General features: G+C 36.4%; 2 protein-coding genes across 4 annotated transcripts; one reads left to right on the top strand and one right to left on the bottom strand.

The window, feature by feature from the left end:
- The first annotated feature begins 1,629 nt into the window (after positions 1 to 1,629).
- On the top strand, positions 1,630 to 32,870 carry LOC116289865 (cytochrome P450 4F1). Of its 3 annotated transcripts, none has more exons than XM_031696803.2 (15): positions 1,630 to 1,711; positions 16,326 to 16,574; positions 21,329 to 21,518; positions 23,179 to 23,306; positions 24,039 to 24,154; positions 24,709 to 24,771; positions 25,964 to 26,096; positions 26,256 to 26,321; positions 26,650 to 26,737; positions 27,229 to 27,331; positions 27,732 to 27,862; positions 28,578 to 28,642; positions 29,093 to 29,175; positions 30,302 to 30,367; positions 30,806 to 32,870. In XM_031696803.2, the coding sequence occupies exons 2-15, from the start codon at positions 16,389 to 16,391 to the stop codon at positions 30,927 to 30,929; spliced, it is 1,542 nt and encodes a 513-aa protein (XP_031552663.2). In that variant the 5' UTR covers positions 1,630 to 1,711; positions 16,326 to 16,388; the 3' UTR covers positions 30,930 to 32,870. The 3 variants fall into 3 exon arrangements, with proteins under 3 accessions (XP_031552663.2, XP_031552662.2, XP_031552661.2); XM_031696802.2 differs by lacking the exon at positions 1,630 to 1,711 and adding an exon at positions 13,387 to 13,476; XM_031696801.2 differs by lacking the exon at positions 1,630 to 1,711 and adding an exon at positions 16,174 to 16,241.
- Positions 32,871 to 42,771: 9,901 nt separating this feature from the next.
- LOC116289847 (15-hydroxyprostaglandin dehydrogenase [NAD(+)]) lies at positions 42,772 to 50,314 on the bottom strand. Its single transcript, XM_031696779.2, has 9 exons — positions 50,104 to 50,314; positions 48,898 to 49,021; positions 47,942 to 48,048; positions 47,394 to 47,472; positions 46,612 to 46,691; positions 45,628 to 45,764; positions 45,068 to 45,179; positions 44,062 to 44,111; positions 42,772 to 43,014 (listed from the first exon to the last, which is right to left on the bottom strand). The coding sequence occupies exons 1-8, from the start codon at positions 50,194 to 50,196 to the stop codon at positions 44,100 to 44,102; spliced, it is 744 nt and encodes a 247-aa protein (XP_031552639.2). The 5' UTR covers positions 50,197 to 50,314; the 3' UTR covers positions 42,772 to 43,014; positions 44,062 to 44,099.
- Between the last annotated feature and the right edge of the window lie 10,634 nt (positions 50,315 to 60,948).

Raw genomic sequence — 60,948 nt, 5'->3', positions numbered from 1 at the left:
CGCGAGCGTTGCTTCAAAGGAGCAAGATCCTGATAATGGACGAAGCAACTGCTAATGTGGACTTCATGACAGACAGTCTGACTCAGCAGGTGATACAAGAAAAGTTTAAAGACTGTACTGTACTTACTATTGCACATCGACTAAACACCATCATGGGTTATGACAAAGTGTTAGTACTGGACCAGGGTCACGTGGTCGAGTATGATACTCCACGTGCTTGACAGGAAAACACAACGGGGTTTTTGCTAGAATTTTAAGAAGCCATAGCTATCAAGATCATATAAATAATCTATAGAAGCTACGTTCTATTTGACTTTACCGGTGAAAAAGAGCACGCGGGATGTCGCCGCCTCCGGCTCGTGTGTGCCGCCCTATAGAGCATGGTTTTTTGGCTTTTGGGTCTGGGGTAGAATATCATTTTTTGACATTTTGTCTGGGATAGGGCATCATTTTTGTCTGGGATAGGGTTGCGATTTGGTCGTTTTAGTCTGGGATAGGGTTAACGATTTGGTCGTTTTTGTCTGGCGAATAGACTACGCTTTCAGTTTAGCTTCTATAACTTTAGCAGCATTCATTTCAATTTATTTAAGCTTGACTCACAAGATTTGATAGGAAGACGATAATTTACGACAAACTGTTCACTTGTTTGTAAACAAGTGAGAGTGGTTCGAGACTCATCAGGTTGGGTCTCAAAAGTTATCTTTTGTGTCTTTTTCAGTCTAAAGGATTAAGACACACTGCCCGTCATGTGCTATTCTATTGCTTGGTATCAATCAGCTGAATTGATCTCATTACCACCCTACAATGAGAGGCAAACACTGTCCATCATGTGCTATCAACCAGATAGTATTCTATTGCTTGGTATCAATCAGCTAAATGAATCTCATGAATCTCATTACCAGCCTACAATGACATGAAAATCTTATCATAAATGGTTAAAATTAATGAAAAGAGAAGCATTTTACTCAGACTTTTGGAATAATTTGTCGTGAGCTGTCAATCAAAAACCATGAATCAGCCAATGAGAGCGCGCGTACTATCTAAGCTATATTATATTATTTAATAGTGAACATTCATTTGGACAAAATTTCATTAAAATGGTTTTTGTATAACTACAAAGTAAGCTAAAATGAAACACGACGAAATCAATCAAACTACGGCGTTCTTTTGTATGGGATCACTTGCAGCGTTACTCGACATTTTGATCCTTAAAAATAATTTGATGGAAACATTACTGATGAAACATGAAAGAAAAAATAAAAATAAGTGACGGAATTTTGTAAATAAACAATTGATTCCTTAGTCGGACAGAACAATCAGACAGCAGGAAGCCAAAAATGAACTAGTTTTATTGCGTAGAAAATTATATTTTTCGCCCACCCCGCACTCATAAAAATAAACGACATAAACAGAAAGGCATCAAAAACTTCCTCATTCGACATCAACATTTCCTTCACCGAACCGCGGCAAAATAAATGAAGCCAAATTATGTCCTCTAGGGTTGCCGTTCCAGTGTCAACAGTCACGCTCAGTCAAAATTAGCTGAAATATTATATTGACATTCAAAATTAAACGATTCCTGTTTGAAGCTATACGTCAATTTATGAAGACGAATTAATAAGGCTGGAATATGTACATGTGATGCGATAAAAAGTTCCAGACATCAATTGGAACTAGTACGTAGTTGGCAGAAGAGGACAATCTTGATTCGGTGAGTACAAAAAAAAAGAACCACTTTCTTTTGAATCCTACTTAATTTTTATTGTCTGCAAATGTGGATAAAAAAGTAGAAAATTTAGAACATGTTTCTTTATTTTATAATCTGAGTAAATTCTGGGCGCATCTTCGATTCTCTGGGAGCGCACCGAGATGATTGATCTCTATGATCAAAAGTAATTCTGAACACTGAGTTTTTACGGTAACTATGTCAGCTGATAACACCGTTATAAAAACAAGCATGTTGCTCGGAAAAAAGGCTGGTTAGACTGATAAACTTCTTTTCTGGCCGAAGTAGCTGCGGATTTATATTGAGCCGTTTGGCTTAACCATATTCACTTCTAGAACGAACTATTTGCCTCAGTTCGCTGCTCAAACTCTCAAACTATGCTAAAAAGGACATTTACTAATTTGATACCGACTTTACCAATCTGATGGGTTTCTATAGCTTACTGGACCACAGTTACTAGGCCACTACCTAAGCTACACTTGCCTCCTAGGCCGATTGATTGCAATCTCTGTATTCTGCTCGAATTTGTACTAACAAAAACCTAGTCTGCGTGCAGACCGGATTTAACTGCCATATCGTCTTAACAGCAGTTAAATTCAGTCTGCACGCAGGCTAACAAAACTCAGTTTATTTGTAAGTCACGCTATAGATTCTGGAAGTTGAGGCGTCTGTTGTGGCATAATTTCAGTATCAGCACCATGTACTTACTCCTGCGCCGATAACAACTCACCTCGTTTTGTTTGCATAACGCTTTGCTGCTGTTATGTAAACGAACTTGTTAGTCTATGTGTCATAAAAGCGATTGAGCAGTCATAACATCAGGGATATCAGGGCTTCCGTCAAACCGGCTATCCATAATTTCAGTAATTTATTACTGCTAAGATATTTTACATTGAATAACAAGAACCGTTTCATTATTGCTGCAAATGGAATTATGTTTAAATCTACGATTTGAATATAAAAATGTTTTTCTATCTACAACGTTTAATGTGTTTCCTGACAACAGTTCAAATATTTGGCTATTTTTGAGGGGGAAAAACAAATAGCATATTTTAATTTGTTGCACCTAAATCAAGGGCTTGTATGTCCTGCTTATTATGTCTTCATCCGTTGAAGCCCTGGCTGATGAGATCAAGCAGCCGGACCTCTTTTTAATAGACCGAACTAATTCTCTTCTTGAAGCAGTTCGGCTGTATTTAAGGCCATTTTCCTTTGTTAAGTTATCAAAGTTCAAATACCTTAACCCTAAGTAGAACAATCAACGAAAAATTGAGCTGGCAGAGGAATTTTTGTTATGCTTCTTAATTTTTCCCTCGCTTCTTCTTTTACTCAATGATTTTCTTTGTGTCTGAGAATCTTAAAGTAAGCGTCTCATCAATGACTAAGTACGGTATTACATCACGCCCTTCCAAGATGTACCGTGAATCCCTTAGAACCACGATGCCGACATGACTAACGGGTTATGTAAAGGGTCAGTAAACCGTACAAGATAAGCAGGAATACTAATTACTGTGAAAGATAAGACGCCGATCTTATGTAAAGCTGAGGGATTTGATTTCGTGAAATCGTAAAAGACGAGTTTGTTTGGTAGGCACTTTAGTGTCGCACGCGCCACTTGAACTCTTCCAGCTGATAAGCGATCCGGAAACCAGCACGATGCGAGAACGTGATTTTACGGTCTGGCCATGTGGCGATCACGTGGTTAGTATGGAAAAGCAAAGAAAAATACCTCTAAAACATAATACGTCTGGCCTTGAGCAGATCAGGCATGTTGTTGTCGAGAAAGTAAGACAGGAAAGAGGAGAAACAGAAGATAAAAGAAAGGGTGCTGGTAATTGGACGAGAATTTGTAAAACTCTATTAAAGCGAAACTAAATCATGAACGTAAGCAGGGCTTGAGATTTTTCTATGTTCTCAGTCAGGTTTTCCCTTGATTTTGAGGACTGATTAAATAGGATGTTTTGTCGGTATTGTTCGATGGCAATGATTATATTAAAATATGCTGCTAGACTGAAGACAATGCCGTATCGATTTAGCTATGCGCATGGTATTTTCGTACTCGTAAAAAGTAAAAAAAAGTGATTGGAAATCAGAATCCTCTTCCGACAAATATGGAACATAAAGGCTTAAAGCTAAAAGTTCAAAGATGAAATAGTTCTTAAAGAGAAACGTCTTGAGTCTGGATTTAAAAGTATGCCTCAGAGTTTCGGCCATCCTAAGTTCTTAGGCGTAATATAGTTCCATAACTTAGGAGCAGAATGAAGAAGGCTTCGATCGTCATACGTGAAGGTTCTGAGGATGGTTGACAAACTGCCAACAAACAATAATGAGATAATGAGATAAACCTAACGCACGAGATCAGTTGGCGCTTTTTTATGAGTTTAAAGACATAAATTATGATGTGCTAACATTTGTCGGATGCATCCTAAAAGTATTTTCAAATAATCCAGCTAAGAGATTAATGAAGTGAATAGATCTGGAAATAGTAACATCATATGATTCTTCCAAACCAACTCATATACCCCGTTTCCTTCTCAACATACCAAATTAACAGTTGCGGGACCACATGCTGTTGCCAGCCAGAGATCGCTCGACATCCAAACAAGCTGAATCGTAAGGGGTTTGGGATGCCTTTTCAGACACTTGGCATTTCTATCCGTCTCAATGATTCAATCGCCTTTTGAACCGTTTGAAATATTTACGTGGCCAGTCATCAAGCACCTCTCATAAAAACCGCTTCAGTTATCGTAAAGAGGATCTCCTTTGGGGATCAGTGTTTAATTCGGGAGCAGTACTTGCGAAATATTACGATTTACTACTAGGCGATCCATGGTCACAAACCAGACATGATCGTGGTTAATCTAATCCGTCATCGATAGTCTCAACAGTGAGATAGCAGTGTTCGGCGTACAGTTGAGCAATCAATGATTTGATCGAGCTCAGACGGAATTAGTTTACTATACTGATAGTTCACATATGGTCACGATGCTTATTTCGTGTTAGCATATTTTAATGAAAAACTCATATTTTAATGAAAAACTCATATTTGACTTTTAGGGCGTCTAATGGTATACAATTAATACTGTTGTTATGTTATAATCCCACAAATCATATCATGGTTCATACGATATATATGTGCTCATAAAACATTACTGAAATATTTTAATCGCTTTTTTTTTTTTTTACTTTCATTACTTTCATCCTTCGATTTTACTATGTTCAACTTAATTAACTGCAGTATTTTATATATTCTTAGTTGACGACAGCTAAAACTAGTTAATCGTCTTGTATTTTTGCTCATATATAGGCATAAAAAGATATAACTAGCTAAAAACTAGTGTGAGCTGCGTCGGTGTTTCTAATGAAACAGTAATGATGAAAAGGTAAATTATACACCGTGAAAAGATGAAAAAACTTACTGACGTTTCGGACGCTAGTCCTTCGTCGGAGTAAAAGAGAAAGAAGTGGTAGAAAGGAGTGTATATATGATAGAATAAGACAAAAGAAACCAATGAGAGCAAGGTAGGCAAGGAAACAAAAACAAAAAATCAAAAGACAAAAGAAAAGGTTAGTTGAAAATAAAGCGTTCATTAATCCCGTTGGGACTAAGAGTGCCCAATAGGTGAATAAGCCGCATTTCTTTGGTCTTGCGACAATCATTGTTGCCGTTAAGCAAAGAAAGACCGAAAACAATGAAGTCAGAAAGAGAATGGTTAGCTAGATTAAAATGGCGGGAAACTGGTTTGGTGGGATCGTTATTGCGAATATCATAAAGATGATTGCAAATGCGATCACCAAGACGGCGGCCAGTCTCGCCCACATACAAAAGATTACAGCGGGTACATTTAATACAATATACAACATTAGAAGTGGTACAAACAAAATGGTCAGTGATTTTAACAGTTGATTTAGGACCGACAACAGAAGTGTGAGAGACTATGTGAGGACAAGTATAACAACGTTTACGAGAACAGCGAAAAGTACCAGGTTCTTTGTTAGAGGGAAGAACTCCCTTGACCAAGAAAGAACGGAGATTACGATCACGTTTATAGGAAAAGAGAGGGCGGTTGTTGAAAATAGCAGAAGTGCGAGTATCAGAGTCAAGCAGAGAAAAGTTGCGGTTAACAATGGGTTTAATGGAAATGTTAATAGGATGATACGTAAGAGTGAAAGGAATGCGGTCATTAGAGGGACGAGTGTGAGGAGTGAGAGCGGTGGTACGATCAATAGTAGAAACTTTACGAATGGCGCGATCAATAACATGAGCAGGATAATTACGCTTAAGGAAGAAGGAACGCATCTCAGAACATTTAACAGAAAAATCAAGATCATCACTACACAAACGACGAAGACGAAGAAATTGCGAGAACGGAATAGCGTTAAGAGTGTGCTTAGGATGAGAAGACGAGTAGAGTAAATAAGAATGAGAGTCAGTAGGTTTGTAATGGACACTAGTGCTAAGACGGTCGTCATTAACACTAAGCAAGATGTCAAGGAAAGTGACTGATGTTTCACTAACCTCCCACGTAAAGTCTAAGGCAGGGTGAAAAGAGTTAACAAAAGAGATGAAAGAATCTAAGTCATTACGCGAACAAGAAGTAGCACCAATACAATCATCAATATACCGTCCAAAAAACTCAGGTTTAGGTCCAGTATATTGTTGAAAAACAAGGTTTTCGATATAACCAACAAACAAATTGGCATAACTAGGGCCCATCTTAGTACCCATAGCAACACCGTTTATCTGCCGATAATACCGATCACCGAAAGAAAAACAATTAAGAGTAAGAACAAGTTCAGCTAAGCGTAACAAAGTGGGAGTGCTGGGCTCGAGGACAGGACGAAGATCGAAAAAATGCTGAAGAGCACGAAGGCCCTCATCATTAGGAATAACAGTATACAAAGATTTGACATCCATAGTAAACAAAAGCTTAGAAGAGTTATCAGGAAAGCGAAAATCGTTAAAAATACTAAGAGCGTGATTAGTATCCTTAATATAAGTAGGTAAAGACTGAACAATAGGCAGCATGAGAGAATCTAGATAGCTAGAGATGAGTTCGGTAGGACAACTACAAGCAGAAACAATAGGACGGCCAGGGTTGTTAGCTTTGTGAATCTTAGGAAGAAAATAGACGTGAGAAGTACGAGGAGTAATAACAAAAAGGTTTTTAGCAGTGGAGGGTAAAGAGCCATCAGAAATGAAAGAGTTAACAGTGTCTTTAACTAATTTTTGATGGTCAGGGGTAAGATCCTTATCCACTTCACAATAAAAATTAGTATCAGAGAGTTGACGTATAGCTTCCTGTTTATACAGGTCAGAACGCCAGACAACAACTGCACCGCCTTTGTCAGCGGGCTTAATAACAATGTCAGAACGATTGCGTAATTGACGTAAAGCCAACCACTCGTCCTTAGAAAGATTAGAATAACTGAGTTTACGGTTAAGATTGAGATTAGAAATATCACGGCGACACTTATTGACAAAAAGATCAAGAGAAGAAAATTGTCCCTCGGGAGGGACCCAGTTAGACTTACGAGGACAAAGGCGCTCAAAGACATCACGTTCACAGTTAGAGTTAGAAGAGTCGGAGAAAAAAGCTTTAAGGCGAGTACGGCGAAAAAAAGATTCAGAGTCTTTCTTGACCTGAAATTCATCAGATTTCTTAGCAAGAGGAACGAAGTTCAAACCCTTGCTAAGAACTGAAATTTCAGAATCAGAAAGAGGTAAATCTTCGGGAATGGTGACAACGGAATGACTGAAGACATTGTGATTGCTATGTTCAACATGTGTAAAAGGATCAAAACCAACAAGAGACACAAACTTATTACGCTTAGTAACAAACAAAGACTGGTACAAACGGCGGTTAAGAGTAAGAATGTGATTACGAATGGAGGAAACTAACACTGCCGGACAGACATTAGACAAGTCTCTGAGGCAAGCAGCAGTATCAAGAGTGAGGGCATCACGTTTACAGCACATACTACGAATAGTGGAACGCATGACAGAGCGAGAGAAAGTGGAACAAGCAGAAGAAACATCGGAAAAATACTGAGTAGAGTTGACACCAAAATTAGAAGCATGAAACTTAACACGAAAACCAACAGGAATGACTTTAGCATGAAGACAACGACCAATGAAATAGATATGACTAACAAAGCGTGTTTTAGCGAGAGTAAGGTTAAAGAGTTTGAGAGCGAGATTAGAGCTAATGTTAGGAAAAGGAAATAAAAAACGCAGTTGTTGTCTGGCGTTCTGACCTGTATAAACAGGAAGCTATACGTCAACTCTCTGATACTAATTTTTATTGTGAAGTGGATAAGGATCTTACCCCTGACCATCAAAAATTAGTTAAAGACACTGTTAACTCTTTCATTTCTGATGGCTCTTTACCCTCCACTGCTAAAAACCTTTTTGTTATTACTCCTCGTACTTCTCACGTCTATTTTCTTCCTAAGATTCACAAAGCTAACAACCCTGGCCGTCCTATTGTTTCTGCTTGTAGTTGTCCTACCGAACTCATCTCTAGCTATCTAGATTCTCTCATGCTGCCTATTGTTCAGTCTTTACCTACTTATATTAAGGATACTAATCACGCTCTTAGTATTTTTAACGATTTTCGCTTTCCTGATAACTCTTCTAAGCTTTTGTTTACTATGGATGTCAAATCTTTGTATACTGTTATTCCTAATGATGAGGGCCTTCGTGCTCTTCAGCATTTTTTCGATCTTCGTCCTGTCCTCGAGCCCAGCACTCCCACTTTGTTACGCTTAGCTGAACTTGTTCTTACTCTTAATTGTTTTTCTTTCGGTGATCGGTATTATCGGCAGATAAACGGTGTTGCTATGGGTACTAAGATGGGCCCTAGTTATGCCAATTTGTTTGTTGGTTATATCGAAAACCTTGTTTTTCAACAATATACTGGACCTAAACCTGAGTTTTTTGGACGGTATATTGATGATTGTATTGGTGCTACTTCTTGTTCGCGTAATGACTTAGATTCTTTCATCTCTTTTGTTAACTCTTTTCACCCTGCCTTAGACTTTACGTGGGAGGTTAGTGAAACATCAGTCACTTTCCTTGACATCTTGCTTAGTGTTAATGACGACCGTCTTAGCACTAGTGTCCATTACAAACCTACTGACTCTCATTCTTATTTACTCTACTCGTCTTCTCATCCTAAGCACACTCTTAACGCTATTCCGTTCTCGCAATTTCTTCGTCTTCGTCGTTTGTGTAGTGATGATCTTGATTTTTCTGTTAAATGTTCTGAGATGCGTTCCTTCTTCCTTAAGCGTAATTATCCTGCTCATGTTATTGATCGCGCCATTCGTAAAGTTTCTACTATTGATCGTACCACCGCTCTCACTCCTCACACTCGTCCCTCTAATGACCGCATTCCTTTCACTCTTACGTATCATCCTATTAACATTTCCATTAAACCCATTGTTAACCGCAACTTTTCTCTGCTTGACTCTGATACTCGCACTTCTGCTATTTTCAACAACCGCCCTCTCTTTTCCTATAAACGTGATCGTAATCTCCGTTCTTTCTTGGTCAAGGGAGTTCTTCCCTCTAACAAAGAACCTGGTACTTTTCGCTGTTCTCGTAAACGTTGTTATACTTGTCCTCACATAGTCTCTCACACTTCTGTTGTCGGTCCTAAATCAACTGTTAAAATCACTGACCATTTTGTTTGTACCACTTCTAATGTTGTATATTGTATTAAATGTACCCGCTGTAATCTTTTGTATGTGGGCGAGACTGGCCGCCGTCTTGGTGATCGCATTTGCAATCATCTTTATGATATTCGCAATAACGATCCCACCAAACCAGTTTCCCGCCATTTTAATCTAGCTAACCATTCTCTTTCTGACTTCATTGTTTTCGGTCTTTCTTTGCTTAACGGCAACAATGATTGTCGCAAGACCAAAGAAATGCGGCTTATTCACCTATTGGGCACTCTTAGTCCCAACGGGATTAATGAACGCTTTATTTTCAACTAACCTTGTCTTTTGTCTTTTGATTTTTTGTTTTTGTTTCCTTGCCTACCTTGCTCTCATTGGTTTCTTTTGTCTTATTCTATCATATATACACTCCTTTCTACCACTTCTTTCTCTTTTACTCCGACGAAGGACTAGCGTCCGAAACGTCAGTAAGTTTTTTCATCTTTTCACGGTGTATAATTTACCTTTTCATCATTACTGTTTCATATATAGGCATAGTTAATAGACTATGTAACGTTTTTGCTTTGTTGTCTTAATTAATTTTAAACGACAAAGTGCATAGTTGGCTATCGTTGATATTAGCGGCCTTTAGATCCGACGAGTACGAGATAGAGTACGAGAACGAGCTTTAAAAGTTGTCCTGTGCGCGTTGTTAACAATAAATCACAGTGGATTTACGATTATTTACAATTTAAAGTTTCAATCTACGTACAGGATCACGAATACGAAATGACAGTGCCAATCTTGAAAAGTTAGAAACTTGTACTCGTACTCGTTCTCCAGTTACTCGTTGTCGGATCTAATGGTCTCTATTTATAAAGAAATTGCCACAACACAAGCTAAGTGTTAAACTCTTATCATGGACGATTTGTTTACTGAAAGCGTTAAGACTGCTATCACCAGCAAGACGTAAATAAAGATAAAGACTTAATCCTTTAATTGACGGTTTTGTTATCTGCACGAACGCCACGCAACTGAGACGCTACAACGACAAAAGATACCGGTAGAGACAGTGATGTAGGCCCTATCAAAGTAGGATGACCCTGTTGTTAGAGAGGGGCAAGCCTTTTTCCTCAGGGGACATCGTCAGCGTCACCTTTTCTTTGAATTGTTGAGGCACATGTTTCAACTTAAATGTCTATTGTTTATTAACGACATACTTATCAACGTCGTTTAACTTGCAGTTTTCAGGATCAGGTTGTTTCTGTACCGCTAATGAAGATTATTCACAGCCTTAGTCAGTAAAAGCAGTTACATCGCGAACCCCAAATCATGTATGACTACTAGAAGAGTATGTTTTGCCTATCTGTTCAGTATTATGCATGAACTATCTTAATGAACTTATTTTTGCATTCTTATTTTTCACTTTTACGTACAATGTTGTATTTTTTGCATATATTTTTACGCTTAATTATTTCAACTTTTTATCGGGTGGTCACCTAGCATGTGTCTCGTGTCCCGTTCGTGACTTTCCTTTCTGGGTAACTATTAGTTTTTTTTCTATTCAATACATTGTGATATTAGTTTCCCAATAAAGCTGTTAATATATATATAAGAACTAGGCTTTGACAATCAAAGCAAAAACTTTTTTTAACTTTATTCAGTTGTCATAATGGAAAAATATAAAAACGTTTATTTTTTTTCTTCTTCCAGTACTCGTGTAGGAAATAATGGGAAACAATGAAACTATTACTACCCAGTTCGCCTTCAAATAGAAAAGTCGTTAAATAAGGAAGTTCGCTGAAGTTATCTGCTGGATGAATTTGAGATGCAAATCAACGGCAAATTCACAATACTGAATGGAAAATGTTTTTATTAAAGAAATATAAAACGCGCGCGCATTTCTCTTTACTGTGATGTCTGGGAGTTGTAGAGCACGAGGGAACTAGGCAAGTAAGGACCCCTTTCCAGACAAGCACTTTAGGAACGCACGGCGTAGATTCGAGTGCTCTACAGCTCCTAGAGAGTTTATATCACAGTGCCGAGAGACCGCATAAGCAGCCGTTATGTTTTGTTTTATAAAATATATATGTTGAACGATTTTGAGCAAGCGTGTCTCTGTCCTCTGGTATACACAAAGTAGTCACCCAATCCACGCGAGCATTTTATCTGAAATATATATTTTATAACTATTTATTTGTTTATTTATATTTATTTTTTGTTATTTTATTTTTGCATTTTGGTTTGTGTTTGGATGTAGGCCTTTTTCATATAACTCCATTGTGAAAGATTATCGATATCGGTAAATCATGTTCCGGGACCTTTAGCTCGCCAGTGATATGCCTTAGTAGTTTATCATCCCCTGGCTCAACTGATTTCGCGGTTGGAGGTCTCTTAAACGACTTTGGGGTTTTTCTTCACTTCCTTTCAATAAGAATACCTTCAGGCCCCGTCTACAATGATATCAGTCACTTCTCTTAATGCTTTCCTTTACACCCGACGGTTTACAAACATCAAGATAAACTCGAGGTTATTGCGAGTCTTTCACTATAAAGGAAAAATTACGACTTCACGCAGGAGGTTTAACAAAATGTACGTGGCCCCTCCATCCAATGTCATTTGAGATATAAAACTCATTCACCTTAAAACATTTTTCTACCATCAGGTAGCCTCGAGAAATCGAGTCATTGCAAAAACTTGTAAAAAATGACCTTTGGATCGTAATTTGGTCTCGTGGGTGTAAAAGGGAATTTGGCAAAAAAAAAAAAAAAAGGTAAACGGCTTTTTACCACGCATTTTAATATACGTAAAGGTTAACGAAAAAGTAATTCCGTCGGAGCAACCAGGAAAAAATAAGGTAGTTAGATAGCGCGTACTTTCGGAAATGCCGCTGCCCATAGTTAAACTGAGACTGCCAAAGGTCTCAGTCATCGACGGTAGTGTTTGTGCACTAGACTGACTTCGGAAGATCTATTTTGGGCTTAATTATTTTTATTTTTAGCTTGGGGATTTCGCGGAATTCTTTCGATTTTGTTGATAATTCCTTTTTCTTAAGGAAGTAGGAAAGCCAGAAAAACCTCGTTAGCAAATGCGAGACTTTAATAGCACAAAAACACTGTCTATCAAACGGAAGTCAAGGAAAGGCTAGTGAATCATACCAACTTGCAAAAAGCAAACTTCAATTAAAGGATACTTTCCACGAATCTATGGTTTGCTCGATACAGAAGGAAGAAGTGGATGTAACAGGCCGGATGTTTGTTCAAAATGATTTCCAGGAAAAGGCCGAAAGCGTGACTAAGCAGGAAGAAAATAACATGAAACGCTGCAAACGGCGAAAGAAGTTTTGGAACCCACTCACACTCCAATTCCGAATCATACGAGTTCAAAGTTGGTGCAAGATTCCAAAGATTTAGTTTTGTATGTTCATAAGACAAAAATGAAGACTACACTATAAGTTCGTTGGCTAAATGCTCTGTTTATCTATGAAAAATATATCCGCTATAAATAAATATAAATATTTTTTCATTAAATTATTATTATTTGCCTAGCTGAGCCCCGTTATTGTTTTTCAAAGCTAGACATCGTATTACCTGATTATTCGCGTCTAATTGCCTGTTATTTTTGTCCTTCGATGTCAAGTCCTCTTTTTGTGCTATTAAAACTGGCTTTTCAAATTAAACCAATAAAGGATATTTTTATCTCATTAAAGTACAACCCTAAGTTATTTTTAATTGGCATAATGAATCAAAGACTCAAACAAGTATCATCACTATCTCTTGACATTTTAAATACTGAGGGTTTTTTGCATCGCAAAACTGACCAACAAAATCCGACAAACTATTGAAAAAACGGATAGAATTCCATGAATTCTTAGCCAATAAGTATTTCGGGAAAGTGATATCAAATCGAAGTCTATCAACAGGAAGTAGGCGCCGATTATACACATTGATAGTTGAATGTTTCAGTTCCCAAACTACTAGAGTTCCGGTCCGCCTTGAAATACGGTCGACTTGTGCTGGGAGTCGCACTAGTCGTAGATCATACCTCCGGCACATCGTCTTCATGCGAGTTATTATTTTCTTCTGGTAAGTGATCAAATTGAAGTATAAAGCATTCTAAGTTGTATTGATTTGAAGATTGATAAGATAGCCTTGTTTTCAAAGTTTATCGTAGCAAAATATTGCACAAACTTCTTTCCGTTACGTAAACACGTGTTTTTAGCGCACACAATCATAGTATAGTAATGACTCTCACGCTGCAAGGAGTTGGAAGAGTAAAATCCACGAAACTCCACTCTACCTTTTTTAAACAATTATGTAAGACGTAATCAGAATAGATCATATTATCTCAGTCAGAATATCAACCGTGAAGTCAGCAAACAAACAATTAATACTTTCGGCCGCTCTTGGCAGAGTCTAAGATTTCATGTTTACTATACCGTAATTTCAGTATCACGAACTTTGAACCTGAAGGTACTGTCTTTGATAGTATTATTACAATGTCTGGATTTCGCACGTTCCACGAGTAATTTTTAGAATCTTGGAAAATTTTAGTTGATATTGCTATATATATATATATATATATATATATATATATATATATATATACCATATCGATCTGTCAAGATAAAGGTTTACTGAATATATACATGTAGGTTGAATAGTAACCCCATAGTGAGCCGTATCACTGATAACTCGTAGTTCAGTAATCGTTGGCTTCACTATGCCAGATTCCGACTCAAGTTTGTAGCACACAGTTCCTAGCGAATACGGTTTGGCAAACCGCATGCAGGAAAGCAGTACACGATTAATGACGGAAGCCGATACAACTTGTTTATGCTAGTTGAACTATATCAATGAATGCGATCATCGGCTTAGAATTTAAAGAATTTTTCCTATAGACCCCTTGCATGTGAAGCTCAATTTGGAGGACAAAACGAAATAATTTCAATCTCATGAGAACTGGAAAGCTATTTTGATGCCCTCCAAATTAAGGTGCATTCCAAGCTTTTCCAATGTGCAACAAGGGAGTCTATTGCAGAAAAGTAAACATTCATGTTACAAAATGACGTGCTTTGTGAATGGTCCGATAGGAAAATCATTTCAAAGTCATGGTATGCTGCACGCTACCCACACATAATGGTAAGCTAACATTAATGCCGTATGGAACCCAGAAGCGCCAGCCTGTTGATCTATCACAGTGGGAATGTTATTGTATCTATAATATGCGACGGTTGGCCATGGTCAGAGAACCAACTAGTAGTGCACGATCAAACTTCTTGTTCATCCACGCATGCGTGATTCCATGAGTTCTAAGTGCACGCGTGGCATCTGCTTCTTTTCTTGTTACGAATTACGTTTATATTGTTAAATTCTACATTCCTGCCAGTTTGGAATTGTTTCACTTAGATGCAGTGGCAAATGCGTCTGTTGGATATAGTCTTAATCCCTTCCTTTAACAATTGAGATGCCAGTGTTCAAGGATTAAAATAAGGTCTCTGATCGAGACTAGTTAATCTATTTGGTCTTAAGGGGCTACTAAACTTCAATGTTTTGGGTCACCGAAGGGTCGGTCTTCGTTATAAGGCTAACTTTGCAAGGATCATAACCAATATTCAGTTCATTGCTCTCCTGCAGATTAATAGAGAAGGGGTTTCACTCACACGTAGCAGTGATATTGTTGTAAAACAGAAATTATCAAACGCAAAAGATCGATTCCATTTTCTTAATGAAAAGGAATTATGGTCTTTATTCCCACAGTATGGCTGCCGTAAACTTCGCCAATTTTTTTTGTCACTTGCTGCGAAGGATAGAACACCGGTGAATGCTGACGTATTGTATTTGGAATTGGGCGTGCCTTAGGAAAACTTACTCTTGAGATCATTAAAAATGTTCTTCTTGTTTCGGTACGTTCTTAGGCTTGTTAAAATAGTATGAAAGAAAGAACAAGGTAGGACCTGAGAAAGGTTTACGCGAAACCGATTACATAACGAAACATTAGATTGTTTCCTTGGTAGTAAGTAGTACTAAAGAAAGCATTTGTTGTACGAAGCAAGTACGTGAATAACATTTCAAATAACACATTTCAGCATAGTTGAAAGAAGACTGTATAAAGAGAGTGTAATCAATACTTCAAAACAAGTAAATGGGCAGTATTCGCTGATAAAAGCTCCTGCTCCGTCCTCTCGGATTAAGTAATTACAGTTTCGCAATCGGGGAATCGGAGAAATCAGGTCTAATCCCGTAAAATATCCAAATGCAATCAGTCAGCTACAATCGTAGTTCCAAGAAAACGTGATAAGAAAATAAGAGTTTTTTTTCTTTTTACCGTGTCCTGTTACTACTCATATGAAGCGAATTAATTTGAGCTGGCTAACGAAGCATGCTTGTAAGGAATAACAGTCCAAAATGCACCATGCGTTTGCCCGAGGGCCTGGCGTGTGCCACTGTCGACCAAGACCTTGTCAGTAATGCATACAAGATGGACAGAATTACAATATAAACTTGCCTTTTGTGTTTCTTTTGAAAGTAATAATGCGTGAGTATGATGATTAAGTGATTGAAACTTAACAGATTTGCCGGTTGCCCTGCCAACGGTTAGACTTCGAAAGCGCAAACAGCTTTCAAAATTGGATAATTGTGAAGTACCTTATGTTCACACCTGATCGTGGACATAGTCTGAGATCTAACCTCATGTTTGCTTATCTCGATTGGCACATCGCACCGTTGGCCCATAGGTGAAATACCCCGAATACTTCAAGTAGAAAATCCACACATTGAAATAGAGTGATCATCGACTCTCGCCCAGATAAGACGCGCTCGAGCCTTGAAGCAGCACTGATCGATCTTAGGTTTGTTTAACTTGATTAAAGAGGAACAAAGTCCAGACTTTTTGGAGTCTCTGAAAGTCTTATCGTCTGCCATTTATTTTTCAGAACTGAGAACAACGTCTGCAACTCAAGTGTGAAAAGAAAGACAGCAAAAATTTGGTCCAAAAAATGAAAATGCAGAAAGAAGCAGGTTGGGACTGGACAAACATAGGTTTTTACGTCGCTCTAGGACTTATATCAACTGGACTAGTTCATTTTATCGTCTCTCTGATCATCATGAGGTGGCGCTCTGCCAAGCAAGTCAAAGGATTCCCTGGCCCTGAAGCACATTGGTTAAAAGGAAATATAGATGACGTGAGTACTACAAACAGAAATAAATTTATTACCCTTGGAGATTACTACATTATCGTTTGTCATTGACTGAAAATGAGAATGAATGAATTTTTTACAGGGCATCATTTAGCTACAGCGCGCAAATACTACGTGTGCTATTTAACAATGATATTTGACACTAGGGGTTACGCGCCACGGTGTTTAATGCGTTCGCGTGCCAGCATTTAAAATTAGTGTACGCAGTTTTCTGTTTATCAGAATTCACTTAACCTTTTCTATAGACGCTGAACCCCACAGATCGGGTAATGCTCCTGTTGCGCTTGTCTGTACTTCAATAACTGCGCAATGTAACAAAAGAATGAAAATCCGAGAATGTGCCCCAGGATAGGAATGTCTGAAAGACCCAAATAGAGTTTCAAGCCCACCCACTTCATCCTTGCTAAAACGTGAGGGTGACTTTGGAGATTGATGACAGCAAGCCAGCTCAATAATAAGTACTGACACTGCAAGGAAACGTTTAACAGACTAAAATATATTTGAAAAAAAGATAATAAATCAGGCAGTTACGTGCTTTATACAGGGGGAGGGAGAGCCAGTGATTGTGCAATAACGACAGTATAAAGATGTAGAAATGAAGCACTTCTGTACATTGTAATCCCCGGGTAATCGAGACCAGCTATAAATACGCCGGTCATTAAGAATCGCTCATACTTGGATTTGATGGCTGGATGGCGCGTGGCACCCTAAGCACACGCTGATAACGGCACACTTCAGGAAATTCGATCTTGTTTTCCCTATAAACAGAGAGACTCCTATTGAAGTCAACGATTATGATGGCTATCGAAAATCAGTCAGCTATTTTGAGAAGGAATGGTTTTTTTGCGCTTGTGTCACGGGCAGCAAGACCTTATTTGGCTTCCATGCATTCTGTCTCGGAAAGAAAGTTCAAGCTCTCGTTATTTTATTGTCATTTTTATGAGCTGGAAAAAAAAGCTTTTTAAATTATGAGCTGTTTGGTTATCGTCATTATCAACCTCATCATCATCACTTTGACTTTTTCTACTGAAATGCGACAAGTTAGAATGTGAAATGCCCTCAAAACCTGATCAACCGGTAGAGACGTATTTTTGTAAAGGTCAGAGTGTTCTGCCTTAAAGTCGCGAATTACCTTGTCTGAGGATAAAAAAGTAAAAATATCGTTCTCCTTTTCTGCGAATATATTTTCCCCTGTTTTTTTCCGGTTTTCCTTCCTCCGATGATCAAAATCGACAATTCAAATTCATTCAAATGCATACAGGAAAAATACCCAAAAATGCATACAATTTTAGGATCCCACTTTTAAAGCATCGATGTTTCCCATTTGCTTGCTTATTGATATGATGAATGGGGAGAAAGAAATTTGAATGTTGAGCAGTTATTTTCCGAGTGGATCCTATGAGATTTGGAATACCAAAGACTGAGAAGTGCTTTATTGTATGGTCATGCTTTGAGCAAACTCCGACTAGGAATCTAGAGTTTTAATGATCTCGAAGGATTTGCAAAACATCTGGGTCAGTCGACACAAAAGTACTGATGCAAATAAAATATAAAATAAAAAAAGACGTATAATTTATCAGTTACAGTTACATGTTACATGAGCTTTTTTACCAACATCCTTAAACTAATACAACCAGCCTCCATAGCCTGGCACTGACATCGTTGCCCCACCGTTCAGCCTGCAAGATTTTAAAACTATAAATTTAGACTGATTTAGGTTTGAACACCTAAATATACCATTTCTAAATAAAATCGCCACGATTTTCGAGCGTTGTCGTTTGGTTTTTATTTCGTAATTCGCTCAACTAAATATCGTCGACAATATATCATAGACTGCTCTTATGTAGTTTGAAAAACTTTGCAGCATCGTGACAATGCCCCTCCAAAATTATTCGACCTTTACTTTGAAGGACAAAGTTTGGTACTTCCAAACTGCCAAATAAAGACCCAGAAAACTTCATTTTCTGATGGCGAACTTCTTTCGTGATTGTCTCTCTTATCTTTTCTAAAATTTGATAATTCAATTTCCCTATCGTTTAGATCTTAATTAGATTTTTTTCCAAGACAATTTTATTTGTAGAGAGCAATAGTGGTGTTTTCGATAAAGAAAACTTCAGTAAAATAAACTTCGAAGGTATAGGCCGTTAAACGATGTTTCTCATGGTACGGAGCTAGTGGGGATGTCGGCAATTACAAAGCTATGGACGTCTCTTTTCATATGCCAGCAGTCTGACATAAGATACTGATACTGTACTCATGAACACAGTCAGCTCATCTTCTCATTCAATGTATTTACAAAGTATATAAAGCCTCAAAGTATATAAGCTCTTTGACAAGGACACTCAGAATCCTCATAAGATACTTTCCATGCTTGTTCAAGGGCCGGATACGATTAGTTTTGTGCTTATTGTTTGCATGGAATATCATTTGATATTGACCTCAACTGACATCAAGTCGGATCGTTTGATCTCAGTAATAGTGTCCGACTTTGTACGACTTGAGGACACGCGTACGCTAGTTAGGAGATCGCCGAAGCCGATATTTAATGATCATAAAGTTTTATCATTGGCATCTACAATAGGGATTGTCTTTTTTGATATCTTCAAGAATGCCATCGTTTAGTGACCTTTGTAAGGATGGACAAGGACATTCGAGGACAAGAAGTGACAAATAGATCGCTAAACTACCATCCTTGGGATTCTTGTAGAAAATAAAGGCGAACAAAATGGCCACTAGTTTCATAAGAAATGTGGTGCACAGACTTAAATGGTATTTAAAAATATAATAGAATGGACTAAAGTTTTGTTCAAATAAATAATCAATGCCAAGTTTGATTTTTAATTTCACTGACAATGCAAACAATTTTTACCCACTCTTTCCCCACTCGCCCTGCTTTTCACTAGCTAGTTCGTTGTTATCATGAGTGAAAGACAGATTTTATATTCTCCTTCTCCAACTTCTTATTGCACCCTACTTTCCCTTCTACTTTTAAAACATGTACTAAGTGTGTTCATTCAAACTTAATAACAGTGAACTAAAACAATTTGTATAAACCCCAAATAAACCTGTTTCAAAAGTGTTCTTTATTTTTTTCCCCCTCCAAACTCAGTCGGGTCAGGGTTTTTGCTTGATTTGCACGAGCGGGGACTGGGACGCCTTTTCTTCTCCTCGCGTGCCGCTTAGACTTTCGTACCCGCTCCCCGGGCGTTCAAAAAGACGGTCAAAATTTAAAAAAACCCGACTCGGCAGAGTATGTGTAAGGAAGAGCGGGAATGTTAACAGTCTAAATAGACCCATGCTAAGGGCCATCTTGACAATAGGATTATTCACCTATTAAAATTTTACCACATCGGGTAGCCTGACAGCCGGCAGACATCTTGCACCATATCAACAATGAAATTGTTTTGCATTAGAAAGAGTTCAGATCCTCGAGGGATGAGATTATTTCGGTTCTGCCTTTCAACATGGCCGCCGTAAAATTCAAAACCTTTTCGATCCATATCCTAAAAAAAGCCTCTTGGCTGATCAAATTCAAAGATGGACTAAGAAAATATAAAGAACAAGTTCTGAAGGACTTGCCAAAATAACAAGAACAACAAATTTTCCCTTTTGATCCATAATCAACTGCAAATGTACTTGCGCAAAGACAAACCAAGATATATTCTTGATCTGGATCTTCTCTAGATCTGTTGCTGCTGTTGCTGCGGCCAGCCTTGCATTATTACTAAGACCAGCAGTGTTTGAAAATGTTTAATCCGGGATAAGCCACTAATCTGGTTTTGAAGAACTTAATCAGGCAGACTGCGAGAGGTACAAATTTGAATAATCCGCGAGCTCTCAGATATCATTGGATTGCAGTATAGCTGTCTTAGTTCATTAGGCTAAAGCGATTTATGAAGACCTCGGGGCAAGTTCTTTAGTATTTCTCAGTTTAAAGAAATAACCGGTTGCTCACTTCTTGCTTAGCAGATACATTTAGAGTGCAAACACTATAGAGCGTGAAATAAAATCAAACTAAATACTAACTAATAGTATCTGTTTAGTGACTAATAGTTGCTATCAATCAACCAGAACATTTATTAAACGAAAGACGCAAATGGTCTCTTGTGTATTTGTCTTTGTATGATTAATGTTCTGGCTTAGTGATTGCAACTATTAGTCACTAAATAGTACTATTAGTTCGTATTTAGTTTGATTTTATTTCACAGTTTAATTACATCCGCTCTATCTGTGAAACTGTACTGTGTTCTTAGTACTAATTTGTATTAAATAGCAACTGATAGAGCGGTTTTCACCCCATGAAACAAGGTGTCCTAATTATAGTGTAATAGTCAGATAAACATAATAGAAAGCAAAAGAATTCGAGTGAAGAAGTGATAAATATCACAATGCTTGTGTATATCACAAGTTTATGAAAACCACTCTAAAAAGATAGATAAAATAATAGACATTGCACTATTTTGTACTATTTAGTAAAAAAAAAAACATGAAGAAAAGTACTGTTTCAAAGATCAAGTGTGAGTACACTATGATCCCTTACATGAAAGAAGTCGATCTTGGATGGAAAACGACTCTCCCTTGACCTTCACAATCCTTCAAAAAGGTTACCACAATACGGCCTCCTGCCGTCGCGAACTCCAACCTCAACCCCAAACCCCACTCACAGTAAGGGGAAAAAATTTTTTCCTAGCTTGGTTATGATCCATTTATCTTAAGGAACACCTTTGTTTCTTTACTAGATAACTTTTGATGGCCGTGGATTGGCATTTCATCTGAAGTGCGCTTCTACTTACAAGACATCGTATAGAGTCTGGTTTGGCCCGCTAAGATCCGCCTTGATTCTCTGCCATCCAGACACTGCTGGTGTCGTACTTTCCAAGAATTCTCCTAAGGAAAGATTTTTTTACAAGTTTCTGTATCCTTTCCTGGGTAAGTTAAAAACAACGTGATTAAGAAATCTAACATAATACGTTTTGATACGCTCAATCTTTATATGATTAGGTCACAGGTAGCCCAAACAACTCCTGTTCGCAAAAATGGCATTGGAATGATTTTGGGTGGTTTTATACATGGCGAATGCTAGCTCAAACAGCTTTTTGGATATTTAATAATTGTTATGGGTATATCTTCTCATAGTGATTTGTCGCTTGACCAATCACAGCTGCGAGCGAAACTCTATATTCAAGTCTAAAATTATACTAAAAGAAAACATAGAAATAGACAATTAATAGCGCAGCGCAGCCGTGACGTCATAAAAACGAAGACAAAGGCGAAATTCGGACAAACAAACTTACGAGTTTACTTTCAGCAGATAATTTTCACAGCCGATCGCAGTTGATCTTAGTTTACATTGGTTATTATTGTAACTTTAAGTAAAAATAATAAAATCTTTCGTATAATCCTCGTAGCGGCTAAACAGAATGCAATGTTTGTCCGAATCTTTAAGCTATTTTTAGAATCAGCGCGCTGCGCTTTTTGAGTCTGGCTATACACCGAATCGAAATATGGTTAACTATTGTTCTGGACCGTGGACTAGCCTCTTTTACCTGTGAAAAAAATGTTTGTCTTAGTTTCCGTGTGAACACCACAAGGCTAGTCACTATTTTTATTTGGTGCATATTTCGTTTTGATAAGAGATAACAGAAACCACTTAGAAATTTTCGCTGAAGCAAACAATGTATTGCGTCCCCAGATTGCAAATCACCCGGGTGGGTTTCTCTGTTATCAGTTTTTATATTATATTACTGAATTGATTTTCTAACTTGTGAGGTCCACGACCATAGCAAATTAAATTTGTCTATGAAGCTGTCCGTCGGTTTGATTACTCACTTCCGTGATTTGATTAGAACCTAGCCACAAAGTATTTGAAACGGCTACGGAATTGCGAATATATTAGCACAGTACGAAATGTATAAGTCTATTGAAATATTTTAATATAGACGTTTCTCTTGAGTGACCACGAAAAAATGGTTGCAAGCTGAGGTAGTACTTGGTTGAATAAAGTAAATGTATGAACATCAAGTCCTAAGTTAGGTTTAGGGTTATCTCCAACGACATTGTTTCATGATCACTTGTGCGAATACTCAAGTTTCACTGAAATAAGACTAACCCTGTAAAAATAAGTCTCAATTATCAAGGAACAACAGCAGCCGGTATGTGACTAATTTCCCTATTTCTCTATGACGTCACATCAAAACAATCTATTGTTTAAACGCAAAGGATCATGGTCGTCGTAGGGGGTCAAATCAACGCAAATTCACCGAAAATTGTTCTAAAACTCGTATCAATCCACGAAGAGAAGTAGAATAGCCAGTAAACGCTCAGAATATTTGTTAGTACATATTAACACATATTGTATCTGAAAACCAGACCATTTTAGATTAAACTGTTTCGCTAAGAGCAAATTGTGTTGAATTTTCTATAGGATTTGGCGATTCTATCCCCCACATAAACAAGCAGTGACGTCATAGTGAAATAGGGCAATTAGAAAATGGTCTATTCGGGAAAGCTTTTAGAAACACGCGAAACAGTGTGGTAGTGGTAGTGGTCAAGGTGCAAGTGAAATCGATGCAAATGTCTTAATTTTCAGGAAATGGCCTGGGACTACAAGAAGGACAAGAATGGGAACATACAAGAAAGCTACTGACGCCATCTTTCCACTTTAAGATACTTCTGCGGTACTTTCCTGTTTTCCAGGAATCTGCTCAGGTTCTATTGGTAAGGCTGAAATATTATATCTGGGCTATATCTGGGTTTGGTTAACTTAGTTTAACCCTGATAATAATAATAATAATTATTATTATTATTATTATTATTATTATTATTAATTAGTATATGTAATAGGTCTCCATGCTGTCCAATTAAGAAATAATTGGACGAGGAAAATTCTGAGGACTGACAAAATTGGATGAGGCCGTAGGCCTAGTCCAATTTAGAGTCAGAGGAATTTTTCGAGTCTAATTATTATTTCTTGATTGGGGAGCATGAAATCCCATTACCTATTAATTATATAGCTGCCTAATTAATCCCATATCAACAAGACCTGTCCAATTAAGAAAATAATTGGACAGTTACCTATATGGGATTAATGAGAAGCTGTATAATTAATTAACTAATGTAGCCAAAATTTAGAATTATTTAGAATTTGATAATAAAGGTATAGTTTTAATATAATATTATATCAGAATGAAAGACGTGATAGTTTTGCGAAGGGAGCGAGAATTAAAACTGTCCAAAATTCGCTCTGAATTAGTTTGGTTCCACCTTACCCTTACGGTCAATAGACGTCCTCTTTAGTTTTTTTCTCATGCGTAACCCTTAAACAAAAAACTCTAGGGAATGACACGTGGTCATTATCCCCAAGCTAAAGAAACCTATTGAAGACCTGTAAATGTTAGATGAGGTTAATGAGAATCATGAATATCAGAATTGAGTAAATTATCTCTGCAGGATAAATGGTCCCGCAGCAACGGAAAGGTCGAACTCTTCCAAGACATTAGTCTCCTGACGCTTGACTCTATCCTCAAGTGCGCCTTCAGTTACTCAAGCTCCTGCCAAACGCAAAAGTAAGTGGTAAAATGTGTTCAAGATCTTAATGCAATTATAAGGATCTATGTCAGTCATGGATACTTTCATTGTCTTATGTGAAAAAGATTAAAAGGTAATCTATCATAATCTACTTGTGCTGGCGGTGCAGTAAGAGATTTTTGGCTGCTTTTCTGTAACGTATTTGTAGTTTTAATAGTTTTAATGCTATTTTTGGATTACTCTGGGTGGGCCTTCTGCTAACAGGCATGCCTTTGCTTGCCTGTCCCAAACTGGATATTCTGACTAACCGACCGACCGACCAGCAGGCTGTTTGACCGACCATCTGTTCGACCATTGAAGGACACAGGGTTCTAATGCTAATTTTAGAATTTTGAGTGGGGTTGTCTTTACTTGACTGTCCAACTGGCACTGCTCGTTCTGATCAACCGACCAGCCGGCTGGGTTACCGACCACCATGTTCTACTATTGAAGGAAACAATGACATTTCTTCAATTCATTAGTTGCTGTTCGTTTAAAAATTTAATATCCTAAATTCCATTATTATTTTAAAAATTTTCCCATTTCCCACAAGAATACAAGATGAATACATCGCAGCAATAAATGGCATCGCGAGGGCCTTGCTGGACCGTCTACTGTAAGTAACAAAATACCTACATATAGAAAATACACAATAAAGGAGAAAATGATTACTTGTATGATTAATTAGTTTTTTATCGAAGCAATGTGTCGCAAAATGTCCAAAAAAACTGTTCGTTTGTTGTTGTTTATCCTCCTAAAATTAAACCCATCATGGCGATTACCTTCATGACCTGTACTTTCAAATTTTATATTCGGACTCGGATGACTACATACCTCCAAGAAAAACCCAGTGGTATTATTTAAATCTGATGATGTAAAAAGGTGGGGTAAAAGCTAAGTCAAGTATGAAAATGAAACCTTTGCTTACAGATAACAAAAGGTCATCTACAAGTGGCAATAGAAACGGAAAATGAACGTCAAAGTCAATATGTAATGTTTGAAAGTTTTCTAGGATCTTTCATTTGTGGGCTCTTGCTTGCTTACTGACGTCAAACTGTTTTTAAGTGAGCGCGTCCAAGTACGTTGGCGCTTACGTCAATCTACTTGATTGGAACTCGGATTCTATAGAGCTTTTAAGTCAAGACATATTTCCTTGTCCAACTACTTTCAACTGCTAAACTATAGCGAAAATATGCGATTGATGATTTTTAACCTTCTCCTAAAACAATTAGGAGTTAATTAGGACAAAAAATTGCTGTCATGAAAAAGTATGGAATGTATATAGAATGACTGCTTTTCGTCTTAAACATGGATATAATCGACGTTACACTTAAGAGCTTTATAGGAAGATGCGGTTCCCTTGCAAAACAATTAAATAATGATGGCTAATATATTGGCTGATTCTGTATGGTCCCTATATTTGTTTCCATGTTTTATAATAGTTATTTTATTGAGTTTTGTTTTACTTGGCCCGTGAAACAAGTTGTATACGCCTATTTCGATAAACGTTGTCATCGCCAAAGGCTACAGGTCACTCCGACATGGTTTTGTTGAATACTAAGAACAATGAATCATTTTCAACACTAAGGTCCATGTTCTTGACGAGAATTAGAAGCAGAAACACAAGTCACTACAGTTATTTTTGGATCTTGGAATCTCCTATCGCTTTTCGCCTATCGCCTTTGGCGATGACAACCTTTAATTAAATAGGTGTAATTAGTGAATAGCAGTCAAAGTAGAACAAAATGAACCAATGGAAATAGTATATACTTACTATGTATAATATAACCTTGCAATTTATGACACAGGAACCCCGTCTATCACTTCGATTGCATTTATAACCTTACATCAGCCAATCGAGAATTTATGAAATACTGTGGCATAATCCATCGGGAATCGGACAAAGTCATCACCAACAGAAGGCAGTTTCTCAACAACAAGGTAATCAAAAAATAGTGCTCATGCTAAACGAAGCCCTCTCCAAATGCGATACGCTTTATAGACCCCTTGCATCACGTTGGAATGCAGCTTAATTTGGAGGACAAATAAAATGGATTTATCAGTGTATATTGCTCGCAAATTGAGAGATTTTTTCTTTAGTTTCAGGTGAACGGGTTTGCAAAACCTCGCTACCACGATTTCCTGGATATTCTACTCGAGGCCAAGGTACGTCACAAAAGACACCACGCTTTCATCTTTATCATATTACAGTCTTGTTTCACAAGCTTGTTCCTTCTGGTTGAGGAGTCTTCCAAACGCGCATTTCTCTTCCACATGCACAACTTAGAAAAAAAAATGATGGTTGAGATTTTCGCTATGGTGATGGGAAATAACAAATAAAGCTCCTCTGGCTTTTTTCTCTATCAATCAACGTGTCTAATGCTTTTTTTTATCGCTATGTTCTGCTATATATTAAACTGAAAAATACCTCACCACGTACCGGAGTTGGTTGAAACTAGTTCATCTTAGGCATATAAAACTTTTTTATTTTCAGGACGAAAACGGAATAGGACTGACAGATGACCAGATCCGAGCCCAGGTCAACACGTTCATGTTTGCTGGGCACGATACTGTTGCAAGTGGTGCGTATTTTCGCGTTTGGCGACTTTGCTTCTTTTCAGAATCTGTTTTTAATCATATCAATCAATAAATCAAATAGTTACTGATCAGGCTTTTCTGCGTGTTATAAATACACATCTAAAGTGCCAACAATAAAAAAAAAATGTTCCACGTGATAAATCGTCTAGGCTATGAAATGAAAAGCACATAGCAAAGTTTATACTGAGATCGATCTTTCTAACACGTATCTTTCCTTAATGATGATGATAACAATCATCATCATCATCATCATCATCATCATCATCATCATCATCATCATCTTAGTAAGCGCATTCCAAAAAGATCTTAATGCGCTTTACAATATAAAACCTTATATAAAGACTACTATGAAATAAAATATTGGTTGAAAAAATATAAGCACAAAAATTGATTAATACATATCTAATTCTAATTCCTTGACATATTTTGATTTGGTGGTATTCATTTGTACTTCATTTTCTCTTAATGTTCTTAGCCTTGTGTTGGACGTTGTACAGCTTGGCAGTGAACGTAAAACACCAGAAGATTTGCCAACAGGAGATTGACGAGGCATTCAACAACAATGAGCACATCACATGGTAAGTTTCTACTTACTTTCTTTATTAGTTGTTGTAGGTCCTCGTACGATGTCGTGTTATCCTTTTAAAATCAAAAAAAAATTGAAAAAGTTATCTTAATTTTGTAAGAATTTCTGATTCATGGTTTTCACAACCGCCTGGTAGTTGACTGATTGATACGAATTTTCAGTGGCCGGTTGCTTTTGTTATTTCACCAAAATTGTGGCTTTATTATTATTATGTTCCATAGTAATACATCGAAGGGGCGGGTGCAAGGGACATTCAGACCTGTATCCTCCACTGCTGACCTTTCAAGTTTAACGAAAACGAGACGTTTAAATTATCCTTTAGGAAGAATAATAAACGAATTCTAAATCATGTATAACATGTCGGTTTGTCGGTAATTTTGTTGTATGTTTAGGGAAGCGATCTCAAGCCTACCATATCTGTTCCGCTGCATCAAGGAATCCATGCGACTTTACTCCCCTGTTCCTGTTATCGCACGAACTCTTGACGAGACATACAACATCGATGGAGTGGACGTACCCGAAGGTATTTGATTTTTTTTTATTGTTATTTTATCAATAACATTTATATGTCCTGTTGATGGTCATAGTGGGGGTCTCAATGGCAAACAAAATATTTTCCTTTGGTTTCGTCATGTAAACTACCATGGGGTCCAGAGGTTATTTCTTGTCGCTCCGGAGTTTGCTCTATATGTTTTGACGGGAAGTCGCAAGGAAACAAAACCCGCCGTTTCCTTTAGCATCTCTCTCCTCCGGCACTCGCCTATAGCTAAACCTACCCGAAGCATAAAAGGAACCTTTGGAGCCCAGGATCCATGTCAACCAACATGGCGGCAAATTGCTGCGGGTTTGGACACGCGCAACTTCCTTTGCAATTTGATATGTTGATAGACATTGTAAAAGGATATTGCCCTGGTCAAAAAAAAAGGAAAGCAGAAAATACCAGTTCAATGTATGTTTGTGCCTTTTTAGTGTAGGTTTAATAGAGTTCACATCATACATCCGTGAAAATGACGTTAACTGACAAAATCGTACAAAATTAGTGCTAAGTTTCGTAGGCCTGAGGTTAACTGAGATCTACTGAACTTACTAATTTGTGCAATTTTGTGCGATTTCTCAAAAAGGTTTTACTGGATATATGGTGTGCACTCTAAAAGCGCATACTCGTTTACTTTATCGCGTCAATTAACAAAAAACAATTATCTTTAATTTTACTTATATTTTTTTATCTTTAATTTCAGGGACATTTGTTCTTGCAAATATTTATGCAATACACCGAAACCCTCACGTGTGGGAGAATCCCAATGTAAGAAATGAAATAAATATGTTTCCTTTATTTGATTTGTAAATGACACTATTTCATGACATCACATACCAAAACAAACTTAAACAAACAAAACTTGCGGCACAGAAATCAATAGAAAATAATAACAACAACATACAACAGGCTTTGTGTAATGTCAAATCAATGGCAAAGAATATCGACTAGCAAAGGTTCATAAAACTCTGATAAGCCTTTCCATCGACTAAACAATATAATTATTATTTGCATATGACATCATGACTTTTTTTATTTTTTTTATTTTTATTTTTATTTTTTTTTTGTATTTTATTGACATTTTTATGCTAGAATAAGGATATACATAGCTTACAATATGACATCATGATGATATACGTAATAGTTTTCTGAGTTAAAAACCTCACGTTTTGGAAACAACATTAGTGATTTATGATTTATGATTGTAATTGTTTACAGGAATTCAATCCAGATCGTTTCCTGCCTGAAAATTGTAAAGCTCGTTCGCCGTATGCTTTCACTCCATTCTCTGCTGGACCACGGTAAGGATATGTAAAGCTGTCGCATACCTATCCAAAAAGATCAATAATGAATAGTGTAAAATGAAAAGCCTCTATTTTAGTTCGAATTTAAGACAAAAATGATTTTTTTTTATATCGATCTTTCTCCTTCTCCTTCTCCTTCTCCTTCTCCTTCTCCTTCTCCTTCTCCTTCTCCTTCTCCTTCTCCTTCTCCTTCTCCTTCTCCTTCTCCTTCTCCTTCTCCTTCTCCTTCTCCTTCTCCTTCTCCTTCTCTTTCTCCTTCTCCTTCTCCATCTCCTTCTCCATCTCCTTCTCCATCTCCTTCTCCATCTCCTTCTCCTTCTCCTGACTAGCTACCTCTCCAACTCCTCATCCTCTTCCTTTTCCTGATTTTCTGCTTCTCCTTCTTCTTTTCCTTCTTTTGACTAGCTACCTCTCTAACTCCTCATCCTCTCACTTTCCTGATTTTCTGCTTCTTCTTCTTTTCCTTCTCCTTCTTCTGACTAGCTACCTCTCCTCATTGTCCTCTTTCTTCTTCTGATTTTTCTTTGTTCAGAATGATTACAACTATCACAGTACATATGTTTGTTCCATCAATATACTCTGTACAGTGTAATCCACGCCTTCTTACTACAGTTCAAGTATTTCATTTAACGCCCTTTCACGACCAAATTACTCCATACGACTCGTTGATTTCAGTAATAACCCACGAGTGGACAAACTGCCAAAGGGTGTATCAACAGTGCTTTATCAGTGCTGATGACGAAAAGAATACGATAACAAGCGAATAGGAAGTATTTTGATGACTGTCTAAGTGACCTCTGTAACACTGACTATGAGGTCTTCTAATACTTTATGATTATATTCAGTATGCGAATTCTTTGCGCGCACATGAAACATGTCCGGCTCCGTTTTGAGAGAGCTTTGCAAAAAAATTGAATTTCCATTCGCTATTTCTGTCAAAGCATCAAACATACCTTTCTTGATTCACTTCGTTTTGGAAGTCTTGCACCCCAAGTCTTTCTGCATGCTTATGTCATCATATCTTTTCTCGCTGAATTTTGTGAACGATTCGCGTTCAATAGCTTTTCTTCTTTCATGAGCCTATTCCACTTTATTAATTAGTTTTTGTCTTTTTCTTATTCAGTATTTGCATTGGCAAGAATTTTGGTCTCGAAGAAATCAAGACAACCGTTGTCATGATTTTGCAAAAGTAAGTTCAAGTACTCTTCCTTTACCTTTTCTAGTGATTCTGTAAAAATCATATTCTGCTTTAAATACTTGACTTATGATGAAGCAAATCAACCCATTGTTTTCCCATTTCAGAAGAAATGACAATCCCTTCACCATCCCTTCTCTTTCTTAATTCACAATTATTTCTTTCTCCTTTGTTATCCAATTTCGTTTACGATTTGCAAGTTTGATACTTAATAAAGATGTTATTATTACCACTGATAAGTAGTGCTAAAGTAAAATCATTTATATAAATTAGACTCGAATAAACAATTTCTTAATCAAGAGAATGAGACAATGTTCTGAAATGGGAAAACACTGTCTGAATGAATTATATTTATATGTCAGTTCACATAATCAAGAAATATTCGAAACATTACGCTACTTCGTAACATTGATTATTTTTCAAAAAAAACAGGTTTGACTTGTCTGTTGACCCCGAAGACATGGTCGATGATATGGATCTGTTTCCAGAGCTCGTGTTAAGAAGCAAGTCTGGTGTTCGCATTAACGTCAAACCACGTGAGATGCCAAGCAGATAAACTGCGCAAAATGATCTCCCACTATATATAGTAGTAAAGGACATGTGATTTGATGGGGAAATCATTGTCGAGAATTAGTGATACTGCAAGTGATAACAACGTGTAAGCGACGTCGCATCGAAGTATTATGACGCATTAGTACGGCACTTGACTAAAAACTAACCTCATATCGAAGATCGTATAAATAAACTCCGATTTAATTCCGACGTATATGCGACGACAAAAATGTATCCGCGATCAATTATCGATTTGTTTACGAAGAATCATCATTCAAAGACCTATGGATAAGTTATGATAAGATATCAAATAATATAATTCCAAAGAGAAACAAGCTGCAATTATCCCCGACGTATCTGACGAGGGAATTGCGATTTACTACCAATGTATGTTGACGGAAAATCAATGATCATGTTTAAAGTTGAACCAATTAACTGCAAAAAAACTTATACTAACATATACATAAACTAACAAAAATTTTAGCCACGTGTCATTCCCTTGGTTATTGTTTCTTTTCTTATGCCATGCTTGAGAAAATACATGAATGAGAAAATACATGAATGTGCAAATAGCTAAGGAATGGCAGGTAATCAGACATCAGATTACGTCTGTACCGCGGTCTGTTGTCGATCTTATTAGCGATAGATAGAGCAGCTTTCTAATCCAGACCCATCACATTGCACAAGAAGAATTTACCCTTCATCCAATCAAATGTCCGAGAACACGGCGCGATCACGGTCACGCCAAGGTCACGGAACTGCTATTGAGCGAGAGAGAAAAAAATCGCCAAAGAACGCATATGGCACTGACTTTTTTCACAGTCATACGAAATCTGCTCTATTAAGATTTATAGCTATACATAATTTTTTCATTGAAACATATCTTATACATTGTATTGACTTCACCAAAAATTATTGAGCATGCTTGAGGAATCATGAAAAAGAGTGGCCGACTCTGGATTATTTCATAATATGCATGGAAACCAAGCCAATTTCCACATTAGCTATCACCTAGATAAAGGACTTTTCAGTCGAGAAGAAATTCTGACTCATATTCCATATTCGCCTTCATCTTTAAAAGCTTTATCGAATGCTTGGTGGTTGAATTTTGCGAGTAAGAAAGTGCTGAGAAGTGTTGAAGTGAGGATCTTCATTTAATGACAAATCTCTGAGACACGATGCTGGGACTTCTTTACCCTGGGCATAATGGTTTCGCAATAGAAAACACAAGAGTATATGTAAAATTCAAACGTAGAAGAGAATAACACATGACCTGAAAAGGGCCAAAAACATTACTGCCAATTCAAATTTAATACAATTCAAACAAAGAATTTTCATTTTCAAAATAACGGCAAGTGGTCTGAAAAAGTAAAACATTTCTCCAAACCTAAAGAGGTATATTTCCCTGACGTGATAATTTTAAGAATAATTTTCGCAGAGAAAGCATTTTGCCCCTGCGAAAAGTTGCAAGATAGAGTGTAGTCATTAAACCCGTGAGATATATGTTAGACTAATACACTTTAGTAGACCCTAATTCCATTGTTTTCTTTTGTGTCTTTTTGACACGTTGATTAGTATTTTGTATTTCACGAGTTAAATGCCTTTGCTCTATCAAACGCTTTTAAATTCGTGCGCAAGGTTGCGGGGACAAAATAAGTGAAATTTCCATCGCAACATCGTGTATACTAATTACTCAGCCGCACAATATACAAAAGTACGCCTCGTCCCCAGAATCACAAAGCAAACCAACCGTTCACGCGACTTGCCTCATGGCGACTTGCCTCATGAACAGAGCAAGTATTTGGTAGTTAAGGCTAAATTTGAAATCAGTTTTATTCTGTAATTATGGAATACAAAAAAGGATACGACAAAGCATGTTTTTATATATTATTGTATGTCATACATATCTTCGAGTATCTGAAACACAGATTGTAACACTTTTATATTTAACAACTTTTTTAGAAATAAACTATATTTTTCTTATAAGTATATCTTCCAGTATCTTTCTTCCCGAACATCCCTTGTTTCAATGCACACTAAAAAAAAGCAGCTACACACTAAACCCCTTCTTATTGCATCTAACCACTGCACACCATCTTCGAGGAGTCAAAAAGTAACAACTCTGCGCGTACACCCGCTGCACACCCTGACCTTGTGAAGTGATAACTAACAACTGCGCATCCACCCAATGCACGCCCTGTCCTAGGAAAGTGATAACTAACAACTGCGAATCCACCCACTACACATCCTGTCCTTGGAAAGTGATAAGTAACAACTGCACATCCACCCACTGCACGCCCTGTCCTAAAAAGAAAAGATAGCTAACCACTGCGCATCCACCCACTGCACCCCCTGTCCTAGGAAAGTGATAACTAACAACTGCGCATCCACCCACTGCACCCCCTCTCCTTGGAAACTGATAAGTAACAACTGCGCATCCACCCCCTGCACTTCTCTCCTTGGAAAGTGATAACTAACAACTGCGCATCCACCCACTGCACCCCCTCTCCTTGGAAAGTGATAACTAACAACTGCGCATCCACCCAATGCACCTCCTCTCCTTGGAAAGTGATAACTAACAACTGCGCATCCACCCACTGCACCTCCTATCCTAGGAAAGTGATAGCTAACAACTGCGCATCCACCCACTGCACCCCCTGTCCTAGGAAAGTGATAACTAAAAACTGCGCATCCACCCACTACAACCCGCTGTCCTAGGAAAGTGATAGCTAACGACTGCACATCCACCCACTGCACCCCCTTTCCTTGGAAAGTGATAAGTAACAACTGCGCATCCATTCATTGCACACACTGTCTTTGGAAAGTGATAAATAACATTTGCGAATCCGACCAGAAAGTTATTAATAATATTTGCACATCCCCTCTCTATGTCCCATATCCTTGCTTCAAAACTGATGACTAAAAACTTCTCATTAAACCACTGATCACCCTCTCCTTGAAATGTAATCTAACGCATCTACCCACTGCATCCTTTCTACTTCGAAAATTAATGAATAGCGATCGAAGCATGTACCCAATGCCCCTTCTGTCCTTGGAAGTCATAACTTGCAATTTCGCATCCACCTACTGCGCTACATCTTCTTCGAGAGCAATAATTAACAACTGCGCTTCAACCAACAGATCTCACTGTTCTGGGAAAGTGATAACAGCTGGTCATCCACCGGCAGAGAACGGTTTGAGTAAAATCAACCTCATAGACAATCAGTATATTCTCTACTTTCACATCCCCATAATGCCTTGCGTCTTTGGGGGGTAACCAATCAAAAAACTGTCCCAAATTGAAATGTTTCTTAATTGAATTTATACTATACCTGCTTTTGTCTGTACAATACTGATTATCAGTTTATTCAAAGTTATTTTTGCGTGTACAGATCATCAAGAGTTTTGGTCTTACAGAAAATGCATCGACTTACGAAAAAATGTTTAAAATTTACCTTCTTCAAGCTTCTATCTTTTTATGTTTTTTACTTCTTCATTTTATTTTTGGATACCAATCAAGGTATTGTCAACATTGCCTTATCAGGCTTCAGCAAAATAAGTGGGTTTTTACTCTCTGGTTACCCCCAATGACGCAAAGTATTATCGGGATGTGAAATTAGAGAATACTTATTTCAATAAAGTTAGTCACCTGAAAAGCTACAAAGGTGTGACCGACTAGGATTATGGGTAGATACCTTTTACATGTTTCAACCCGCTTGATTACTGTTAATGGACTCGATCACATCTTCTACCATTCACAGTCTCACCTCTTCTGAGCATTCTCAAGCTGCAGTTTGTATCAAAAACTTTACTCGTTTGACATAAAAGTTCAGCCATGATCCTCAGTGATCACAGATTTCTAGGTTTAATTTGGAGACTAACTTTATTGAAATAAGTAAATATGAAACATCACCAAAACAATGACAAGACTCTTATTGCACTTTACTTGAATTTTTTTATTTCCGAATAATAAATTATCATTTTTTTTATTGAACTCGCTTTATTGCTTTTGTTTTAAAACTAACTAGTTACAAGACAACATTCTATACTCTAATGAAATAACTTAGTATCAAAATAACAAAATGTTTTGGGTTGTTAGAGGCCATAGTATGTGTAGATCCGCCATGATCCTCGATGATGGAAGACAAAGAACCTGAAACGAAACTGAAAAAAGAACGACAACAACAAGAAGTTACTGGTGTAATGAAGGTCGTAGGTTAGTTTACATCATATTATATTTACGTGTTTTATAGTTTTTGGAGTTTGAGTTTTGTTATTTGTTTAGCCGGAGTGTAGTTTAGTTTGGTTTATTGCTTTATAGTATTATAGTTAATAGTTAAATTTTTAGTTTAAGCAGTTAAAGTTTTAGTTTAAAGGTTCGGTATAGGTTTAGGTTGGTTCAGTTCTGTTTAGATTAGATTAGATTGGATTAGGATTAGATTAGAGTTCGTTTAAGGAGTTTACAGTTTGTTTTATTGTTAGATTTTTAATTCAGGTTTGGTTTAAGCTTTTTGTTTAAGTTTGTTTTGTTTGTTACTTTTTATGTGTTTCATTTTTTAAATCTTATCTGGGATTCAGTTTAGTTATTGGTTTAGAGTTTAGTTTAGGTTTAGGTTGGGTTCAGTTCTGTTTAGATTAGCATTTGATTAGAGTTCGTTTATGGAGTTTAGAGTTTGGTTTATTGTTGAATTTTTAGTTTAGCTTTTTGTTTAAGTTTGTTTTTGTTTTTTATTTGTTATGAGTTTTTTTTTTAATTTTAGCTTATCTGGAATTCAGTTTAGTTATTGGTTTAGAGTTTGGCTTGAATTTAGAGTTTAGTTCAATAACTTTGCTTTAAATCAGGTTTAGGCTGATTCAGTTTGGTTTTAGTTTAATGTTCAGTTAAAGTTTTAAGTTTAGGATTATGGGTTTAGGGTTCAAGTAATTGGTTTTAGCTTAACATGTCAGTTAAAGTTTTAAGTTTAGGATTATGGGTTTAGGGTTCAAGTTTGGTTTTAGTTTAAATGTTCAGTTGAAGTTTTACAAGGATTATGGGTTTAGGGTTCAAGTTTGGTTTAGATATTTTTGCTTGGGTTCAGTTTGGTCTAGTTAGATAATTTACTTAGTCCGGAGTTTATACTCGACTTTGCTTAGAGCTCAGTTCGGTTTTAAATAGGCATAATAGTTTCACATGTATAATAACATAGAAATCTCCTTTGATGGTAATTGCCATAGGTCAGTTGTAAATATGAAGACGATCCCATCATGAAGTGAATCTGTAAGAGCCAAAACATAAAATTAGGATTGACAATGGATCGTGAAGATCGGCAAAGATCGACAAGGAAAAGCCATAGTGATTTTACCGAAGTGAAGATTCGGTTCAATTCTTCTAGGACGTATATGTCAGTGCAAGTCGACCTGTAAAAAGATGAAAATGAAAACCAAAAACTAATAAGTATGGATTGTCGACGGATAAGAAAATCAAATTTAATGCTCAACTGCAAATATAGATACGTCAAGTACTGGAAAGATAGTGACAGGATACATCTTGAAATCACTGTACTGCTTCGTGTATCATTCGGTCTGGTACGAGAGCTGGATTTTCACTTTGTGATATGGAAAAACCTAAGAATATAGAAGAAAAATCATCTTTATTAGAAGAGTTTTTAATATACATCAGGACTTTAATCAAAGTTTTCTATTCAGTTGTTATGTTACATTGGCAGCAGCAGGGAGAACCGTACACAACAGCTCAGCAGAGGATTACAACAACATCTTCTCGGTACTACTGCATGGAATGTATGGACAAATTCTCTCTTCTAAAATTAGAAATAGAAAAAAGAAAAAAAATGTTTTAATAAGTTATCAAAATTCACAGCCTAAGTTAGATTTGGAGGTGAAAAAAAATTTGCCAAAAAAGCAAAGATATGTTCTCTGAATTATAACTTCAATGGCCTGCAAAAATCCATAGTTTGAAAGAAAATTGGTAGAGTAGAACAGCTCAGATTGAAAGTGTAATGCCTAGGTATTTATTCTGAAACGACATAAAGATAAATTTAGTAAACTCCTGAAAAAGAAACGAAGTCAAAGTTATTACGATTTTCCGAATGGATTCACTGAACCGATCGAGAAAGAAAGAAGGGAACGGACATTCCATAAGCCAGACATTACTAGTTCGACCGATGTTGGAATATCTCGGAGACCAAAATTCAGACACTCAAAATAAATTAAAATAAATTAAAATAAATTAAAATAAATTAAAATAAATTAAAATAAATTAACACTTTCCTTGACAAAGGAAACGACGGACTATTTTATTGAAGTGAAGTTCGCTTACAAATCGAGAGTCGCTAAACTATACAAGATTGGAATCTAACTACTCGGAAAAATTCTAGCATAGAAAACTTTATTGACAATGGTCAGTATTTTACAATCATTATTTATTTTTTAAAGTACAAAACTCGAGACATATTTTCGAGCGAAAAATGGATTAACTTTTGCGCATGCGTAATAAAAACACTGAATTTTCAGTCATCTAAAAAGCGATAAGAAAAGAGGTTAGTATCGATAAACCTGAAACAGAAAAAAATTAGTAAAGTCGAATGCGCGACAAAATTAAACTTTCTAACGTTCATCTGAAATGAAAAAACTAGACATTTAGTACCGAGCTGAAATAAAATTAGTTAGTATGCACGTTTTTGTAGCAAATTCGAAGTGAGTGACGAAATAGACTAACAAACTGAGTGATGGAACGAAAAAGCCAAAATTGAAACAAAAAAGGTGTGGATATTACAGAGACAGCAACAGAAGTAAGCGAACTGTGCAACCAGTTCTTTACAAGCAAGTCAAAAAGACCACCATATGACTGTACTTACTCCCATCGGCTCCGGAATATCCCAAGACCCATATAGAAAACTGCCATGTTATCGGATGGTGTGTGGGGAGGATGTGGATATTACAGAGACAGCAACAAGAGTAAGCGAACTGTGCAACCAGTTCTTTACAAGCAAGTCAAAAAGACCACTATTCAGTACTTACTCCCATCGGCTCCGGAATATCCCTGGACTCAAAGTCCCACAGCCCACAAATATAAAATCTATGATTTAAGTAACTATTAATAAAACTAAAAAGAATATTCAAAAAATATCAATACAATAATAATATTTAAAGAAATGTTAATAAAGCTACTAATCATGAGTGGTAATGAAAGCGTTAGAGTAAATCGACTTTATTAAAACATGCAAGATTTCACAATAATGAAAACTTGACCTATACAATAAGTGTGGAGTTCTAATCTATCATTGAATATCAATAAATCATTAGATATTAATGTTTCCTAATAAGTATCAATTAATACAGCTAAGACTCGATCGTAGCTAATTAAAATAGATATATTTATAGATATGAATGAGCTGTAGAATACAATCGAAATTCCTTACAATGGAAAACTAAGGACATCAGTGATTACAATTCCATACTATCAAAACTTACAGTCACTCTTATCACTCTCTTGCAAACCACGAAAATAATACTTATTTTTCCTTAAAAAAATATCCCAAAAATGTCGAAAACAAAGTAAATTATGTATAACCTATTAAAAAGACCTTATATGAAGAAGAACATCGAAAATCGGGCCGGGCCAAAACACATATTTGCCGAATTCCTTAGATGAAAGTCGTATGTTTGCGATTGTTATACCAGAATAACAATCATTTTAATCTCGTGTTTTTTTTTAAACAAGAGAATTAACTGAACACATTTGTTATAGAATATAACATACTGTGAACAATTATATAAGAAAAATACAATATTTGTATCAACATTAGATATTGATTCAAATATTGAAAGACAACAAATAAGCATAATATATAACATAATATTAATGAATTGAAAATATTCCAGAACATTCTAGGCTAAGAAGCTACCACTGATTCAACTATCGCGGGCTCATCGATCGCAACCAAGTTTGGTTGTTCTTGGAAGTTGATGACTGAAAGGCAAGTTGAATGTCACGATCGATTACAGCGACTGTCGTGACATTCGGGGAATGAGGTTAGTAGTAATGTGATCTGGAGGACTGTTATTGTCAATGACACTTGTGTAGCCAAGGTTTATATTTCCGAAAAAAATGGGAAAGAACAAAAAGAAAAAAAGACAGAAAGAAAGAAAGAAAACAACACGGAAAGAAAATAAACAAGAGAAAGGAGAAAGAAAAGAGAAAGAACGAATAAAAGAAATAATAAGAAATACAAGGAAACGAAAGAATTACCCCAATTAAAGCCAAAATTTTCTTTCTAATTTGACCGTTAAGGAAACACGCCAATCTTGAATTTAGATACTGCTATTTTTTTTCCCCAAAAACCAAGACTAGTTCCCAGCTCCCTCTTGCCTGCTCCGCCGCCCCTTTTCCGTTCGTGACTCCAGAGCCGACAAAAGGGAACCCAAAAACAAGATCTTGGTCAAACCTTGACTGTGCCAAAGTTATTGATGTTGCAGGTAACCAAGCAACCAGTCACTTTCCCCCTCGCTATCGTGGAGAGAAAAAGTGGCCGTTCACTCATGTTACATAATACATGGCCGGCTCTAACCTTAGGACCGAAAGACCGAACTAAACCCTAGGCGCAGTTTAAAGATGGTGTGTGAGATGAAAAAACCGACCAGCACTGCATAAAAACAATAACAGTTCCTCCAGCTATATTCTAAATCCAAACACAGACGCATTTTTATTAACAGAAAGAAGAACAGATGCGTTGATCCAGGTCGTCTCCAGTCAGGATGTCCAACGTTGCCTAATTGAAAAACTAACCTAGAATTGGCCAATTGACCCTGGCAAATGCCAGTCAAAAACACTAAACCCCACCTACATTTAAACGTGGTAGCTTCTCCTATACTATGTCATAGGGCTTCGTATAATCAAAGCCCTGCTAATCCTAGTCCTAGTTCTACTATTGTAATTTTGATTTGTAATAAACAGAACAAGAAGCAATATTTATGTTACGACATGTTTTAAAATTACTTATTGCAAACCAAAGATTATGACTCAGTTCCATTTCGATTTAGGAACGACCAAACATCCCCTTAACCTCCCCAAAGACAAGACACAGATTTTTGAACATATAAGGATATTCTCATCAATCTTGCTTGACTCCATCAGCCTGAGAAAAAAGATAGATAAGAATTAATGTTAATAGTTTTCCATGTCACACCCGTCCCGTGAAAAGTGGCTTTATTTATCGCATTATCAAGGAACCTTAGGCCCCGTCCACACGTATGCGGAAATTTTTGTATTCGCAAATTATTTTTTGCGAATACGAAAATGTTTGCGTCCACACGCAGCGTATTCGTTTCACCGTCCACACGTATTCGTTTTCGTAAAATTTGAGGATACGGACACAAAAAATTGCGGACACGTGTGGACGCAAACCGTATTCGTAAAAAAAGAATTACGGATACAAAAATTTGCGGATACGTGTGGACGGGGCCTTAGAAATGTAAATGTCATTCTTTCCAAATGCCGACTTCAACTGAACTATGAATACAATTATATCTTTTTATTTTAGTTCTGCTTAAACTAAGAAGAAAGCTTTTCTAAGTTTAAACTTTGACCATATTTCCCATGTCAGTCGAGGCATAACCATATATACTAAAAACAGTTCAAATAACTCCGTATATAAATGATAAACTTCAAATAAACCTTCATTAAACGAAGCTTCTATTTTTGCAAGGTTAATGATATAATATTTGCACTCTTTTAACCCAAAAAGCTCGAAATTTTTATCAAACTATAGTGCAAATTCAATAACACAATTAGTTTTTTACTTGAAGAGAAGACTGAATTCCGTGTCAAGCACAATTATGATTAATATTTCAGTAGAAAACTGGAAAACAACCTTACGACGATGAAAGCTTTCGACACACTTTATTCAAATACTGATAGAGAAAAATAGGAGAGTTTTGGTTGCTTAGGCTTTGGACGCTGAATGCAAACATTAGATTCCAATTCCGTAAATGTAAGACGAATTTTTATAAAATCTAAAGTAAAACAAAAATGCAGCGTATAAAATGTTTCTAGTATATTTTAAGAACAGAACTACACTTATATGCTTTGGTTTACGAGAAATTTTGAGAAAAATTTTACTCTTGAACTTACCATCTTTCACTGGGTTGTTCCTTCTAACCTCTTTGTCTGGATGAGAGTTTTGGTTGCTTTGTCTTTGGACGCTGAATGCAAACATTAGATTGCAATTCCGTTAATATAACACGAATTTTTATAAAATCTAAAGTAAAATAAAATGCAGCGTATAAAATGCTTCTAGCATATTTTAAGAACAGAACTACACTTATATGCTTTGGTTTACGAGAAATTTTGTAAAAGTTTCAAGATGAATTTTACTCTTGAACTTACCATCTTTCACTGAGTTGTTCCTTCTAACCTCGTTGTCTGGACGAGAGTTTTGGTTGCTTTGTCTTTGGACGCTGAATGCAAACATTAGATTGCAATTCCGTTAATATAACACGAATTTTTATAAAATCTAAAGTAAAATAAAATGCAGCGTATAAAATGCTTCTAGCATATTTTAAGAACAGAACTTCACTTATATGCTTTAGTTTACGAGAAATTTTGTAAACGTTTTGAGATAAATTTTACTAACTTGAACACTTACCATATTTCACTGGGTTGTTCCTTCTATCCTCGCTGTGTGGACGAAACTGCCTTCAAACGTCGGGATTGAAGGTTATAAAGTTCCTGATTACGTGAAATTTTTTATGTCCATCACACCATTTCGTCCAATCGAATCCTGCTATCAATATCTTTTGCACGTCGAATATTTATGATTTGCTTTCAAATAGAAGTGAGAAGTTGTGGTTGCTTGCAAACCTCGTGCATACCTTATTTGGCGAATTTTATTAGGCCACTATTGATGCACTATATGTAGGTGTTAAGAAGGCTAATAATGAGTGGCTCGTGAAAATTCTCACTATAGTGAAGTTTTCGTATGACTGTGAATAGTTCACGGCACGAACACGGTTGTGGCACGGCAAGGGATAAGCCAGACAAATTACATTGCACGAGAATTTACTCTCCATCCAATCAAATACCCGGAAGCACGGCAAAAACACGGCGCGGACACGGTCACGCCAAGATCACGGCACTTTAATTAGACCAATCATATTGCGCGTGAAAAAATCTCCCAATTAAAGTTCTAGAAAGTATCACGGTCACAGCACGTCACGCTTACGACACTGAGCTTTTCATAGTCATTCTCTATTTTCACATCCCCATAATACTTTGCGTCTTTGGGGGGTAACCAGAGGGTAAAATCCCACTTATTTTGCTGAAGGCTGATCAGACAATGTTGACAATACCTTGTTTGGTATCCAAAAACAAAATGAAGAAGTAAAGAAACAGAAAAAGATAGAAGCTTGAAGACGTTTAAGGTAAATTTTAAACATTGTTTTGTTAATACATTTTCGGTAAGACCAAAACTCTTGATGATCCGTACACACAAAAATAACTTGGAATAAACTGATAATCAGTATTGTACAGATAAAAGCAGGTATAGTATAAATTCAATTAAGAAACCTTTTAATTTGGGACAGTTTTTTGATTAGTTACCCCCCCACCCCCCCCCCCCCCAAAAGACGCAAGGCATTATGGGGATGTGAAAGTAGAGAATACGAAAACTGCACTATGTGGCTATAAGTCACGCTTGCAACAGACAAATGCTATGCTGCAATTTCCTGCCAAGCTTGATATTCCGTTGAATCAGTTTGTCAAGCCACAGTTAAGAATTCGCTGCGATACACATTGTATGCTTTTGACCGACCGACCAGAAAAACAAACAAACAAGCAAACAAAAACTATCAATTTTGATCAATATTTTATTCGCAACCTCTAATCCTCTTTGCCCATTCCCCTCTTCATTAAAGATGTGTTTCGACGAAAGGTCGTCCTTCAGAATCTTTCACCGTGTTTTTAATCAAAAAGTGTTCTAATATATTCTGGTATTCGCAAAAGATAGCTATTATATCGTATATAAATTGGAAGCAACCTTGGTAAAGGCATGAAATGGCGATGGTAGGGTCTTCGTTCTGTAAAGCTTGGCTTCCTGTCAAACAAAGAAGAAATTAAATAAATTAGTATAAAGCACAAAAGATTTTATCATATCCTCCAAGATATCCCTTCCCCCTTCTCCCACGCCCTACCCGCTCTCCCCTTAACCTTCCCCTCCCCCTCACCCTTCCCCTTACCCCCCTCCTCCATCCCGCCTTTTGCACTAAAATTCCATCAATCTGCTTTTTTATAACCAGTAGCATTCAACCAGAAACAATCTCGTCCCTAGATTTCTTTCCGCGTATTCTTTTATTAAGAGTCCTCCTGAATTTTGAACAATCCCATCAGTCCCAGCCTTTGAGTTTTGCTCAAATCCTAATCCCAATCCCATTTCTATTTTTTGATTGTTTTTTTGTGAATCCCATCCCCATTGCATAAAATCCCAATTTCCCAGCCCCAAAAAAGGCGAATCCCAGCTCCCATTTTACCCCTTTAAGACCCTCTTAATTGAACATAAGTACAAAAGGTCGGAGACTAAAGGCTTGACCAATTAAGCAATGGTCATTGCTTAGCGTGCGTAAATCTATTTATGGCACACGCGGATAGTTGGGAAAGCACGATGGTAGCGTAAAAGTTGTAACGATGGTAGCGTAAGAGTTGTAACGACGGTAGCGTAAGAGTTGCACGAGGCGAAGCCGAAAAACTGAACTAATTGACTTGTCAACTGCAAGACTTCTTGACTTCGCTGCAGTGTGCTGGCCGGTGAAAGGGCGAGTTTTTTAGTAAGCCAGACTTGAGCTCAAACAAATACGCTATAAACTTTTTATTGAAAGTAAATCAATAGTTATATTTTACCTTCAAATGTACAGAAATAAGGTAGACCAATTAGTAGTCTTTTTAGTTTTATCAGAATGCTTGCAATTTTCACCGAATTTTTACCAAATTGACGTCACCATCGTACTCCATACGAGTGCTCCATACATTTTTTCTTCATAGATGCAGAGCCAATCAGAGCGCGCGTTATAACGTAGGTATGTTATAAATCCAATTATGCGCTAGCTTCAACCAAATCTAATTAAAAGTACGCTAATATAAACTTTACCTTATTCCTACTGTATATCTGTCATTTTCTATTGCACTCTATATAACAGTCTATAGAAAGAAAATGAATATTAATAAAGAAACAAATTAACACTTATCATTCAGCACTAGCCCAGCCTTCCTATTCTTTGAAGAAAGGAGTAATCACACTTTTCTTTTCTTTGAATTAATCACGCGCACCATTGCCAACAAGGCATTTGTTGCGCGCAGCGTTGCGGAAGTTTAAATTGCAACAGTTACCACGTGTTCCCTGGTATACTTGCGTCAATTTAACAAATTGACATCATTTTTTAATGTCTGTCCTCTCATTGACGATAAATTCCTTCATCACATTTTACAAAATAACTAAGATATAACGTGCGCTCTGATTGGTCAATTACCGTTTTATATAACTCAACATAGATCGTGAGGATATGACGTCAGCAACGCAAGCGATGTTTTATTATTTCTTTTGAGTTAATCGTCGTTAGTTATATCTTAGTTATTTTATAAAAGAGATAGAACACTCCCCTTGCTCTCCTAGCACTTCTCTCGGACTAACGCAATTTCCCGCGTGCTTGTATAATTCAACATAGCACACGCGCTCGTTTTCTATCTCATCAGTCAAAGTAGTGTGGTTCCAATAGGAGTAGCCGATCGATTTGTTACAACTGACAAAAACGACAACAAAAATTATTTTAAAAACTTATCATTTTTAGTGATCAAAACAACCAACGGAAAGAACGCGCGCTCGTTAACTGTCAGCTTATTTGCTGCCCTCTTATTTATGATAAAAAATAGCCAATCAGCGCGCGAGAAATTTGCAAGTAATTGATAAAAATTGACAACAGGAATCTGTGTTGAGGTTCTAGCTTCTGGCTTGAAACACTTCCTTTTCAACACTTTGATTCATGAGAGATTAGGTTTATAAGCTAGGAAGGAAAGTATAGAATAATTTTACAATTGTACTTTTTTTATAAATGTAAAATTATTCTATGCTTTGATTCATATGCATAAATAATTCTTACGTCATGGTAATCGACATATTCTGCTCCATTCTCGTATGTCACTTTCATTATTTGTCCATTATCGTTATCGTCTTTGATCAAATCTATAAAGCACTTTGCTACCATATCGGGGCTGTCAAGAGGAAACAAAACTTCAGATCAGTAACACGACTCGATCGTCATTTCTCCATATCTAAACCATTACCCTGGTTCAAATGGAAAGTCTTTGACAACCTGTTTAAGAGTTGTCGTTACTGTCGTCAATGGTCGGCGCATGCTGTGGGTCGATATGCGGTACGCTATGCCTTATCAGCCATATCAAAACCATATATATCAAATACACTGACTTTTTAAAAAAATCTATTCTGCATATAAGATAATACTTTTAAACGACGGCACAACGAATTCAGCGATTCTCTAAAATTTGAGGTGGATTCATGTGAACCTTTAGAAAGTGATGTTTTTTGAAAGATTCGGCAATTCATGTTTCACATACTAGAATACAATTAATATCAAGTGCCTGTTTTTTACTAGTTATATTAGTTTTACTTTTACCATTACCTTTGTTTCTAATTACTTACGTTTGTTTCTGCAGTTTTTCCTTTAGTTCTTTTTGTTCCTGAGTTAACTCTAATTTCTCAAATGCTTCATAAATTGCAGTATCTGTTCCTCCGGGACAAACGCAGTTAACGCGAATTCCTTTCTTCCGAAAAGCAGTCTGCATCGGTAGATCAAAGAATGAAAAAAGAGCTCAGTGGAATTTTTTTTTCAAAAAAGCTAAGTAGTAGGTATTATTAGTCAATAGCAAGAAGATAACTAGATAAATGGAAATGCGCAAATCTCGACCATCTTGCTTCCCATCCCATTGCATCCCACCTGACTCTCACTTCCAGCCGTTCCGCCCGTTTCAAAGGAATTGACGCCAACGCAGCAACATATGATGGAGGACAGAACTACAGTAAAACCCCGCGTATAAGAACCCAGGTTTTTTCAAGTTAGCCTAAACAGGTTCTTATATAAATGGTATTTAGTGTTAAATTAGGCTAACTAGGTTCTTAATTAGGTTCTTAACTTTTGTTCAAGAAATAAAGTAGTATTTTTGAATACTGTAGTCTGGTCTTTAATGTCCAATTACAGTATTCTTGGAGGCTTAGGTAATCAAATGTACTACAGTATACTATTTTAATCTGATTCTGTTATAATAACCATGTACAGTTATAGTGTTTATAGCATTATTGTGTGCAGACTGTGTTATAAACATATTTTTGAAAAGATTGATTCTAATTTTTTTTTTCTTTTTTAAAAATAAGAACCTGTTTAAGGATTTTAGCCTAAAATGGTTCTTATGTGAAGGGTGCTTAAAAATGAAATTTTAGCCTAACAGGTTCTTAAATTTTAGGTTCTTATACGCGGGATTTTACTGTAACTCAAACGAAACTTTGAAATTTGTAGAAGATGATTCCTGTCGTCTGTCACTCGTCAAATAGTTTGAATGCTTGATTCTTACGATTTCTAGGAAATGTAATTGTATATGCGTATAAAGCATAGAGTTAAAAAAGACTCACCGGAGCGATGCTTCTCGAAAATCCTATAACACCAAACTTCGATGCGCAATAAACAGGACAAAACGATGCTGCATGAAGACCTAAAGGACATCATGAACAAGTAGTATCATTAGGATATCATTGGAAAGCACGGGTGGCGTAGCGGTGCGAGCTCTTGTCTTTCACCAATGCGACCCGGACGCGTTGTAGTATGTGAGTAGAGTTAAATTTCTAGTTGGTTCTCTCCTGTGCTTCGAGGATTTTGGTTCTCACGGGCTTTCCTCACTCCCCAAAATTAATCAACTTCTAAATTCCTACTTGGAATTCAGTGGAATAAAAAACACAACTGCGCTAGCTAGATACTTTTTATTTATTTTATTCTATTTAGTGAGGCCATAATATTATTAACTAAATACTTGGCAGCGCGAGTTTTTCCCCCCCGTTAAAATCAAACGAACTGGCGGAGTTGAAAACAAGCATAAGCCGTGTTTCAACTTCTACAGACGCTTGAGAAAATACTGTACAATAAATTATGGATAATGTCGTTTGCATGATGACATCGAGGGTGGGTGGGGCAAAGTTCGTTTTCCGAAGCTCCAAACGACGTTGTGCAATAAGTCGTGTGTATTGAGTTAATTTATACTGCTCCGTGCTAATCTATTCAGTGAGAATAACGCAAATATCTTATTTGCATTGGTTAAAATGTTTTCAAATCTCTTTTCAAATCAACGAAACTCATGAAGGAATCAGTAATGATCAGTGAATATCGATCGATAGTAATCGGTGTTTATGCATTGTCTTACCACCAGTAGACGATGTGTTAATGATGATTCCAGACTTCATTCGTTCAATCGCCAACTTTGTCCCTTGAACAACCGCTTTCTTAATAAAAAGATGCAAATCTGATTGAAATAATCATCAGGCTAGATGCCATTTTGAATATTACGAGCGCAACTAAATACAATTTTTGATGCCCTTCGCAGCAAGGATCCGGGTGAAAATTAACAAAAGAATTGTGGGCGGGGTGTCTTTCGTTTTTAAAAGCATCTATCTGTCGTGCGGGAGGTCGTGGTGCGGCCGGACCAATATTAAGGGTATTTAAATAACTGAGGAGAAGGTGCTACCTTTGTAATTACTTCTGGAAATGGTTAGACCTTCAAGTGGCTCGGACGACCACGTTAATTGCGGTCCCGTCCCCCCCCAAAAAACCAGTACGTTAAAGTAGGACCACGAGTTTATCAGTTGAAATACTATGAAGTATTATCTATAAACGAAGTTGATTAACTTTTTTCTATCTATTTTAAGGCATAACAAAGCGACATCAAAATGTTCAAAATTTCATTTGACTTACCAGATTAATATCCAGTGTTTTGACCCAGTTTTTCTCATCTAATATCCCAGCATTATTGCAAACGATGTCGATTTGTCCATGAATGGAGAATGCTTTGTTGAACGTAGCTGAAGAACAAAAATATGGTACTCTAAAATCTACGCATTGTTTTGCAAGTTGACATCCCATCCCGAATTTATATTTACTTTTCCGTGCGAAAAAAGCATTGTTATGCAGTGTTAAAGAAGTGTAAAGAGTAATTTAAAAACACGGTATTTATCATGTGAGCAAATAAATAAAGAAGAAAAAAAACGATTAAATAAAAATACACAAAATACTTATTCGAAACTGTAGAAATAGCTGGTAATGTACGCATTTTATTAATGTTAGGGGAGTCCCTGGAATTCTTAAGAATATGACAATCAACCTCAATTACTTCTGATTGCCGCTCTAGACACCATCCTCCTCTATTTAGGCCTGTATTTTATTTCATTACAAAGCAGAAAACCGTGCTACTTAATTATTGGCCTGCAACACTGCTGCTTTGCAGTTTGCGCATACAGAGCGAACATTATTGCATGTTTGTGCATATTAACATTTATAAACATACTCTCTTAATTTTGTTATAAAACAATTCTTAACATGCGACCGAAGTATTAATGAGACAAGTTACCTACATTTCCGCACCATTATTCGTGCCGTTTTATGTACTTATTTGTGGAAAATGGGATGAAAAGAAATGAAAGATGAAGTGGCTCAACTAGTGGAAATATTTGGCGTTTGAGATCTAGATATCAACATTTCCGGGTGTAAAAATAAAGGAGCAAAAAGAATTAGTTTGTTGGAAAAAATTTATATTTTGAGTTTATTCTGTTACTAATAAAGGTCAATGCTTCATGTGCATCCTGCAATGGCAGATATATATAGTAAGATATCGAAGAATACTTAAACATTGTTCATTTTTTTAGCACACTTACCCTCGAGTTCTTCTTGAACTGAGACATCACACTGTAAGAAAGCAGCTTTGCCTGTCCCATAAGTGTCGATGAAATGTTTGGCTACTTGCTCGCCATTCTTCGTGTTGATATCAACCAAAATCACCTGGAAAGGAAAGGAACTTAGATCTCAAGGAATGCACTTTCATCCGGGAAACTGCAATAGCAGTATTGGTAAGGTAGATATTAATAGTTTTAAATTGTCAATCGTTTGGTATTTCACTTGGCAATACCTCAGACGTCATAGCAAAGAGAAATACTGCAATGCAAATTATGCTAAAAATAACTTATGGAGCATCATTTAAATTTGTATTCAAAGCTTTTTAGCCGATAAGTGGTTTGTTCCTATGCTTTTGTTCTTTGATCAATGTTTTGGTTCTCCCTCTAACTGATCATGCTCTAACGTAAACACGAATCCCATGAATGTCCTACTACCAAATGGCTGCCAATACCTTCAAATTCCAGTCAGTCAATTTAGCTTTCTCATTTATTACTATTAAACTATTGATAAGCAAGCAATATTGTTTTGGAAACAAAAGCATTCGAAAGTTATTATTTATTTGTCATTAAGATGTGAAACACATTCTTTGCGATTTGTCCTTGCTGCTTACAATATCATTTAGAGTAACCATTTCGAAGTAAGAGGTTTAGTAAAGTGAACATCACAAAGACGTTGGCATCAGTTTTATAACAATTTTTTTGCTTTTGCAAATTAATGATGATTCTAATCCTGACAACTTCTCACCGCCAGCTATCTTATCAGATTATTCAGAAGACGTGCTGTGAATCCTTCCCTATGCCATATGCGATCGATCCTCGGTGTCCAAGATACAAGATAGATATGCTATCCTTTAACCTCAGTATCGTCATTTGCCTTTCCTTTGCATGCTTAGTTTAATCTTAAAACATTTCATTTTGTCGCCTAGACTTGTAACACAGGATTCTAGAGATTTAGAATGTCAAGAAATTGTCTTTGCATCAGAGGTGCATCAATGCACACGATACCAGAAAACATTATAATAATGTATTAAAGTCTTAGCAAGTTCGATTATCCTGAAATATAATAGTACATTCTTGTTCATTTTCATACTGTGTGGCTGTGGTTAAGGTATAACTGATACAACATTATCATAATCGCTGTTAGCTTCGGCTTTCATTAGCAAAAGAATAATTTGTTTACATACTAACCTTTCCACCACGTTCAAGTATCGCCTCGCAAACCGCTCTACCTATTCCTGACGCTCCCCCAGTTACTAGCGCAACTGATCCCTCGATCTTCATTACTTATAGCCTCCCAGGTCGGTTCTAATGCCCCTCAACTGATGAAGAGTCGCGATTCTCTGTAATCAGAATCTTAAAGCTTATTGAGTTCTAAGGAATATGAGAACCTATGTTTGTCTTGATAGAGATCAAAGCAAACATAAGCCAGACTTTTTTACTTGAAATTTGCATAATGTGAAAACAGTATGTACTTTAGACAAGTTATTCAATCAAACGTCGTTTAGAAAGAAACTTTTAACTTCGGTTATGTTCATTAAGTGTGCAACCGTTATATTATTACAGTTATAGATATTCTACACTAAAAATATATATGTTTTCTAAGTTTCATAATGATTTGGTCAACTCAACCTGACGAAACATATCAGACCAGAAATCCGAAGCCAAACGTCGATGTAGTTGACATTACAAAATTGCCACAAAAGAATATTAATTAATTCTAATACCTTCTTAATTGTATTTTCACATCATTCAATTATATATATTAAGTATTGTTTTTAGATTTAAATCACAAAAATGAATCGAACTAAATGGGGGAAATTATCATTTTTTTTTAAATATTTTTTAATGGAATAGGTTTGTTTCCATGACGACATAGGTGCTTTTATTTTTGTGGACACGAGGAGGATAGAAGCTTGACAGCAATTTGGCATAGAGCTTAAGTTTTTAAATTAATGATAGGGTGTTATGTATCGCTAAGTAGCCTTAGGAGATTGGATGAGATTAGATATACGAAGTCCTATTTCACACTGGATATGTGAGGACAGAAATGTGTTGGTCGATATAGATGAAGAGACATATTGTGAAACCCAGAGATAGTAAAAGAGAGTATAAAAACCGAACAAAATGGTGATGTGAGAGACGAACACAAACGCACACGGAAAAAATACAAAAGAGAATAATACAAAAGAGAATACCAGGCTTCAATAATGGCAACGGTATATGATTTGTCTTAACAGATCGATGCGCAAATGCACACTAAAACAGTATAAGCAACATGCTTCCTCACGAGTTACTGGGTGCCAGCAGGATTCAGGTTTCGCGGCTTGAATTGGGTAGCAAAAAGAATATATATTAATCACTTAGGTAAGCTGCGAGGAGTCCCACTTTTCCCTCACCTCCAATCTGAGTCTGGAGAGGAAAGTGGGACTGCTCGCAGACTTTCCCTTAGGACCCTACTCACAGTTGGATTGATATAGAAATTAACTTAATTGTTGCAATCTACAATCATCACCTTTCTTCATATTCAAATTCACAGCTCACAGCCAAGAATTCATTTTGAAGTCTTCAGATTTCAGATCTACGATGGACAACTTTTTAAAAAAGGTGTATGCTCTCCAGGTTCAAATTACTAGGCAGAACGTCTTGTATGACAAAGTCTCAAGCTCTTAGATTAAAATTTAAATGAAATATCTAATCCAATAAAGTATGTGTGTTCATGATCAAATTTGACCAGAACACATACTGCTGTGCCGGCCTAGTTCAATAATCTATACAAATTGGAGAATTTAGAGTTAGTGTTTTTGTAAGTAATAAGCGGTAAAAAGATATGAATTCAAAAGTAATTGGCATAAGCTACACATATCTAATTTTGAACCCGAAAACGCGCCATAGTGTTGAAGTCACATCAACTACTCCATCGCTGATAGCCACTGTTGCTTACAAAGCATTTTGTATTACATATATCAGGTTTCCAATACATTGTTTAATGTAATCCAAACTCGCGAAAAACGTCAAATACTCCTTTTCGATGTATATTGCTATGCTACACTCGACTACAAACACATGTGCAGCTGCAATGACGCATTGCTGAATGAAAAATAAACTGGTCATTCATTAGTCTTTGAACAGGCTCTCCTGTTTACCAAGAGCAATACAACTCTCAGGCTATCGATTTTGAACTCCCTCCCAGCGGCACATGCCCAAAGTAAAAAGGGTCTAACTATAGACCTTCTATCTTTTGTTATTTCAATCTCATCTTCACGTTCTACATATTTTGAGCTCAACAATGATTTTACACTTGATCATGAGTGTATGTCTGGACCGCGTATACGCGGAAAATGGAAATACGCAAATGAATTGAATCTCCCGCATAATTACGATAAAAATATCAAGAATTAAGGTCTCTTAAGACTGAAAACAACATCTTTGCTACTTCCAAACTTATTAACAGTGACGACCATGTCAAAATCGAGCGAAGAAAAGGCAATACTCTAATCAAGACATGTTTTAGATGAGGAAAGGAACAAACCATTTCCATACTTCTCATGCACATTGAGTCAAAACTCTACCAAATAGGCCACGAACGTTTGATGATATCTTAAAACCTAGACTGGATTGCGGTAGTCGTGTGGTACTTACATGTATCGAAATATGATAAAAACACGCAGACAGAAAAAGAGGATGTCCCTAGCATTACATCTCGGCAAAAATAAAAAAAAATTGGGTGAAATCCCTAGTCAGTTCTCTACTCAACAATACCATAAACTGAAGCTATATAAGTTTAAATGAAGATATATGGTATGGCCTTGGTATGTCTGGTATCGTGCTAAAATCTTAATATCTCGAATTTTCCCTACACAAGATCCATACCTGTCGGCTATCTTATGTTTTTATTCAATTACAATTAGAATTAAAATATTACAATATATATATGTATATGTATATATATATCTATGAATTTCCAAATCACTGTTAAGCATGAATCATACGTAAGCTCTATTCTATAGTCGTCATGTTTCGTCTGACCTAGAATCAGCCAATCAGAGAGACGATAGTCTAAGAATGGGATTTGCTCACGACTATTGGAGCTTTATTTCATCACTGATCGCGTCAACACCACCTGTCAGTTTCGAAAGAAAAACGCGTCCATAAAAACATTTAACAGCAATTCATAAACACACACAGCACAAGGTTAGCTGTCAAAATAACGCATGATTTAATGTCAGGAAAAAAATTTAATCTATCCAAAAAAGATTTGAAGTGTTTTGTCATCTGGATTAACGTCGATGTTAGCTATATGAATATTTAATGACCCAACACAATAAACAGATTTAATTGTATAACTGATCAGTCGATTTGCTCGAAAATACAATTTTTTTGGCATTATTCTTCTGCAGTGAAATATATTTTATGTCAATGCGTTTTGCGCGTAAAAAAGATTTTTAAAAAATTTTTTCTTCGCCATTTCGTTTGTCATTCTTATTTGTTTTATTTCTTACAAAACCAAATTTGCATTTCGCAAAGGGTAAATTGAATGATCATTTAATAAATAAAACTACTCACTTTCGCTCTGTAATGAGTTATCCGAGTCAATATACCATTTAAACCTTTGCTGTTTCGTCGTATCTCGAACTAGCTCGAATACTAGAGACTTTTCTTCGAATTAACGTAATGAGTTAATAAAAAGCTTCATCAATATTTTTGTGCTGCTAATTCTCACCCAGATCGTTCGAGATCCCCCGTAGTCATCCGGTTTAATTGGGAATAAAAACGTATTTTCAAAAAAATTTTTTTTTGATAATTCAATTACCATCAATTTTCAGAGCCTCGAGAATTCATATGATAAGGTTTTTACGACAAGTGGGTAGACGGCTCTTGCTAAGGCCTTTTTTCTCTCATTTTAGGGCGCTCTGTATCGAAGCTTAGCAGGATGGCTTTCTTAGAAAACGATTTTATGAATTTTAAATTGATGGATAAATGACTCTTGTATAAGCGCAAAAAAAAAAAAAAAAAAAAAAATCAGTTTATTTATATTCTCTCCACTCTCTCGGCCCCTCGTTCTTTTTCTCTTCTTTTATTTTTTTACCCTAGCACCCTTTTTCTTGTTTCGCTATTGAAATTGAATATTTGAAAATAAAAAGCATAAACTTAAGTAAGAAAATACACCGAATACCTTGAACGCTCTAGCTCTTCAAAGACGAGAACGTTGAAGAAGGTTCTCGATTTATTAAAAGTAGTTAGTTACCATGAGGTTAAGAGGGAACAAAACAGAATACTTGTGGGCAAAATGAAATTGCGCGATTTTGATTCTACGCAAACACTTGATCAACTTATAGTCTCATAAAAAATTAGTTAGCGATTACAACGCCCTCAAAACCCGAACTCTTCCAAGAAAAACCTATAAAAATAACCTATGAAGATAAACAAACTATAAATAACTAACCAAAGGGAATTAATTTCGGAATAAGATATCGCAATAGTTTCGTAATGCAGATGATAATCTACGTTTTAGAGTTATTTCCATATATATATAAAACGCTGTCCATGATCGGCTCGGTTCCTGCTTTCACATCGTCATAATATTCATTATGACGTTACTGCCCACACGACTTAACTTGTATGACGTCATATGTGGTGACGTCATTCTAATGGCTGTCTATGGAAACAGCCGCCTACATGCGAAACATATAAATGCGTTCTTAGTCCTCGTTGCAGTCATTTGAAGCTCGAGTTGTCTAATCTTGGAAATCAATTTTTCAGCTGAAGACTAAGTTGACGAGAATTGGATAGAAACTTTGGCTATTCGCTTTTCAATACAATCCAAAAGTTTGATACTGACTAGATTCATACTAGGTATTACACAGCTCAACAAAAGTTTATCAGCTATGTTATAAACTGTTAGTAACGAGAAAAAGTGCAAATATACTGGCTGTAAACCCACAAGGAAAATCACACATATATCAAAACTTTTACGTCTTCGAAAGTTTACGTTTCAAACGAAGAATGCGACCAAGAATGAGATCTTTTCACTTGACAAGTACGTCGGCTCAACTCGCTCCAATAGCTGAGCAAAGTGAAGAAAACTATCACATTTCACATTCTGAGAAAAGATTAGAAAACTTAAGTGAAACCCGGAGATCGACGAAGATGAAGAGAGAAGAAAACTACACCAAGGAAAGAAGAAGGACGGTGTCTTGTGGGGATTTGTCACTCCCTGAAATTGTCACACCAAAACCGTTACGAACGTTGAGAAGATGTCAATCTGAGCAGTCTGAAAGATATCAAAGCTATTACAGCTGTTATGATAGAAGACAAAACACTTTTACAGACTTTTTACCTGTTATCCCATTAGATGACTATTCGACTGACAAGTCTCAAGCAAACTCCTTGATGTCACCGTCCGATCTGAAAGAAGGCAAGGAAAAGCTTGAGTGCTGGATGAAATTCTTTGGGTAACTTAAAAAACTAAAGAAATTTGTATCTTGTGAATACTATTATAATAATAATGATAGGCAATGACTTTTTCCATGGTCACACAATGCTTCTTCTAAACCTTGATTCACGACGTTGACAACGTCTGACAACGTTTATTTTCTGACATAATTTCATGTAAAATCCGGTTCTCTTTTTGCCACACTGAGTGATTTTTCATAAGCCTTCGTATATCATGATAGACTGGCTTGATGCACTATATATATAAGCATAAACTGCACAAGTGGTTTTATTTAATCCGTGTAGGCATAATTAATCTAGTTGACACTAAAAAATTGGCTTTAATTTGTTTCCATTAGACTGTAAAAAATACGAGGGCTATAATATTATATCGCAGGCCGTTAAATAAAAGCTCTGTACCAGACATTGTCTTATTATGTCATGAAAACCATTTAAATATCAATAACATGAATAGTGTAGACACAATAATGCTAAGAATATATATTTAAGAAAAGGAAAGAATATTTGAGTGAAATAAATTCATTTTGAATTTGTGCTATATTTTTGAGTACAAAAGTACAAAATCATCAAATAATATATTGTCAAGATAATATGAACTAACTTAGTTCATATTCTCTTACTATATTGCATATTTATCCTTTATATTATATAGCTTTCAGTTTTTTGTTTTTTAAATCATATCAAGTATTTAAGTAAATGTTGATTTTATATTGATATTATTGACCTTTATTGCACTAATTAATCATCATATAAAAGAAATCTATTTTTGTATATCACTTCCGGGATTATATTTAAATATTTCATTCATGTAGTCAAGTTAACTCTTATACCATAAAGTATATTTAATAAATATGTAAGAGATCATAATATAATATGAATGTTATTTTTACATGACTACTTTTTCAATAAAATGGATTTTAACGACAATTTGAGCTTGTACAATCTTGTGTGTTTACGTCTCACATAGGGCTATTGCTCAGAATTTGCAAACACTAGTAAATCCGGAAATGATTACAAGGTTCGTTTAAAAAAAGAACCTATCGTTTTTTTTCTCTCGAGTATAACACTTTCTAGATGATGAAATCTAGTTTTTTCATTTCAAGTACCAGTCTCTTGTCAAGCAGCAATGTAGAAGTGATGGAAAGCAAAAGCATCCTTTTGATTCTAATGCTTTAGGAACGGGTTAAAAAACAAGCATTTAAGACCACACTGAAAAAAAGGGTCAGCGGTTTCAGGGTAAAATGGCGGAGTCACCTGCTCTTTATACAATCTCAAAATCAGCTACGAAGGTGGAAATCATATCAAACAATCGGTGTCGTTTTCGCGGGCTTCCTGTGGTAAACAGCCTATCAAACAACGGTTACCCTGTGTCTCTTCTCCAGTCTTTTCTTGGACAAAAACAAAATGGCCGACGTATAAATGTGGTTTCACTCGAATTTCTGTAAGTTTGGATAAAATTTACCTCGAAAAAATAGTCTTTTTTGCGATACAAACATACCTCAAACTCCAAATATGGTAAGTAGTTTCCACATATGGACATAGAAAATGGCTGAGCAGAAACGACAGGTAGAGCAATTTCTTGATATGTATAATCCATTCCTTGTAAGTTAGGGAAGTTATTAAATTGCATTTTAATCTATTATCAAATGTCGCCTAAGGTTTGTTTTTGCCGTATGAAGAACTCATTCAATATTTATACTAAAATGTTTTACCCGGTGAAAACCGTGTCAGATGAAAGGTTTTCAAGCTGCCATGTTTGTTTTCTTGGACAACATGTCGCATGCGCAATCGTTTTTCAATCTTAAAAGTATTAATCAGTTGACTGTACTTCCTGTGCCAATAAAGGATCAGAGGCAGGTTCATTTCGCTAGTGCAACTATAATTGTTCAAAAGAAATGCTTATCCAAATATATTTAAGTATATTATTTGCTACTCGTAATTTTACAAATCGATGTTTTAAAGATACGTGGGCTTCCTTTATAGAAATCTTGTAATTTGCCACGGGAAGATCGTAAGGTATTTTACAATAACTTACGAATTTCTCGCGCGCTGATTGGTTATTTTTTATCATCAATGAGAAAACAGACAGATAAAGCCGACGTCAACGAGGGTCTGGGTACAAGAAAGGACCACAGCTAGACTTCAAAGAGATAATATACAACCCCTTTAGCATCCAATCACACTCAACCACTCGAATCCCCTCAGATCGTAAGCATTTCTGTAATGAGCCGTATTAGGATCTTACCGACGACTTGGGATATGGCCCTAGATTTCTCTGGTTTCGGTTTGCATAAGTAGTAAGGTTCATATGCATATATTTTATGTATCAATAATTTCTCTTTTTTCTTTTCTTTTTATATATACACTTATTTCAATAAAGTAAGTCACCTGAAAAGCTACAAAGCTGAGACCGATAAGGATTACGGGCAGATATATTTTACATGTTTCAACCGCTTGATAACTGTTGATGGACTTGAGATCTTTTAACAGTAACAAGTTCACCTCCTCTGAGTATCTTCAACTCCCGTGGGGGGGGGGGGGGGGTACTCCCCTATATTTGCTATACGGGTATGTGCCGCCCTATAGGGTATGGTTTTTCGGCTTTTGGGTCTGGGGTAGGGTACCATTTTTGGACATTTTGTCTGGAATAGGGTATTATCTTAGTCTGGGATAGGGTTAACGATTTGGTCGTTTTTGTCTGTCGAATAGGCTACGCTTTCTGCCGACCAAAAACAATAAAAATGTTGATTGCAATCGATTGTAAAACCGTATTTTCCGTCTTTTAGTCTGGGATAGGGTGTACAATTCTTAGTTTTGGTCTGGGGTAGGGTATGTAAAATCAACATTTTAGGTCTGGGATAGGGTCAGGGTTTTGAGGTCCTGGCGGCACACCCCTACCCAAGTTGGGGTATAACCATATCTGCATGCTTAAAATTTATTTAGTTATATTTTTGAAATTTAATATAAATAAGATATAGCTGCCACCCTGTTGACCTACACATCTCTACACATCCATGCAGTCCTGATACAGAAATAAATACAAACAGCCTTTTCATTTTTAAACATCAATAAACACTTGAATTGCTTCATGGTTAAATTAAAACCATCACGTTTTGCCACATTGTAGCCGCCCCATTTACACCTCTTTTCATATCTTTCAACGCCGACCAGACAACTGCAGACGCACACCTGTTTTTGGCTAATATAATTTCGTCCATTAAACGTAGTGATTATCACAACAGACGCCAAAAACCTAGACTGACATAGATATGAAGTCGTGGAAGTAGCAGAAACACGGAAAGTTATCTGAAATTGGGATAATCTTCTTTATTTCAGTTTCCATATACATGTATCAATGAGCATTAACAAGTGGGGAAAATGCGAAATCTCTTTAAATAAAGGTAGTCGAACGATCAGTTGATCTCAGTATAAAGCTTCAAAAAAATTCATCCCGCATATGTATGCAGGTACATGTTTGGGTATTGACAAAAGAAATATGAACAAATATTATTTAATATATATTATCAAACTTCTTGGACTCAGCAAAAAAAAATCCTGAATTATATATCTATATTTTATGGTGGTTTTTCTCTATAATTTATGTTTATATTTTGATGCCGCTGAAATAGGATAAGAGCTTACTTTTTATTGCGGGGTTAGTTATGCTAAATAAAGTCGATGTTATTCCATCCAATTTTAAATGGCATGTGCTTAACACTTTTATTTTTTGTTTAGCAAATTGAATTTTTCCTCGGTTCCTCTGATTAGGTCATTAGTATCGAGAAGAGGAATAGCCGCATTTTTTAAGCCCTGGAACATGTTACCAGAAAAAATTTTTACCACGCGCATCTTTCATCGATGTTTCTCAATTTACTGTGCCTCAGCTCATGCGAAAAATTGCAATACGTGCCAAATTTTGCTTCCGAGATGCAAAATATGTTTTTGCAGTACGGCAGAAGCGTTTGATGTTTATATGCGTCGCATGGGAACCATTACAATAGTTTTCCAATGTTTCCTGATAGCTTAGCCCTTTCGGAAACTAATAACAGCACTTGTTTATGGAAACATGTTACCCGTTGTCTCTGAGGGCTTCACCTTGAATTTCGAACCAGAAAGGCATCCAATAGTTTTTCTGTGCAATTTGAGATCCTCCCTGTTGCCAATGATGACGCAACTCTTTGCTGTACTCAACGTTTTCAAGCATTCGAAATGTGTTAACAAGCAATATCAAATCTTGCATAAGGAAAACCTTTATTGAACTTTTGAAAGAACTGTTAATTAAGAAGTGTGCATCGAATATCATATAGTCTCAAGTCTCAATATCAAGAGCCGGGTCTTATTGCCTTACATTTTACCATTAACATTTCTTTGAGAACAAAGCAATGTATAAGAAAAAAGCTTAAAATGATTTGAAAAAGTGGACCATAAAGCCTGAAAAGAGCTTAATTGATCGGTCTAAATATCAATTTCCTCAATGCATCCCTTAGATTCTGCATTAAGAAAAACAAGGCACGCTATAATATTCTAGGGGAAAACAATGTATGTATATATAATAGGTCCGGAACATTTATATTTTAGTGTTTGAAAGTAATGGCTGCAAATTGACAGATGAACAATGTAAATTCCCGGTATAATTCAAATTATTACCATAAGTTAAAACTTTAGTCATGGGAATCTTCTAGCAATATTTTTCTTCCTTGGGCGTATTTTTCACAATTTTAGACCACGTACGTGCCATTATCTCGAGAATAAGTTTCTTTGTTAGAGTTGTACTGATCTATATTCATGTGGCTTCTCATCAAATGCTATGCAGTAAAGACCTTTTACGAATTCGCTTTGATGACCACGAAACTATGGTTTCAAGTCCAACCTCGACTTGAAACCATTGTTAGGTGACCAGCCAAACTCTAGTGATTTAATGGAATGCATGTGGTCTAAAGTTGGAGGGGAGATACACGCAGGCTGAAAACCAGACTGCCATTCAGTGGCAGGCTGTCCCATTTCTTCCTTCTTTTCACCAGTGCTCTGTTTCTCCGGGAATTTAAGACTAAAGCTGAACTAAGTCGATCGAGAGAAGTCGATAAAAGAGTGCGAGAAGATCGAGAAGATCAAGAAGCTGGATACAAACTGCGGTCAGCGTTCCCAGACTGCCTCCTTTATTTCCTCTTTTCGCGAGTGCATTGTTCCTAGGGAATTTAAAACTAAAGCAACGCGGATTAGAGAGAAACTTCTAATGGGTAGTGTTTTAATAGACGTGAACTGCGTTGGTGTGTTTAATACATACAACAAGTGAATAAGTACACCATCGTGTAAAAATGTTTGTAACAATTCTGACGTTTCGCACTTTAGTCCTTCGTTGGAATAAAAGAGGATATTATAGTTATTGAAGGGTATTACTAAGTTAATGTTAGGTATGATAATATTTAGTATAAATTTAAACTTGAATATAGAGTTTTCTCCAATGCGATTGGTCGAGCGAATAGTGATAATGAGACGATCTTCACTACTCGAGCGGTGATTATGAGGTTTTCCAAAGGTTGCAATTAAGCGGAAGCTAGTACTAATAATAATAGTAGTATA

The sequence above is a fragment of the Actinia tenebrosa genome, unplaced genomic scaffold (assembly GCF_029948245.1).
Source record: "Actinia tenebrosa isolate PJP-AT-01 unplaced genomic scaffold, QUT_ActTen_1.0 PGA_scaffold2__45_contigs__length_23673736, whole genome shotgun sequence".
NCBI classification, from domain to species: Eukaryota; Metazoa; Cnidaria; class Anthozoa; order Actiniaria; family Actiniidae; genus Actinia; species Actinia tenebrosa.
Note: the sequence above shows the minus strand (reverse complement) of the source record. Positions and strands in the feature narration are given on the sequence as shown.

Bases quoted from the DNA above. Each gene is read 5' to 3' on its own strand.
- LOC116289865 (XM_031696803.2), top strand. From the start codon at position 16,389: ATGAAAATGCAGAAAGAAGCAGGTTGGGACTGGACAAACATAGGTTTT. The intron at 16,575-21,328 runs GTGAGTACTACA...TTTCTTTACTAG, and splicing joins TAAAAGGAAATATAGATGAC to ATAACTTTTGATGGCCGTGG. The intron at 21,519-23,178 runs GTAAGTTAAAAA...CTTAATTTTCAG, and splicing joins GTTTCTGTATCCTTTCCTGG to GAAATGGCCTGGGACTACAA.
- LOC116289847 (XM_031696779.2), bottom strand. From the start codon at position 50,196: ATGAAGATCGAGGGATCAGTTGCGCTAGTAACTGGGGGAGCGTCAGGA. The intron at 45,765-46,611 runs GTGAGTCTTTTT...CTACCGATGCAG, and splicing joins TTTCGAGAAGCATCGCTCCG to ACTGCTTTTCGGAAGAAAGG. The intron at 45,180-45,627 runs GTAAGTAATTAG...TCCTCTTGACAG, and splicing joins GAAAAACTGCAGAAACAAAC to CCCCGATATGGTAGCAAAGT.